Source organism: Mesocricetus auratus, unplaced genomic scaffold (assembly GCF_017639785.1).
Source record: "Mesocricetus auratus isolate SY011 unplaced genomic scaffold, BCM_Maur_2.0 Super-Scaffold_4256, whole genome shotgun sequence".
NCBI lineage: Eukaryota > Metazoa > Chordata > Mammalia > Rodentia > Cricetidae > Mesocricetus > Mesocricetus auratus.
In genome coordinates this window covers 43,074,955-43,147,043 of record NW_024429182.1, presented here as the reverse complement: position 1 = coordinate 43,147,043, position 72,089 = coordinate 43,074,955, and the positions used below count along the sequence as shown (strand labels likewise).

Here is a 72,089-nt window from a genome sequence, read left to right as displayed (position 1 = left end):
AAAAAAATCAAACAACTAATTAAAAAACTGAACCTGGGATCTGAATAGAAAATTCTCAAAAGAAGGGTTAAGATGTACCTAAAAAAGTTCACCATCTCTAGAAATTATGGAATGCAAACTGAAATAACTTTGAGATTTCATCTTACCCCAGTTAGCAAAGTTCAAGAAGTGATGGACAACCATGCAACACATGCTGGATGGGGTGTGAAAGAAAGGGAAGCCTTATCATTGTCAGAGGGATTGCAAGCTGGCCCAGTCACTCTGGAAATCAGTGTGGAAAATTATCAAAAAGCTGAAAATAATTCTGCCATATGACTCAACTATACCCCTCCTTAGTATATGCCTAAAGGGCTTGACATCCTATTATGTTAAGGTAGCATGGCCTTAACACAGACCATGGTTGGAGATCAAATTCTGTTACACTGTTGGAAATATTTTTTTTTTTTTTGGTTTTTACGAGACAGAGTTTCTCTGTATTGTTTTGGAGGCTATTGGTCCAGCCCGGCCTCGAACTCACAGAGATCCACCTGCCTCTGCCTCCCGAGTGCTGGGATTAAAGGCGTGTGCCACCACCGCCCGGCCTGTTGGAAATATTTTAAGAAAGTTATTTGACCTTCTGAACATTCCATTTCTGATGTCTTAAAGGATTATGATACTTGCCTGATAGCTGTACATCTCAAAGCAGTTGGAAAGCACAAACAAGTTACTACATAGAAAATTATATTTTAGATGAGAAAATAAATTATGTGTGATTGGGTATTCATGCTGCCAGAAAATATCCATCATATAAGTATATATACATACACACATGCACACATACGTATATATCTTGCACTGCATTTCTCTTTATTTGCATACAGAATTCACTGCTAATTTCCTTCCTTCCTTTCTTTTTTGAGACAAAGTATTGGCTGTCCTGGAACTTGCTATGTAGAATAGCCTGACTTCAAACTCACAGAGATTTGCCTGCCTCTGTGAGGTGATCATGACTGTGGCCCAACTAGGGAAGCCAAAGTAACCACAGCTGGTCCTGGTAGGGTATTCTCATCAAAGAACAACTCCAGGAAGTTGGGCATTTGAGAGTAGCCCTAGAGATAAAGACAGTAGAGGGGAGGGTTAGATACAGCCTAGGAGAGAGTAATTGGAGACACTTTGTGAGCAGCACCTAGTGTCCCAAAGAGAGAGTAGAGAAAGTTCTTTTCCCAGATGAGCCACCAGGGAACGGGTTTGTAGGATGGACTTGTTCATTTATTTGTACTAACAGTTGAATCCAGGAATCCATAAACCATCTATGTCTCTACACTTTTGGCCATCTCTCTTGCTAGGTGTGACATCCTTGACAATAGACCTATTCTCTAGCAACTTCAAGACTTCCTAAATGTTTGTGTTTCCAAATGAGTCCACGAGATACTGTAACAAATGTTAGGCTGGATTCAGGAGAGACTATTGCATTCCAGCAAATAAGTATTTGGTTCACTGAAGATTGGAAGAATCTCTGGACAGTCATTGAACTACCTGGACACTCAGTGCTCTCAGAGGCTACTTACTGGCAAATATATAAGTTCATACAAATTCAGATTTGTATGTGTGCAGTATATTCTCTGTAGAAAAGGAATTCTGCTCCTGCTAGCAGCTCTGCTTGCTTAGTATGGAGTCCAAGATTGACATTCTGGCAGTGTGTGGGTTAAAACAGAAATAGGAAATAAAAGTAACGTTCCACACAGTTCTTAAGAAGTGCACATTTCCACAAAAAGAAATCAACAGATGCATACAGCGTACAGGCAGGAAATAAGGTAGGTTTTTGTTTTTTTTGTTTTTTTTCCTAGACAGGGTTTCTCTGTATTGTTTTGGAGGCTGTCCTGGAACTTGCTCTGTAGACCAGGCTGGCCTTGAACTCACAGAGATCTGCCTGCCTCCGCCTCCCGAGTTCTGGGATTAAAGGCGGGTGCCACCAACCCCAGGCCTTAGGTCTTAACTGCTCAGGTTCTTCCAGTGTTCCTCTGTGATTATGCTCACAAGAAGCTCCATTGATTATTCACTGGAAGTTTGTTCTCTTCTTATTTCTCAATAATAGAACTCAAAATAGTTTCATCTTGAGCCTAACTATAAAATGGCATTTTTAGATGCCTTGCAGAAAACAAAACAAAACAAAAACCCAACAAAAACAAAAACAGTGGTGACTTCTCAGAGACCACTAGATGGAGCTTTCCAAGGGAGTTTTTCTAGGAAGGCTGAGTTAGCTGAAGCCTTTCTACTATTTCCTTTCTTTTTCTTTTTTTTTTTTCCTATCTAGAGTGATAATCTGTTTAATTTTTTTTAAGACAGAATTTCTCTGTGTCCTGTCCTGAAGCCTGCCCTGAAACTCAATGTGTAGACCAGGCTGGCCTCAAACTCACAGAGATCTACCTGCCTCTGCCTCCCAAGTGCTGGGATTAAAGGTGTGCACCACAACCCTGCTAAAATGATAATTTTATCACCGGAATTGCAGCAGCCATCTCAATACCACAGAGCCAATTTGAGGAGGAAGTCACAAAATAACAATGGAGGAGAATGAAAGAGAGTTTGTCTTTGATGACTATGGCACCATCATCCTGGAAACAGATTAATTATTTCTATTTAAAAAAACTATCATTATTTTTGGCTTCTCTTTCTTAACTGAAAAAACTTTTTCCATACAATATATTTTGATCATGTTTAACCCTCCCCCAATTTCTTCCAGATACTTCCCATATCTTTACCTACCCAGCTTTATGTTCTTTTCTCTTTTTCAAAAACAGAAGACAAGAAACAAAACCAACACACACACACAAAATCAAAACAAACAAAAGACCAATACTTTAAAAAAGTCAAAACAAAACAAAATGAAACAAAAAGTCAACAAAAATACCATTAAGTTAGTTTTGTGCTGGTCAACTACTCCTAGGAATAAGGCCCACCCTAAATTGTAATTGATATACCTAGTGAGAGCCCATTGGAGAAAACTGATTTAACCTTTGCTAGTGGGTGTCAACTGGAGATAACTTCTTGGTTAAAAGTAGGACTCCATGTTGACTTTCCCTTAGTTCTGGGATCCCATCTCATTTGGGTCTGTGTAGGTCTTATACAGGTGGCGATAGCTTCTGTATGGGAGGTTTAGTATCGTTATGTCTGATAGACTTTGTTTGTTGGAGTCGTTTATCACCTCTGGCTCTTATAATCTTTTGACCTCCTCTTATGAGACAGATCTCTGAGATCTGAAAAAAGGGTGGGTTTGATGAAAACGTCCCATTTAGGATTGAGTATTTCAAAGTCTTTTACTTTCTACACGTTGTCCAGTTTTTGGTTTCTGTGTTAATTCCCAGATAATGCAAGAAGAAGCTTTTCTGGTTGGGGTTGAGCAATGCATTGATCTATGGGTATAGCAGAATGTCATTAGAAGTCATTTTATTGCTATACCCATAGATTAATGCATTGCTCAACCCTAACCAGAGAATCTTCTAAGCCTGTGAACTATCTAGTCTCAGTTTCTTGGTCAATTTAAAAGTATCATTTATGGATTCCATATTATAGTGTGGGACTTGTTAAAATTTAAAAATTAGTTGTTTCCATAACATTGGTGCCACTATTGCAGGAGTATATCTTTCAAGTAGGTTACTATTATAGGTCATAGTAACTGGGTGATATTGATGATTGTCTTTCTCCTCTGGTATATTCCATTAGCATGAACACTAGTTAGTAGAAGTGAAACTTCTAGTTAGATGCCAGCTCAACTTCTTCTTGTCCTTTGTTGTCTGGGAGTTTCCATGGGGTCCCCTGGTCAACAGCTCAACACGATATAACCCATTCCTGACAGTGGAGTTTTTTCTTAGTGACATAAGACATCTAGTTGGGGCACGGTCTTTCCTATTATTAGGTTATGTCTTTTAGATTACTTTTAGTTACCATTCTCTCTCCTTTTTAAATTTTTCTAATTTCCCCTTTGTCTCTCAACCCCACTAGTTCCTTATTCGGTACTTAACATCTGTAGTAATTCCAATTGTAGAAAACACAGAAAATTTAAAAGCTAACATCCACACAGAAGAGAAAACACACAGTATTTGTCTTCTGGGTTTGTCACTTGGGATGATTTCTTTCAAGCTCCATTCATTTTACCTGCAAATTTCATAATTTAATTTTTCTTAACAGCTGAATAATATTCCATTGTGAATGTACCATATTTTTATTATCCATTTATAAGTTGATGGACGTTTAGACTACTTCAAGTATCTGGCTATTATGAATAAAGCAGCAATGAACACAGATGAACAAATATCTCTGTGGTAGGATATAGAGGCCTTGATCTATATATTTTGTTTATGATCTACAGAATGCACAGGTATCCACAACTATAGAGGCCAGGCAGTGGTAGTGAACACCTGTAGCCACACTAGTTAGCCATAGAAGCTGGGCAGCGGTGGTGTATGCCTTTAAACCCAGCACTTGTGAGGGTCTCATGCAGCAGTCTCCAGCCATTCTGAGGACAGGATTGCCTCAGCCTTGGTAGAGGTAAGAACTCTGTAGTGGTTGGCTGCTTTACTTTTCTGATCTTCAGATTGAACCTCAATATCTGTCTCTGGGTTTTTATAAATTGTACTACATATTGGAGCCCAACATATAGGTACAAATTCATGAAAAAGCCACTTGCCTGTGGTTTTTGTGGCGCCTGCGCCATGAGCAAGTCAAATGTATCAGGCAAAAGCCTGGAGATTTAAATGAAAGACAAGATGTCCAGCCGTTTGTGCTAAGAGAATGCCTGTGTGTGTGTGTGTGTGTTTATTCCAAGGCGGTAGCAGTTTTATATACAGACTTACAGCACAGTGGAAAAACCCCAGGTGTAAGAGTTCGTGTTTTCCTAATTAGAGGTTGATGCCAGTGGGGCAAGGCCAGGGCTATAGGCCAGAACTAGAAAACAGGATGCACCTGTGGTTATTGGTTGACAAGCAACTCACAGAGAACCCATGGAGTCTGGGGCCCAACATTTTTGAAGTCAGGGGCCTAGGCAGAAGCTGCTGCAGAGGGGCTCCTGCTGGGTGTCCCTGCCAAGACAGCTAGGTTTTCTTTTTTTTTTTTTTTCCTAGCCTCTGAGCAAGCTTCGGATTTTCCTGTTGTAGTCTCTCAAAATCAGTCTCCTGACAATAACAATCTACTTTGAAGAAGATAATGTGTATCGAAGGAACACTACATGAAGTTTACTTTTTTTGTGGAAAAAAAATGAGCCACTGGGAAAGAAAGTGCCCTTGCTTAGACTGATGACAATATGCTGTCCAAATTTGACAAGCAAGACACAAAAGAGAGTGACTTCAAAACCTTGGCAAGACAAGGGGACAATCCTTCAAAAATCCTGTTTCACAGAAAAGTCTGTTAGATATGTTAGGCCTATAGGCCAATGATGGATGCCCCAACATTGAAGAATAACCTTGGGTGACTATCCAGGAAGCCAGCTGTTTCTGTCATTTTTTGGAAGTCACTTGCTTGCACTTCCTTCTTACTCAGTGAATACTGTGTCCTTCTCAGGACTCTGAGGGAGTTGAAGACTAGGTAGTTACAGTTACAGTTATAGTTATAGCTTTCTTTTTTACCAGACTCAGAAAAGAAACTCACTAAAGAGGTGTAAAGTGTATATATAAGGTTGAGAGATATCAAAAGATAGTTTTGGGTGGTAATGCAAGTTATAACAGAAAGTGAATTAGGTACAATCTTTGGGACTCACCAAGATAGGGTAGATACAAAGTATTTTCTCTGCATTTGTCAAATGCAAATGGATTAGCCATTGTTGATGTACTTATTGCCTATAGGTTTTTTATATTAGTTAAAACCTTCTTTTTATTTTAGACAAAAAAGGGGAAATGTGGTGATATTTTGTTTATGAACTAATAAAGCTTGCCTGAAGTTCAGAGTGCAAATCTAGCCACAGTCATAGAGGCCAGGCAATGGTGATACATACCTTTAATCCCAGCACTCAGGAGACAGAGACAGATGGATCTCTGTGAGTTCAAGGCCACCCTGAGCTACATGAGAGTGAACTGGTAGAGGTGAGAACTCTCTAGTGACTGTCCTCTTTTCTTCTCTGGTCTTCAGCTTTAATTCCAATATCTGTCTCTGGGCTTTTATTACTTGTGCTACAGATCTTGGCCATTATGACTGGAATGAGATAAAACTTCAAAGTAGTTTTAATTTGCATTTCTTTAATGGGTAAGGACATTGAAAAATTCTTCAGACACTTGTGTTTCATCTTTTGATAACTGTCTACTTAGTTCTGAATCCCACTATTTAGTTGGGTTGTTTGTTTCCTTGATGTTTAGTGTTTTTAGTCCTTTATATATTTTAGATACTAACCCTCTATCAGATAAATAATTGGTAAAAAATATTTATCTATTCTTTAGGCTGTCACTTTGCCTGAATGATGGTAACCTTTACCATATAGTGTGGTGATATTTTGTTTATGATCTGATAACATTTGTTTGAATATCAGAGAACAGAGATAAGCCACTAGTTAGCCACTCACACACTAAGCCACTAGTTAACCACATACTTAAGTCACTAGTTAGCCACAGAGGATAGGTAGTGGTGGTCATGTCTTTAATCCCAGCACTTGGGAGATGAGGCAGATGGATCTCTGTGAGTTCAAGGCCACCCTGGGCTATATGAGAGTAAATCAGTCTAAAAGAGAAACAGAGATCACACCTTTGATACCAGCACTAAGGATGACATGCCTTTAATCCCATCACTAGAGAGGAATATAAGGCAGTAGGAAACAGATGCAATCAGATTCAATCTAAGGATTCGTGGAGACAGGATAGTCCATCTTGGTCTGAGGTAGAGGTTAGAGCTAATGGCTGGTCACTTGGTTTTTCTGATCCTCAGCTTTAATACTAATATCTGTCTCTGGGTTTTTATTAATCATGCTACAATACAGAATCTTTTCAGCTTAATTAGGCCCCATGTGTTAACTGTTGGTTTTAATGCTGTGCTACTGTTAAGAAAGCCTTTTCCTTTGCTATTGAGTTCAAGCTTATTAACATTTTCTTTTCCATCATATTCAGGGTGTCTGGTTTTATGTTGAGGTCCTTCATCAACTTGGAGTTGAGTTTCGTGCAGGATGATAGAGTCTACACACAATCCAGTTTAACCAACACCATTTGTTGAAATTACTGTCTTTTCTACAGTATTTATATTTGACTTCTTTGCCAAAAAAATCAGATGTCCATAAATTTGAGGACTTAAGTTTTGATCTTCAATTCAATTCCATTGATCAGTGTGGCTGTTCCTTGTCTTTATGCCATTACTACACTGCTTTTATTACTTTAGCTCGTAATTCAACTTGAAATCTGGAATGGTGATAACTTCAGTAGTTCTTTTATTACTCAGGATTGTTTTAGCGCGCGCGCGCGCGTGTGTGTGTGTGTGTGTGTGTGTGTGTGTAAATTGAAAATTGTTTCTTCAATTTCTGTGAAGAATTGTGTTGGAATTTTGATGGTGATTGCATTGAATATGTAGATTGCTTTTGGTAGGATGGCCATTTTCACAATGTTAATCCTACTAATCCATGAGCATGGGGAATATTTCCATCTACTGATATCTTCTTTAGTTTCTTTCTTCAATGTCTTAAAGGATTTTTTCTGTTAATATGAAAATCTTTCATTTGCTTTGTTAAAGTTATCCCAAGATAATTTTTGAGGCTATTTGAAGGTACTGTTTGCCTAATTTCTTTCTCAGTCCATTTGCTATTTATATCTGGCTACTGATTTTTGTGTGTTAATTACCAGCTGTAGAAGTTTCCTGGTGGAGGGTTTAGCATCTTTTTATGTGTAAAATCACATCATTTGTAAAAAAATACTTTGACTTCTTTCTTTACCATTTGTATCCCCTTGATCACCTTCAATTGTCTTATTGCTCTAGCTTAAAACTTCGAGTACTAATATGATCTCTTTCTTCCTCTCTCTCTCCCATGTACCCATGTGCCCTCTTAGTGCCATGAACTTGCCTCTTAGAACTGCTTTCATCGTGTTCCATAGAGTTGGGTATGCTGTGTTTTCATTTCATTCAATTCTAGAACGTTTTTTAATTTCCCTCTTGATTAATTTTTGAGGCATTTTTTCATTCAGTAGTGAGTTGTTCAGGTTCCCTGAGTTTGTATACTTTCTGTTGTTGATGATATCCTGCTTTAATCTGTGGTGGTCAGATAGAATGCATGGTATTATTTCAATTTTCTTGTGTCTGTTGAAACTTGCTCTGTGCCTAGTATGTGGTTGATTGTTAATGGGCATATCTCTTCCACCCACCTGTTCCCAAATATCCAAGAGCTGCTTCCCAAATAATTGGCTTGCAGGCTTAATATAAATTATAAGATCTCAGCCAATAGCTTGGGCTGTCACTAGCTAACCCTTACATTTAAATTTACCCATATTTCTATCCATGCTTTGCCATGTGGTGTGGTACTCTATCTCAGTATGATGCATGTGCTCATCTGCAGGTGGCTCTTGACTCCACCCTTCTTCCCAGCATCTCAGTTTGGCTCTCCTGTCTAACCTTATTCTGTTTAACTACTGGCCAGTCAGATTGTTTATTAAACCAATCACAACAACAAATCTTCACAGGGTACAAAGGGACTATTTCTCAGCAGTCAATTTTGGAGAAAGTTCCATGAGATACTAAAAAACAAAGTATCTTTTTTAGTGTTTTGGTGGAAATGTTTTGTAGATGTCAGTTAGGCCCATTTGATTTGTGATGTTATTTAATGCCAGCATTTCTCTGTTTAGTTTTCTGTCTGGATGACATGTCTATTGGAGAGAGTTGGGTACTAGAGTAACTCATTATCACTATATATGTTGGCTAGTTTTATGTCAACTTTTATGATACAAGCTAAATTCATCTTAGAGGATAGAACCTCAATTAAGAAAATGCTTCTGTAAGATGTGGCTGTAGGGAAGCATGTAGGGTATTTTTTAAAATTAATGAACTATGGGGGAGGTCCCGGCCAATTATGGATAGTGCTATCCCTGGGCTGATTGTGTTGGGATCTATAAAAAAGCTGACTGAGAAGGCAGTAAGCAGCACTCCTCCATGGTCTCTACATATAAGCTCCTGCCTCCAGGTTCCTACCCTGTTGGAATTCCTGTCCTAACTTCCTTCAATGATGAACAGAGATATGTAAATGCGAGCCAAATGAACTCTTTCCTCCCCAGGTTGCTTTTGGTCATGGTGTTTCATCACAGCAATGGCAGCCCCAACTAAGATACTGAATAAGGTGTCAATGTGTGATTTTAGCTGTAATAATATTTCTTTTATGCACTTGGATGCCCTTGTGTTGGGTGAATAAATATTTAGAATTGCAATGTCCTCTTGGTGGATTTTTTCCTTTGATGAGTATATAGTGTCCTCCCTGATCTCTTGTGATTAGTTTTGAAGTATATTTATCTAATATTAAAATAGCTATTTATGTTTGCTTCTTGGGTTCATTTGCTTGGAATACCTTTTCCCATTCATTAATCCTGAGATGATACGTATTCTTGAGGATATGATGTGTATCTTGGATAAAGCAAAAAGATGTATCTTGTTTTCTAATTTTAGTAGTCTGTCTATTCTTATTGAGGAATTGAGACCATTAATATTGAGAGTTATTACTATTGAGTGTTTATTCCTATTGTTTTATTGTTATGGTGTGGGGGTTTCCTTCTTCTTTTGGTTTACTGTTTAGAGATTATTTATCCCTAGGCAAGTGTGGTGCACATGCCTAGTAGAGAGTGCTTCTGATGATGCAAAGGAATGGAAATGGACTGGGAAAAAAGCCCGGGGGTGTAGCAGGAAAGCAGGATGGGGGGTCCCCAGCACCTGGAGTCTCCAGGGAGTGGATGTAGGACTCCTGCCGGCAGGCTGGTGGAGGGCTAATTGTAATTCTGTAGTGAGCAGAATGGAGATAAGAAAGGATAGTGAAAAATCACTTACCTGAGTCCTAGTCTGCTGGGAGTCCCTGGTAAAGAGTGCTTCTGAGACTTGATGGCCAACACAAAGGAATGCAGAGAGACTAGAAGTGAAGGCTGAGAGTGTTAGTTGGTCCACACCAAAAGCAGAGTCCCTGGGGAACAGAGACAGTGCTCTCACAGTGAAACTGCAGTAGAACAAGGAGTAGGTCTAGAGAGACAGGACTAGGAAAATTCTTTGGAGTTTCTATTTCTACTGTTCAAGAGCAATGTTTGCTTTAGAGTATTAAATTCAATGAAATTATCCCACCATTATAAAGGTAATCCATTTGTTTTATATACATCTTAAACCTTTTATTTTGTTTCAGAAATGATTAAAATTGGATTACAAGGTTCTTTTTTGTTTGTTTGTTTGTTTTGTTTTTTTTGAGACAGTGTTTCTCTGTATTGTTTTGGAGGCTGTCCTGGAACTAGCTCTGGAGACCAGGCTGGCCTCTAACTCACAGAGATGAGATCTGCCTGCCTCTGCCTGCCTCTGCCTCCTGAGGGCTGGGACTAAAAGATTGTGCCACCAAGGATTACAACAAGGCTCTTAAAACACTTGATAGCTTATGCTAAAAACAATGTGAAAAGATGAAAAGACAAAAAAGAGTAAAGATACTTTAGTAGGCAACCTCTGAACATAGCCTTTTGCCCCCTTTCACTTTTTAGTTCAAAGTCTCTTGTAGATTTCTAAAGCTGAAGAGCCTATCCTTATAGACACGCTCAATGGAAATTCCAGCCAATAACATCTCATCTAATTCAGATACCACTAGAGCAGTGGGTCTCAACTTTCCTAAAGTTGTGACCTTTTAATACAGTTGCATGCTGTCATGACCCCCAAGCATAACATTATTTTGTTGCTACTTCATAACTGTAATTTTCCTACTGTTATGAATCACAATGCAAATATGTTATATGCAGAATAGCTGATACGTAACCCTTGTGAAAGTTTATTTTTTTTTGGCCCCATGGTGGTCATGACCCACAGATTGAGAACCACTGCACTAGAGGACTTTGTATATAACACTTGCCTGGCATGGGTAAGGTCTTTTTTTCCATTCTTTAAATTTTATTTAAATTAGAAACAAGCTTGCTTGACATGTCAATCCCAGCTCTCTCCCTTCTCCCCCTTCTCCCCTCCTCTTCCACTCCCTCAACTCACCCAACCCCTCCATGGGGAATCTTCAATGTCTGTCATATTATCTCTGGCAGGGCCTAGGCCCTCCCCCATATGTCCAGGCTGAGACAGCACACCTCCATGTGGAATGGGCTCCCAAAGTCCATTTGCACACCAGGGCTAAATACTGTTTTACTACCCAAGGCACCATAGATTGCCAAGGCCTCCTCACTGACACCCACATTCAGGGGGTCTGGATCAGTCCCATGCTAGCCTCTCAGTCACCAGTCTGGGGTCCAAGGGCTCCTCTTTGTTCAGGTCAGCTGCCTCTGTGGGTTTCACCAGCCTGGTCTTGACTCCTTTGCTCATCACTCGTCCCTTTCTGTAACTGGTTTCCAGGAGTTCAGTTCAGTGTTTAACTGTGGGTGTCTGCCTCTGCTTCCATCAGCCACTGGATGAAGGCTCTAGGATGACATATAAGGTAGTTGACAATCTCATTATGGGGGAGGGCATTTAAGATAGGCTCTCCAATATTGGTTAGTTTGCTAGTTGGTGTCATCCTTGTAGATCTCTGAACACGTCCCTAGTGCCAGATCTCTTCTCAAAGCTATAGTGGTTCCTTGACTCAACCTTCCTGCTCCCCCATGTCCTCCTCTCCTCCCCTCTTCTCTCACTCTCTTCCTCCAAGCTTCCTCTCCCCTACTGTCACCACATATTCCCAATTCCCTCAGGAGATCCCATCCCATTCTCCTTCTCTGGGGTACCATGCATATCTCTCTTATGGTCCTCCCAGTTTCCCAGACTTTCTGGCAGTGGGGTTATAGGCTAGCAATTCCCTGCTCCATGTCTAAAATCCATGTTTAAGTGAGTACATACCATATTTGTCTTTTTTGTGACTGGGTTACCTCACTCAGGATGGTTTCTTCTAGTGCCATCCATTTGCCTGCGATTTTCAAGATTCCATTGTTTTATTCCACTGAGTAGTACTCCATTGTGTAAATGTACCACATTTTCTCTATCCTCTCTTCAGTTGAGGGGCATCTGGGTTGCTTCCAGGTTCTGGCTATTACAAATAATGCTGCTATGAACATAGTTGAACAGATGTCCTTATTGTATAATGGTACAATTTTTGGGTATATGCCTAAGAGTGGAATTGCTGGATCTTGTGGTAGACTGATTCCCATTTTCCTGAGGAATCTCCATACTGATCTCCAAAGTGGCTGTACAAGTTGGCACTCCCACCAGCAGTGGAGGAGTGTTCCCTTTCTCCACATTCTTTCCAGCATACACTGTCATTGGTGTTTTTGATTTTAGCCATTCTGACAGGAGTAAGATGGTATCTCACAGTTGTTTTGATTTGCATTTCCTGGATGGCTAGGGATGTTGAGCACTTTCTCAAGTGTCTCTCAGCCATTTTAGTCTCCTCTATTGAGAATTCCCTATTTAGTTCTGTACCCTGTTTTTTGATTGGATCCTTTGGTGTTTTGGAGACTTGCTTCTTGAGTTCTTTGTAAATTTTGGAGATCAGCCCTCTCTCAGATGTGGGGTTAGCGAATATCTTTTCCCAGCCTGTGGACTGCCATTTTGTCATGTTGACTGTGTCCTTTGCCTTACAGAAAGCTTCTCAGTCTCAGGAGGTTCCATTTATTAATTGTTGATCTTAGCGTCTGTGCTACTGGTGTTATATTCAGGAAGCTGTCTCTTGTACCAATTCATTCAAGGGTACTTCCCACTTTCTCTTATAAGAGGTTAAGTATGGCTGGATTTATGTTGACATCTTTGATCCATTTGGACTTAAGTTTTGTGCATGGTGATAGATATGGATCTATCTGCAGTCTTCTACATGCCAGCATCCAGTTATGCCAGCACCATTTGTTGAAGATGCTTTTTTGTTTCCATTGTATAGTTTTAGCTTCTTTGTCAAAGATCAGGTGTTCATAGGTGTGTGTGTGTGTTAATATCAGGGTCTTAAATTAAATTCCATTGGTCCACCTGTCTAATTTTGTGCCAATACCAAGCTGTTTCATTACTATATCTATATAGTAGATGACCAAATATTTTTAACACTTAAAATTATATATGAATACTATATTTACATTATTTCTCTTCTTCCATCTCCCCCAACTCCTCCCATGTCCCCCACTAGCTCTCAAATTTATGACCTCTTTTAAATTTATTTTGTTCACATGAACATGTACACACATGCAGTGCAACCTGCTGAGTCAATTTAACATGTATTCAACATATAGTAGCACATATCTTTCTTATCTGTGTATGTGTATAGGGATAGCTTTGGTACTGAATAGCCTATCAGGGAGCTCATCCATGGAGACTAATTTTTCCTCCCTTAGCAGTCATTAATTGCCTATAGCTCTTCCTCTAGGGTAGAGCCTTGTGAGGTTTCCCCATCTACACTGTCAACTGAGGCAGCCATTGTTCAGGTCTATGCTGTTGTGAATTCATCTGGGCAGCTTCCTGATATACATAAATTCCTGGTCTTTTGGCTCTTATCTTTCTGTTCCCTGAGCCTTAGTAGTAGGGGTTATGTTGTATATGTATCAGCTGGTGTTGGGCACCCCCTGGTCAGTTGTCTGATTTTAACCAGTTGTAGATTTCTGTGCCAGTCTCAATTGCCACAAAAGAAGCTTCTTTGATAATGGGCAAGAGCTGTACTTATCTCTGGATACAAGGGTAAGGTATTTAGAATAAGGTTGGGAATCATAGTGGTTTAGGAAAGTAGCAGTAGTAGGTTTTCCTCTATGATCAATAACCTCACCAACCATGGGTAGTTGGCTAGGTTTATAGTTCAGACATGAATTCCCTCCTATTGAGTGGGCTGTATGTCCAAATAGAAAGCTATTGGTTATGCCCAAGGTGTAACTACCACTATTGCACCATGGGATATCTTGCCATGCTGGTGATGTGCTTTGTAGGCTTTATGGCTGGATAGAACCTCTAATTGATTTTCTCTCCCTTGGCAGTTTGCAGAGCACTTTTGGTATTAGAACTAATCCTCGTGGAGGAGGCTTCCAGAACAGTTACAGCTTGATTCTTCTGAGTTGTGTCTGAAGCATGCGGTGTTTTCTACAATAGGGTCTTACTTTCGAGTTTTGAGAGGCAACCAAGGGCAAAACTGACAGCCTACATTGTTTTGGGAGCCTCTTGGGCTCTGATTAGATTGGTAACTTATATTTTAATTGGGTCATTTGTTTTCTTGACCCTTTTTAAAATTATTTGTATATTCTGGATATCAATCCTCTCTTAGTTACTGTTCTAGTGTGGGGAGACAAAATAACCAAAGTCACTTACAAAAGGGTCAGAGGACTTAATAGTCAAGGCTGGCATACAGGATCTGTGACGCAGGCCAGGCCTGGAGGCTGGATGTGGTGCATGCGTGCTGAGTCAGGTAGACTCATCAGACTGGACTCAATATCCCTCAACCTTAAAAACGAAATAAAATAAATTTCAATAGAGAGGATGTGACTTCATGTACTCTAACAGAAACTTTCCTCTTTAGGGTTAGAGAGATAGCTCAGTAATTAAGAGCACTTAATACTCTAGTAGAAGACCTGAGTTTGACCTCTGTGGGTTCATGCACTTACGTGGTACAAAGAAGCTTGCACAGAGTCACACACATACACTAAATAAATTTTAAAAAACTCTCCCAATTGGCCACTATTTGACTGAGTCACCAGGGTGACTAATGTTTTCAAATTCTCTGTGACTCATGGTGGCTCACACCTTCAGCAGCTGCCTGAGTCATAGACTAGCCAACACGTACTTGTGTTTGTCCCCAAACTTCTCTGTGCTGATTGCACTTGTTCTTGTAACTACATGGTTTGGTTAGACAGTATGTGGCTTGATAACTCTATGGAAGGGATAGGAAGGGATTATTTCTATGAGAACAATTTCAAATGCTTAGGGTTACAAAAATGAATTTCCAGAATTTATTTGAATAGGAAAGCTCATTTTGTCAGTACTGAGGATTGAACCCAGGGCCTTGTACATGCTAAGAAAGCACTTTGCCATTGGGTTATATAACCTTATCCCTCCCTTATAGGCAGACTTTTCTGCCCCGCCAGTCAGTTTCCAAATGACTACAGAGAGACTTACTGTTAATTATAAACACTTAGCCAATAGCTTGGGCTTGTTACTAGCTAACTCTTACATTTTAAATTAACCCATATTTCTTATCTATACTCTGCCATGTGACAGTATCTTTTTTTAAATACAGCAAGTTCATCTTGCTTCTCTCTGCATTTCCTAATGACCCTGAGACTCCTCCCCTTCTTTGTGCTCTCTTTTGACCTGCAAGTCCCACCTAACCTCTACCTTGGCCAGTTAGCTTCTTTATTAAACCAATCATAGTGACAGGTGACATATAGTCACACAGTGTAAAGGAATACTTCACATTCTACCCCTTTACTTTTTGTTTCAAGGATAAATTGACCTGGCTAGTCTTGAGCTTACTCTGTAGTCCAGGCTGACCTCAAACTTGCACTCTTCCTGTTTTAACCTGTAAAATAGCTGGAATTAGAGACCTGCACCACTAGACCTAACTGGAAAAATCATTTTTTTAAACCAGCAAACTGTATCTATAAAGATGTTACTATTCTATTTCTTTAGAAGACTGTGTTTTTAAAGGCAGTAGTATGAAAACAAACCCACATAAGGTGCTTCAAAAGACTGGAGCCAGAAGCAAATGATGTACCCTTAACCCTGACTCTAAGATAGTGAGTGTCTGAAGGGAGAATTGCTCTTGGCGTACAAAAACAGAAGCCAAAGATAAACTCTGAAATCAGTTTATACATACATATGAAACGCCTGAATTGGAAATAACAATGTTAGCTGAGTGTGGTGGCATATACCTGTTGTCTCAGCATCTGGGAGATAGTCAGGAGGATCAGTAGTTCAAGATCAGCATGGGATATGTTAGACTATCAAGAGAACAAACCAACACACTCTCTCTCTCCCTCTCTCACACACACACATACACACACACACGTAAATACAAAATACATAAAGTGTTCAAGTTGTATATACTTTTTCACAATTCTCCATGCATCAGATAGTTTAAGTTTGTCTGCCCTTAAGTAAGGGTGTTTCTTATCCAGCAGGAATCATGATTATGCATCTATAGGATTTATATTTCTCAGGCATGTTAGAAAAATGATTAGAATTCTGAGAGAACTAAACAGCAATACATTCCTACTACTGTGCTCCCCTGTGCCACTGGGGGGCAGGCAGGCCTCATCAGTCACGGTCCTCACCTGGCTCCTTTTCAACACAAAGGACCAAGAAGCTATCACCAGTACTCCACTTGGTCCACAGAATAAAACCTTCTTGCCCACATAGTTTAAGTAGACTAATGTGGCAGATGACAGAACTGGATTGACACACTACTTGAAGATGTGCAGATTGAAAGTAAACCAAGGAGATACGTGGGTCATCTGAGATGGGCATTTCTCATTGCATAGACGGGTAGGACCCATCTGGGCCACTTTCTACAGAGGTTTTGTAAGACTATGCTGTAGGTACAGGGGATGATCTTCTCAGTGAGAGATTCACCAGGTTGCACCTCAGGATTACTGTGGCTGGGTCACCCCTAACAGCCTGGTTATAGAGGACCCCGGCAGCAGAATGTCTAGGTTGATTTGCTGTCACTATTTCTTGCTATGACTAGGGCAGCTTACTTAACTTTCTCAAGTTTACCAATACTTTGTTTAAAAGATTAAATGTAAGAATTTATGAGAACTCTAAAGGCTGATTCCCAGCACCTTACAAACTTCCACAGAAAGGTTTTAAACACAAATCTGTGAAATCTTCAAAATCCCGTGCACATTTTTGTGCTCAAAGTCCACAACTTTCACCAAATATCAAAGTAGTGTGGGATTTAAACCAAAGTAAAACAAGATAAATTCATGACTGCTTCTCTACCATTGAAGGACCACCTGAAGATCTTGCTAAGATACTGGTTTGAAAGCAGCAGGATTGAGAGGGGCTCCACAGTCTCACTGAACTCCCAGGTGATGCTGGTCTGTCTGTCTGACCCACGGACCCACTCTGAATGAGGGTTTGACATACAGGTCTTAATCAATTTGGGTTGATGCGTTTATTTAATGATAATAAACATACTATTCATTTCTCTGGGTTCTGGAGGCTAAAAGCCTAAGCCAAGGAACTGGTGAAGGCTTGCTTTTCACTAAGAAACAGTGCCATCCTACTCTGTCCTCATATAGTGGAAGACAAGCCTTACATGGCTGAGGTCACTAAAAGACACTAATCTCGCTCAGGAAAATTTAATCCCCATAATCTAATCTCCTCCACACCTTCTTACACCTCTGGGGGAAGGATCCCCCTCGCGGCAGCTGAAATGCCAATTAGCACTCACCTCGGGATGCTGATTTCAGGTGGTTTCCAAGGCGTGGGCTGTAATTCCAAACCACTTCTGTGACACCAGATATAACGATACTCGAAGCTATATAGGGAAAACAATATATTTATTTACGAGAGAGAGAGAGAGAGAGAGAGAGAGAGAGAGAGAGAGAGAGAGAGTCGCACAGACCAGGAGTTAGAAGCAGTGGCTGGCTTCCAGGAGAAAAGGGAAGCCCCTTTTCCTTTCACTTCCTTTTATCTCTACCTTGACCCCGCCTTGGTGGGGTTGGGGCACGAGTATTCGAGGCACATGCATTAATTCCCCCAGACAGTGTGCAAAGGCACCGCAGTGCTCTGGAAGCTTGCGTGCTGGAGTAGATAGCCAGTTGTGCTTTCTGGCTTTGTCTCTTCATTAATCTTGGTCAGACTGCTGCATCGCTCTCTGCCTCAGTTTTCTCATCCATAAAATGAAGGTAAAGTCTTATTGCACCTCACTAATAATTAAATGAATTGAAGAGGTCATCACAGCCTAGAGAACAGTAAGTGCTCTGTAGAGCTGGGTGTTCTTAGTTTACATATCAGCTTGTGAGTACATTCTTAGATGCCATATTCTTAATTCTCATCTAACTCAGGTAACCCAATGTTCTACATTTCCCATGTCCCAAGAAATGACTCCCAAATTTATCAGAGGTCAAATAATTTTAGATATACATAAGGCATATCTCTTGGGGATATTGGGACCATGGTACCATCAGTATCTGAAGGGATTGGCTTTAAGACACATGCATATACCATAATCCATGGATGCACCAGTTCCCTATATGAAACAATATATAGCCTACACAATCCTTCTGTGCACTTTAAAATATTGCTAGCTTAATATAAATAGTAGTTTTCTGCCCATGTAGGCTGTCGTTTCCACACACGGCACCCTGCAGCACAGATAATGGTCGGGCGTTTCTACAAGGTGGCAGTTGCAGCTGGCTCACACTGCAGCACAGGAGACTATACCAAAGGTGTGCCCTCCAGATCAAAGCAGAAAACAGGCTCTTGGTTTCAGTCCTGACCTGCAGCAGAGCTCCCTACCTAGGGTGCCCACCTTGCTAGGGCAAGGCACAGAGGATACATCCAGTTACTTCTGCCTGGGCCTTTGCCATAGGCAATCAGACCCTCAGCTCACTGTGGACAAACTTACAGATGTGTGACTTGGAGAGGAAGAGCTTCCCATCCTGATCTCTGCTCACAATGCACTTTTATTTCACCCACTGGTGTAGTATCTGTAGAATGTTCTGTTTTGTGAGAATGTAGGAAAGCAATGATTCCCCTCCCAGTCCTACCTTTTGGGTCTAACCTGTTCTTTTTTGGGGGGGGGGAAATTGAAATTTGTGGCTAAATACTGAACTGAGAAGACAGCTATCTACTAGTATTTCTTTTTCAAGGGATGTGTCCAGGGCTTGGAGAGATGGCCCAGTGGTTAATAGCACTTGCTGCTCTTGCAGAGGACCTGAGTGGGGTTCCCAACAGCCAAATGACTGCTCATAACCTTCTGTAACTCCAGTTGCAGGGGTTTTATGCCCTCTTCTGGCCTCTGCAGATACTAGGCATGCATTTGATCCATGTACATTCATATATAGGCATGCATTTGATTCACATGCATGCATGCATGCAGGCAAAGCACCCAGATACATAAAACATGTACAGGTGTGTTCAGATTGAAAAAACAGGTTAGGATTTAGTGTCTGGCTAACAGAATTTTTCTATTAACAGCGGTTTTATTGAGGCACAATTTATGTAAAATGGTGTGGTGAGTTTTGATGAATGTGTTTGCCAGTGCAACTAGCATTATGGTCAAGAGTCATAGCATTTCTATCGCTCTCAAGGCACCTTCCTGCCCCAGGCCACCACTGATTTGCTTCTGTCAGTTCAGCTGGTCTGGTTCGGGACCTTAATGGAAAGGGAGCTGGGTAGTGGCACTATTTGATGTCCAGCCTCTTCTGCTCTGTATGTTTTGGAGTGATTTTGTTTTTGTTTTGCTTTTTTATGTGTTGCTATGATCAGTGTTGGCAGCAGACTTATTTATGAAAACCTTTCATCAAGGCAGTGGTGGTGCACATTGGAGGCAGAGGTAAGTGGATCTCTGTGAGTTCAAGACCAGCCTGGTCTACAAAGTGAGTTCCAGGACAGCCAAGGCTACACAGAGAAATTCTTGTCTCAAAAAAACCAAACCAAAACAAAGGAAAACCCTTTCTGATGACTGAGTGAGAATTTCTACAATTATGTGCAAGTTATAATAGGCTATGCACTTTGCAACAAGCCAGCTCACAATGAGGAGTGTCACCAAATGAGGTATTTGTGAAGACTGGGTGACTTATTGGGATGACTAATCCCATAGCTGGTCTGCTACTGATTATGTGACAAGAAAGTTTTATCACCACGGAGGCTTGGGGCCCAGTTTGTCTTTGCTGCCTCCTGAGTCTCAAGTAGTGTTAGGGGTTGGCCACTGAGCTGTGGAGCCAGCAGAGGGAGCAGGAGCCAATAGATGAGTTGGCCCAGCCAGCAACTTGAAAGAGTCTGAGACACTGGCCTTCCAGTGGCCACAGGACCCAGTGTCGGGCCAGGTGTGACGCCCGTGACAGGTGAAATGACTTTGAAAATGTATTTCTCTAATTAGGTGAGATTGTAGACTCCCCTCTCTCTTCCTTGCCTCTCTCCTTCCTTCCTCCCTTCTCTCTCTTTCTCAATTTTTTTGGGAGCACAGACAAATAAGACTTGTGTTTTATATTATAAAGAAATAAATGAACTCACACTCAAACATAACTTTGAAAATGAATACTCAGTGTTTATGACCTAAAGCTCTTTAGGGGTTTCTATTTTTTAAAAAATGAAACAACAGCATTAAGTGTAGACATCAGTTTGTATAAAGATAAAATATTTTTGAACATGCCATTATCAGAAAATAGCATGAGTTTTGTTGCAGGAATTCTAATTGGTATCAGTAATAAAAACCCAGAGTCAGACATAGGGGTGAAAACTGAAGATCAGAGAAGCAGAGTGGTCAGACACTAAAGAGTTCTTACCTCTACCAATGCTCAAATTAAAGGGGTAATCCTGTCCTTAGACTGTTTCCTCAGACTGCTTCCTCAGACTGATTGCTTCCTCAGACTGCTTCAGACTGATGGCACTGTGTTCCTGTCTCTTTCCAGCTTATATTCCTCTCTCCGCCCAACCATCTCCACCTCCCTAGTACTGGGATTAAAGGTCTCTGATCCCAAGTGATGGAATTACCTTTGTGTTAGCTGTTTCTCTCTTAGACTGGAGCAATTTTGTGTAGACCAGGGTGGCCTTCAGAGATCTGTCTGTCTCTGTCTCCTGAGTGCTGAGATTAAGGGTATGTGCCACCACTACCTGGCCTTTATGGCTTGCTAATGTGGTTAGCTCTGCGTTCTGATCTTCAGGCAAGATTTAGCTGTTAGATTATAAACAAAATATCACAACAGCTTTTTTATGTTCTAAACTATTTATTTATTTATTTATTTGTGTAAGTAAGCTTATAGCAGCTTTATACATAATAGCCCCACACTGCAAACAACCCAGGTGCCCATCAATAGAGCAGAAAAATAAACTGTGATGTTCTCAGACAGTGGAATGCAATTAAATAATAAAGAGAATCAAACCACTCGTACATGCAGAAACATGAATGAATCCCCAAGGTCTACACTCAGAGAAGAGCTATACTATTTTTGAGGCAAACTCATTCTATAGCTCAAACTGGCCTAAAGTCATGCAGTTGTCTTACTGCAGCCTCCCAGGAGTTGGAAATTACAGGTATGAACCATAAGGTCTGGCTGAGTCAATTCTCATATACAGACTTCTAATCCTTACACCAGGTACAAGTTAACAGGTTAAGAGAACTTCATTACTGAGAACAGTGAGAAGAATTGACAGACAGTTTTATATGAGATATGGTGATGAGATTATATACTTGAAATTTTTGAAGTGTCAAATAAATGCAAATACTTTCTAAAGTCAGTCATAAATAGTACAAACCAAAAGGAATTTATTTGCAAGATGTCTTACTTCAACAACAGTTATAGTAAAAAAAAAAAAACAAAAACCAGGGTCAACAACAGTTATAGCCAAGAAACAGGTATCAAGCAACAATAAACTTAGAGCTATTATGCCCAGAACAGCTTCTCTTAGTAGCTAGAAAGATGTCTTTCTGAGTTCTCCATTTGCCCAAGGGCAAACCAAAGGGGTCTGTGCAAGTAGCATTGGATACTTGAGGGTTCAGATAAGTCACAGGTTTCTTGGCTTTTTTCTTCTCCTTCCTGGTTAGTTTTCTACTTTTCACCTCTGCGGACTCCTTTTTCTCCTCTACCATGAGCTCTTTCTCAGCTTCGTCTTCTTTATTGTTAGCTCTTTTCTCTCCTTTGTCCTGAACACTGATGGAAATTCTTTGTTATAGTCTTCCCAGTTCTGAGCAATTCAATTGCAAAAAAATTGAATCCAGGATACAAAAATGGAGTTCTCCTCATTGTAGTCCTGGGAACAATCCAGTTGCAACAAAGTACCATAGCTGTAGTCTTCTATGGTCCCTTCAAATTTTAAGCAGAATGTCCCCCACTTCTCTCTAGCTGATTCTGATTTGAGTTCTTCTGGACCCAATACACCAACCTTGAACTTCTCGAAATTTTCATGGATCTCACAGTAGATTTGGTCATCTACTTTTTGAGCTTGATGAAGTCAGTTTGCAACAGACTTTAGCATGCTGCATTGCTCGAATGGCCCAAGCCATCTCAATATCAGAGTCATTGCCATACAACTCAGCTGGGAGATAAAGAGCATGGACCATGGGTGCCACCTCCCCAGAAACTGGATGTTTGGTTTCACTGACAAGATCCAAATTACGGCAATAGTATAAGATTTTTTTAAAGTGCTGTCAATAATTGCATTCTGGGGCCAGTTCTCTGCAAGTAGTTACCTGGCACTTCACATCATAGGAGTCTCCTCATCTGTTTTCCATGTGTGTAAGCTCTCAGAAATATTCTTACTCTCCATACAATGTATACTCATAATCTCATGTTTTCTCTTTAAATTCTTCTTGTCACAATGTTGAACAACTCAAAACCAATATCTATAGACTGTCAGATATTCCTATTTCTTCTACTGTGAAACATTGATTAAAAAATTATTTGTATTTGTGTATGTGTGTGGTGGGGGAGTTTCTGCATGTGAGTGTAAAACCAGAGGAGGACAGAATGGTCATTGAATACCCTGGAGCTGGAGTTACAGGCAGTTGTGAACTTCTCAATTGAGGAAACCAGGGATTGAATTTGGGTCCTCTGCAAGAACAGTGTTTACTCTTCACTGCTGAACTATTTTTCCAGTACTCCAAATGCTATTTTAAATATGCAAATGGATGAAAACTTTTGTTATTTTCAAACCAACTCAGTAGCAGGACACATGCAGTTAGGAAAGCTACATATTCTGTATGTGATGCTTTCAAGGAAAAGTTAGAAGAAGCACTAAAAGGGAAGGTTATTAAAAAAGAAGGGACTGCTGAATCTGTAGATGTGATGGAAAGAAAGGATGCTTGGTTTGACAATAGCACGGTGCCTGAACTGAATATGTTAAAAAGACACACACACACACACACACACATACCATATATATTATATAAAATATGTTATATGGCTCATTGTTCTGGTCCATCTTATTGCTGTTGACAGAATCCAATCCAAGGGGAGCATAGGACATCATAGGGGGAGACAGAAACAGAGATTGAGGGACCCAGCCAGCTGTCCTTGATAGCAGACCTACTCTGAAGACAACTCATTATTAAACAATTAAGCTATTCATTGAATGAATGGGCTAGCCCATTCACAAGGAGAGTTCCCTAGTCACCTCTTTTGTTTTCTTTCCTTTTTTTTTAAAATTTAAGTTAGAAGGAAGCTTGCTTCACATGTCAACTCCAGCTCCCTCTCACTCCTCTTCTCCCCTGCTCCCTCACCAGGCCCCCCAGTCCCCCACCCAATCTCCACTCTGATCCCCAGAGATGGTGAGGCGCTCCATGGAGATCTCCAGAGTCTGTCATTTAAGGTTCCACTTGATCAAGCTTTAAACATTTTTTTAGATAGGATCTTTCTATGCAGTCTACCTAGGCTGGCTTTGGTATCAAGAGCCTCCTGTCTCAGCTTCCTGAATGTTGGGATTACAAACATGTGCCACCATCATGCCCAGATTGCTCCTACCACTTAGTATCTTGTAACAGTAATTCAATTTCAGCATGAGTTTTGGAGGGAATAAATCATACCCAGAGATGGGGATGGTGAGAAAACATAGAGTGAAGTGAAAGCCAGTGTGGTAGTCAGTCTGCAGCTTCAGTCTGTGTCAGAAATCTCCATGTCACTTGTCAAAAAGTCTAGCATGCCTCTGTAGCAAAGCCAGGTCTGCTGCTCATACAACCAGCATGCGCTACCGAGAGAGAAGAAATGTATCTGTTATTTTATTGTGAAAGCTGTACCAAAATAGCACAAGAAGGAAACCCATAAGTTAACCTCACTTAAAATTGCTGACACAAAAATTGCCAAGGATTTTGAAGTCATAGAAATCATATTGTTTTCTATTTACCTAGAGTTATGCACACATGTATATACATATAACACTCACATGTACACATACACCATACATATGTATGTGTGTGTACATGTGGTGTGTGTGTGTGTGTGTGTGTGTGTGTGTGTGTGTGTGGTTTAAATCAAGTTGTGCCACTTGGGTGGTAATGCTCTCCCCCAGAGCCATAGATTAGCTTGCAAAACCTCCAGTTCCAGGCATGAAACACCTCCCTTTTAGTTTTTGGTCAGGGGAGTCCAAGAGACTCCCAAAACAACATAGGCTATTGCTGTTACTTTTTGTTGCCTCCCAGTAGCTGAAGGTACATCATTATTGTTGAAGACATTACAGACTTCAGACATGGAACTCATAGGATTTGAGCTGGGTATGATCCAAAAGCCTCATCTCTCAGGACTAGCCTTCATAGCACCATAAGGGGCTAAGCAAGCTGCAAAGGAGGAAACCAATCAATAGTCCAACCCATTCGTGATGCCTATGAACCACAATGACCAGCATAGCAAGATACCTTTAACTGTGCAATGGTGGCACGTACACCTTGTGGGTAACCAATGGCTGTCTAATAAGATGTAAGTCCTGCTCAACAGGAAGGAAACCATACCGTAAACCTAGCCAACTGCCTGTGGCTGTTGAGGTTTTGGATGCTAGAGGGAGGCCTGCTATTGCCACTTTCCTAAACCAGTGTAATTCCTAACAGCGTTCTGAGTATTATCCTTATACCTGAAGATACACTTAGCTCTCACTGCTCATCAAGCTTCTCTTCTCTTTTTCTGGGCAGTAGATATAAACAATTACAGAGACCCACAACTGGTTGAAATTTAGAGACAATTGACTGAAGGATTCCCAGCCCCATCTGATACACCTGCAACAACCCTATGCTTGAGGCCCAGGGAACATCACAGAGAGGGAGTGGAAAGATTGTAAAAGCCAGAGGGTCAGGAAGCCTGCTGTGAGAGTGTGTGTTACAGTTATGACAGGGATGCTGCACCCATGAAATCTCAGAAACATGGCTGCCTAAACACCACCAGTTGATATGCCAATGTAGTTAAGGAAATCTTATAAAACTCCACCCCTTGATGAAGAGTTACAGGTAATTAATAACTGCTCAGAGAGGAAAATTAGTTTTTGTAAGTGATGAGTCCTCTGGTTATATAAGTGGACAGCTCTAACAGCATACACACACACAAATAATATTGAATGGACTCAACAAATTGTAGTCATATATCTTTTCATGTGTGTGTGTGTGTGTGTTGCAATAATAATCAAGAAAATGAGTCAATTAACTTGGTAAAAAGAGATTAAGGTTGGACAAAGGAAAGGGAGATTTTGTAATTTTGTTTAATTAACAAGATGAATTTTAAACAATCAGTACGTAGATCCTAACAGTTTGTCAGAGAAAAAGTAATCATGACCAAAAGGGTCTATTTGAATAAGGATAATATACATAATTTTAATAATAATATAATTTGAATCACAAGGACTCAGTATTAGAAAATCTACATAGCTAATTACATTAAAATACAGACAAGGGTCTGATATAAAACAGGACTGAGTAGGGTTTTGTAAGTTCTGGTGCTCTGAGGTTTAAATACTAGATCATATTTAGAAGCAAAATGAGAAAAATAACAAGGAACTTGATTTTGTTAATAGATGTTGAAACGGCATTCAATATGTATCCTGATTAGGAAAAGGTATAAAATTATCAATATAGTAAACAATGTACAAAAACAAGTTGAAGCATTTGTATCATAGTAGGTTTAAGAGAAGAAGGTTAGTTGTCACTGTTGTTATTTCAGGGTATTTCATCAGTATTCATTTTTATAAACTAAGCCAAGGAAATTAGATATGAGACCAAAACACATGATATACATTTAGAAACAAAGGAAAAAGTTATAATACTTATTGTGTGGTAAGACCCATCCTGAATGTAGGTGAAACCGTCTCAGGGAATGGAGTCTGGACAGAGTGAAAAGGAAAGAGTCAGCTGAGCGCTGGTAAGAATTTTCTTTCTGTTCTTACAGTAGATGTGACTATCTGCTTTAATTTCTTGCTGACTTGGTTTCCCCATTTTGGTAGACTCTTACCTCAAATTGTGAGCAAAAATAAACTCTTCTTTTCTAAGTTGCTTTTGCCAAGACACTTTATCATAGTAACACAAATGACACTAGGGCAGAAATTGGTGCCAGGAGTGAAGTTGCTGATGAGCAACCTGGCAACATGGTAACTATTGTTCGCAATAATTTGCGTCCATTAAACATGAAAACTCTACAGTAAGAGTACCTGTGTCCTGATTCAGGTTGGCTCAGTTATTATGTGTGTAACCTTGAATGGCCTTGAGTTGGCCATGTTGCTTCTGCTTTTCTGGGTTTTCTTAATTTTAAGATGTAGGTAATAGTACTTTCTTTAAGGGTTGCTGTGAAGGTCAGTTGTGCTGACTGCCACTGAGCTATAAAGTGAGAGGGAGTGGTATGAAGAAATAGGATGGGATTGGAGGACCTCTCAAGGCCATAAGAGTTTTGAGATAAAATGAACTGAATGTGAGCCGGGCGGAGGTGGGTCACGCCTTTAATCCCAGCACTCGGGAGGCAGAGGCAGGCGGATCTCTGTGAGTTCGAGGCTGGGCTGGACCGATAGCCTCCAAAACAATATAGAGAAACCCTGTCTCATAAAAACCAAAAAAAAAAAAAAAAAAAAAAGAACTGAATGTGAAAGTGTGTGTGTGTGTGTGTATGTGTGTGTGTGTGTTTGTTTAAGATTGGTTTGTCTTTGGTGGTATCTAAATGAGCTGTACAGATAAGGTAAATAGAGAAAGGGGCAAATAAAGGCAAGTGTTGATATTCTCAGACAGGCTTTTCAGGAACTTGTTCTATTTCTATAGTAGGTAGAGGACCTGGGCATGCATAGATCTGGATTTTCCAGCGGTCAAGAGAGCTGAGAGTTTGAGTTCCTATGTTAGCATGGAGCTAAAAGTAGGCAGGATTCACATTAAGGAAGTGTGATAATTTAAAGGAAAAGTAGGTCTTGAGAAATTAGAATTAAATGGTGGGACTTGGAATCTGTTTGGTGATTTTAAACCTCAGTTAAACTAACTGAATAAATAGAGGTCATTTATCTGTGTTGTGTGACCAAAGTCATTGCTGTTACTAAGACAGTGGGCTTTCTTGCCAAAGGCAACAATAGAGAAGGGACTGGCCTGCAAATGCCTGTTACTTCAGTGACTCAAGGTTCATGCTCTTTAAATAGTAGGCATCATAAGCATGAGGAATGCATTAATTCCATCCCAATGTCCCAAGCCCAAGTTGAACCCTCCAGTAGCAGAATCTCATGTAAATGTTGTATAATATATTTTATAAATGTGGTATGCCTGAAACACTCTGCTATTCATCCGGAAGCTGACTTTCTGCCTAGCTACTAACCTTTTGAATTACAGAAAGTTTTCAGTTTGCAAAGTACAACAGGTGGAGGATAGACTTTACAAGGAAGAACCTGGAGGGAATAAATAGGCACAGGTTTTAAGCAAGTCCCAACTCCCCCTGGAAAATTCCACTGGATTATAAAGCTTCAATCTCCATCATCCCAGGGTACAGGAGTGATCTTGTCTTCCCGGACCACCAGGGCAGTGACCTCCACCTTTGACCCCATGACCCTGGACTCAGGGTGGCAATGGCAGCACCACCAACCTTCTTCTGTAGGGTATTACATAATCACAGCTAGCTATCCCTATTGGCCTGGAACCTGGAAGTGCCACAGTCTTTATTGCTTCCCATTTCTGTCCCCTTTTTATGATAGCTGGCAATGCTTCTGCTGGTGTGATGCCTCTCGTATTTGTGGCTTCTGCTGAGGTGAATGAATGGACCCATAAATCCCAGCTCATGTGGCAGTGCATTGGTTCTCAACCTGTGGGTCACAGCCTCTTTGACAGACCTCTATCTTCAAAAATATTACATTGCGATTCACAACAGTAGCAAAATTACAGTTATAAAACAGCAACAAAAATAATTTTGTGGCTGGAGGTGACTACAACATGAATAACTGTGTTAAAGAGTTGGGTCACAGCATTAGGCAGGTTGAGACCACTGCTCTAGCATATTTTCACCAAAAACCTAAACCCACCACTACAAGTTACTATGTTGGAACACTCTAGAAGATTCTCTTCCACTCAGAAATTGTTGACTAAATTGTTGACAAAAGTGCTCTTAACCACTCTCCAACCCCCAAGTTAGACTTACGTTTACTAATTTATTCAGTTTGTTTTTTTTTTACAATATGTTTGGAGAGGAAGAGAGAGCACTCACATGCACATGCCATGGCATGTGTCTAGAGCTCAGAGGAAAACCTGCAGGAGTTGGTCCTTTCCCTCCAGCATGTGGGCCCTGGGAATTAAGCTCAGGTTAATCTGTTAGACCTCAGGACAAGAGCCTTTATCTTACAGGCCCAACATTTTTTTAAACTCAAGAAGAATTACAAAAATATATTGATAATTTCTTCCAGAAAAATACTTTAAGATTGTATACTATCTTGACACATATATGCACGTGTGTGCATGCACATGCATGTGTAACCCTCACTCACACTCTTCTTGCTCCAACACAGTAGCTGGAACCATCTTGTCTTCCCTTTAAAGACCATCTCATCCCATGGACTTCTACTGTCATGCACGTTGGTTGATAGGGTGCCACTCAGTTCAATAATAAAATTATGTCTATCAATAATGAGCAGTTTAGAATGGCTATTTTATTTCTGATAGGAAATACAACTGTGTATCTTTTAAAGTGTAAGTATTTTCTTCATATATATTTTTGTTTCTGAACTATCTGGTAGTTACAGACATCACGGCACATTAGTCCTCATTTAGCATGTAACATTTCTTCCATCTGTTTGATCATAGCTAAGAAAATTGACAACAATTTATAAATATCACTTACCATCTAGCTAATAACTCTAATTTTCTTGCTATATATTCCTCCTATCACTAATACCTTTTATATCTGGTTGTCTTTAGTTGGATTCAATCAAGTTCAATTTAGTCTGCTCATTTTCTTCTCACCTGTGTGTTGCAGGGTAGCCACAAGAAGAGACTGCTTGGGCATGAGTTTAAGCCAATAGAAAATCTTTATTAGCATTCCAGAGGCTCCCTTGGGTGTTTGGGATGCCGGTGTAGCACTGAGCCTTAAGCACAAACAACATATCCTAGGTTGACATATTTCAGTAAACAAGAACAGTTAGCTAGAAATGGAATTACAGAAGCCATAGTGCTAAGTTAGAGCATTTAGAGACTTTCCCAGAACTATGGACTTTGATGGATTAGGTCTTTGTCTTCATTTTGGCTGGTAGTATTGTCTGCTGAGTTTCACAGCCTGAATGGCACCTCTATCATGGAGTCAGTTGTGCTAAGGTCTGGGGCCCTGTTACATGTGAGTGTATCTCTGGAGAAGAGAAGTTGATGTTGACCGTCTTCCCTATCTCTCCACTGGTAAGATAAGATAATGTATCAGTTTTTTTTCTACTGCTGTGATAAACACCATGACCAAAAGTAACTTGGGGATAAAAGGGATTATTAGACTTATTAGACTCCATCATCATAGAAGACAGAACAGGATCTCAAGCAGGAACCTGGAGACGGAACTGAAGAAGAGACCATGGAGGAACACTGCTTACTGTCTTGCCCTCCATGGAACACTTAGCTTGCACAACCCAAGGTCACCTTCCCAGAGGCAGCACTGCCATCAGAGAGCCAGGCCCTCCTACACCCATTGTTCATCAGGGAATTGCCTCACAGACCTATGTGATGGCTATTCTTGGTTGTCAACTTGACTACATCTGGGATTAACCAAAAAATGGAGGAACACACCTGTGATGGATTTTTGATTAATTTGGAGTGGGATGATCTACTTCTAATCCGGATCTTTGAGGCAGGAAGACACATCTCTAGTCTGGATCTTTTGAACTGGGAAAACCCACCTCTAACCCAAGCCATGCCTTTTGCTGGAAGCCATTATAAGGAAATGGAAGAAGAAAGCTTTTGCTCTTTGCCTCCTTGCTCTTGCCATGCTAGCAAGTCTGCTGCTTCACTGGTATTGGAACCTGTTTCTTCAGGATCCAGCATACTGAAAACCAACTGAAATATTCTGCCTTGAAGCCCGAGAAACTACTGGATTATTGGAACTTCCATTCAGAGGAAGTCATTGTTGGATTAGTTGGACAACAGCCTGTAAGTCGTTCTAATAAATCCTCTCTCTGTGTGTCTGTCAGTCTGTCTCTCTCTGTCTGCCTGCCCCCTCTCTCTTTCTCTCATATCTAACTTACATTAAGTAGACAAAAACCTAGCCAGTACTTTCCGTAATATACTGTGTTAGTTTGAATAGGAATGGCCCCCATTGGTTCATAGATTTTAATGCTTGGTCACCAGGTAGTGGCACTATTAGGAGGTGTGGCCTAGTTGGAGTAGGTATGCCCTTGTTGGAGGAAGTGTGTCACTGGGGGTAGGTTTTGAGGTTTTAAATGCTCAAGCCAGGCCCAGTGTCTCTCTCTCCTGCTGCCTGTGAATCTGAGCTACCTCTCCAGCAACATGTCTGTCTGTGTGCCTCCATGCAACTCAGCATACTGATAATGAATTAAACCTCTGAACCTGTAAGCAATCCCTGATTAAATGCTTTCCTTTATAAGAGTTGCCTTGGTCTTGACTAAGACATATATTACACACCAATTTTTCCTCTTAAGTGAATTACCTACTCATAGGTCCTATTTATTTTACTAGATTATAGTAGTTACCTGATATATAGTATATATATTATGTAAACATATAGTAGCATACATACCTACATATAATACTTAAAAATATCAATTTATTGTATTTTTGCAATATCTATGTTGTTGTTGACTTTAAGTTTTTGTTTACTTTTTAAGGTGTAAATATTTAATTTTTTTGCATACAGATGTATACAATTAAAAATTTCAATGAATACTGAATAATCTCCTTTAAATTGAAATATATGTTATTTTGTAGACAGTTAATAAGTAATTGTTTTAGAAAATAACGATTGAGTTCAGAGTTTTGAGGAGAGGAATTGAGGGAGGGGACAAAGCTCAACATCTGGGGATGTTCCAAATATAGCAGAAAGGAAGGTGGCTTTGAAGAACTAGGTTTAGAGTTCTTGGAGAGTTGTATGTGTGAATGCAAGCTGTGAGGCTTGCTTAGGAGGTAGTGACAGATGATGTTTCAAACAGACATTTGGACTTTGCTTCTTCTGATCCTCATACCATCCCAGCTGTTTGCCAGCACCTCAGTCCCATCAACACCACCACTTAGTGACAGCTGAGTCACTTGTTGTCAAAGGCACCTGGAAGAAGCCTTCCATTTTGGGAAGGGGGTTCTTAGAATACAGAATTTTGTGTTTATTAAAAGTCAGAATTTCTTAAAAGGCACATCAAAATGAGGAAGGGGACACACATGCAAAGGACTGTGTACCACATCTTCATGGAAGGTCGTATTTGCTCCATTGTTCACCAAATACACCTCACAAATATTTCCATAAAACTAACCTCGTGTAAAATATTAGGAAACACTTAAGCTTGTCAGTCTTTCTGCTAAGTTTGAATAGTCTCTCTCCTGATTTCTCATTGGTTTCCACTACTTGCATCCAAATCAATGATGTATGGATACACCCTTAATGGTGCAGAGTTTCATGTCTCAAGGTCTACCAGAAAATTTTCCATGATGACTCCTTGGGTTTTCTAAAGATTAGTTTTCACTGACAATTTGAACACAAGTTGCCCTAAAGTCAATTTCCAGTTAGTGACCCAAGCCTCAATCTTGGCTGTGGGTTTTCCATTCTAATGAGAATCACTGTGATGAAGGAGCAGTGATTTGGATAAACAAACATTTACTGAGTACCAACTGTGTGCAAGACCTAGTGATGCTGCTGTTGTTCGATTTGTTTGAATAAAATGCTATGTGTGCACCGATGCAGGAAACAGAGTCAGGCAGGGCAGGGGAAAGCTTGGAAAGTTTTCAAGATTAATTAGCATGAAGGTGGGGCATTTGGGATATCTGGCACCAGATAGTAATCAACAGTACTAATTATACGCTCATATTAAATCAGTTATGGTGGATGGATTGGAGTGGATGAGCCAGAGTGGTGAAGGCTGCTACAGCTGCTCCTTAAGACTTATTTACAGAAGATACATATTTTCATCTGTTAGTGAATTTTATTTTGTTGGATTTTTCTTAGAGGAAAAAATAACCCCTATTTTCTTGTTTATAACAGAAAACTGATAATTATGAATGAACTTTACAGACATAAAAATCATCCACTCCATTCAGACAGTGTTTTCCTGCTAAGTAGATGGGACAGTCGATGCATTGCAGGGGACCTTGAGACACTTGCTTTACATGGTGTGGCTTCACTGCTGGAGGAGACAAGCCCCTAACATGTACTAGTTAGTCATCATCATCTGGATTGGGAGCTGAGATGCTGTTTGGAGCTGAGTAGGCTGGTTGGGGAATCAAGAATAGGTTTCCAGGTCTCTGGGCAAGGCACAGCTCTGCAGTGTCTCCTGGCGGGTTCAGGTGAGTGCTATGGTGATGCTAGTGTGGCTTCTCCAGTCCCACTTGAGCTGGTGTCTCTTTAGTAATCACACTTTGAATTGTACTTTAGCCAGAGGGCACTAGGGAGATACCCATGCGGTTGCAGGGACACTTGTTCAGTTCCACTATGTTCAAGACACATGATCAGCATTCAGTGTATTTAGTGTTTATCATTATAGAGTAAGACACAAAAATAAGAAGCACCACTGGGAAACCAGCATAGGACTGTTCCAGACCCCCTGAATGAGGATGTCAGTTTGGAGGTCCAGTTAATCTATGGGGTCTCTGGTAGTGGATCAGTATTTATCTGTAGTGTACGAATGAACTTTGGGAGCCCAATCCACATAGAGAGATACTCTCTCAGCCTAGACACATGGGGGAGGGCCTAGGCCCTGCTCCAAATGATATGACAAACTTTGAAGATCCCCCATGGATGGCCTCACCCTCCCTGGGGAGCAGAAAGGGGGTAGGGTAGGGGGCAAGTGGGGGGGCAGGGGAGGAGGGGACAGAGAAGGAACTGGGATTGACATGTAAAAGAAGTTTGTTTCTAATTTAAATTTAAAAAGGAAAAAAACTCAGACAAACAAACATAAAAAAGAAGCGTCTCTGTTTTTTTTTTAAACTAGCTAATTTTTTTTTCAGCAAAAGGTAGCATATTATTCTGTTCTCCACATTCTCTGTAAATTGTTATGGAGATCTACGGTTTATCAATAATGTAGGATTAACCAGATTTGGGTTAAACTGTATTTGTCAAGTATAATTTCATAGGTGTTGGTGAGTCTATATATAAAGGGATAGGTTTCTTGGTTCTCTTTGTTTTGCTAGTTGCCAATGATCTTATTTGTCTAAATCTTTTTACATCATTAGAACTTATGAAGTTTTATGTTGATTCCTTTTTTAAAAAACAAAATTGATTGCTGTTTATTATGAAGGGAAACTTTCTCTTATTAACCATCTTGTTACCATGAGATAGTTTATACAGGAAAACCAATATAAATGTTTAATTTGGGTATGAAATCAGGAAGGATAGCTCCCCTCTCACTGAGCAACACTCAGACCTAGAGTTAATGTGTAGATTAACAAGTTATTGTCATTTGTGTTAACTGATTAATATGTTTTAACTAATTAATGTTCTTTAAATAAATTTGACTAGTAAAATGAAAGCGTGTTGATAGTATTTTGTCAAGTTGATATGGGAAGAGGGACACTCAATTGAAAAAAAAATGCCTCCTTCAGATTGGCCTGCAGGGGGCATTTCTTGATTAATGATTGATGTCAAGGGCCTGCCTCACTATGGGTGGTACTACCCTAAGGTAAGTCATCCTGGGAAGTAGAAAAAAATGTAGCTAACTTGAGCTGTGAAATCTAAAGGATTATGAGAAGATGATCACCCTGTCCCTTGGAGCACAGCCATGCCAAGGACCCCAATATCTCAAACCCATGGAAATGGCAAAGGCTTCCTCTGGTCCAAATGGGAATGCTGGCAGTGTATGCTAAAGCTATCAACCGCAACTCCTTCCTCTGGGTTGATGGTAGTCAAAGACTGCTCCCTACGGGTGCCTCCTACCAGATCAGCTACAACTGCCTCCTGCCCCCAGTTGTGCACCATAAACGCATCTCTTTATTCAGCTGTATACAATAACCCTGTCTCCTCAATTCACATGTATAAAATAAATGTGCTGAGGATCTGGGATGCAGCTGGTGCCCTCCCTCAGGGTGAACACGACCCATCCTACCTTGTTCTGTACACGTGCCAGTGTGCCTGTCTTTCCTCCGTTCCCTCCTCGCCCCAGGCAGGTTTCCAGGACCAAGCCATGCAGGATGCAGCACAATGCTGCAAAGAGATGCAGGCTGAGCTCTGCTGCTGACTTATGACCTGTGCTGCCTAGTTCTGCTAGTTCTGTGTCAACATGACACAAGCTAGAGTCAGCAAAGAGATGACTCTATTTTCTCTATTTCTCAACTGAGAAAATGCTGCCATAAGATTGGGCTTCAGGCAAGCCTATAGGGCATTTTCTTAATTGGTGATTGAAATATGGGGCCACCCTTGGGCTAGTGATCCTGGGTTCTATAAAAAAGCAGGCTGAGCAAGCCATGAGGACAAGCCAGTAAGTAGTAGCCCTCCATGGCCTCTGTATCGGCTCCTGCCTCCAGGTTCCTGCCCTTAATGATTTTGATGATGGACTATTATATGGAACTGTGAGTGAGATAAACCATTTCCTCCCAAGGTTGCTTTTTTTCATGACAATTCATCACAGCAATACTAACCCTAACTAAGACATGCCTAAAGTATTGCTGTGAGGAAATGTCATGAAGAAAAGAGTGTGGGTATTGAAGGTACTATGAGGCTGGCAGGACTAAACAGTACTTTAGGAAACATTTTGGCTTCATATTAGGAAGAAATGTATGTGTGGAGGAATTGTGGGAGATTTTATAGGAAGACAGGAGTTTAAACTTAAGGTATTGAATTGTCTTGGTAGAGAGAGGGGGCAGGTAGTTTGGTGAGATCACAGTCATTAACTGAAGCAATGTATGTATATGTAGGAAATCGAGCTGAGCCTCTGGAAGAAACCCAATGTGATTGTCATAGCCAGGTTCTGACCAAAGTGTGGCAAGAAGGATACCTGTAGGTAGTGATCTCACTTACCCACAGCACTGACCATGCCCATTTACCATGGTCACAGGTACGTGGGGGAAGGCAGAGATACAGGTCAAGGAAGGAGGGGTCACTCTCTCTTGGGGTTCCAGTTGAGGTCGGAGACCAGCAGAGCACTGACCTCAGTTCTCGGCTTCTCATGTAAGTGATTTCTTCCTAATAAAATAGCATACGACATCCATATCCTGTGTATGGTAATCCTCCGCATCAGATGGCAAGTAAGAAATTGGGGGGACTTGGAAGGAGTTTGGTGTGGGAGGAAACCAGATTCCAGGTAGGTGACTGGGAGAGGAGAGCTAATCCTAGGCAGTTCTGCAATTTGACATGGGGGCTTCTCCCAGGTCTTCTAGGAAAATTGAATAAGTATTTGAAATCCCACATTTCCAGGGATGTTTGCATTTTAATAGGAATCAAACTGGTAAGCTACAGTTGGATGTGTCCAGTTGATGGACAAGTATCTCAAGTGAGATGGGAGCCTGGTGACTTTTTAAAGCTATACATCTAGTTCAAATCATACATCTTTAACAACTAGGCAATCCAAGTAACAGTGAGTTTCTCATTTTTCTTTCTTTCTTTTAAAATTTTTTTAATTTAAATTAGAAACAAGCTTGCTTCACATGTCAATCCCAGCTACCTCTCCCTCCTCTCCTCCCCCTCCAATCCCCACTGTGTTCCCCAGGGAGGGTGAGGCCCTCCATGGGGGATCTCCAGAGTCTGTCATTTGTTCAGGGCAGGGCCTAATCACCACCAATAGTTCAGGCTGAGAGAGCATCCTTCATTGTGGGATGGGCACCCAAAGTTCATTTGTATGTCAGGGATATATACTGATCTACTACCCAAGGTCCCACAGATTGCCTAGGCCTCCTCACTAACACCCACATTCAGGGGGTTTGGATCAGTCCCATGCTGGCTTCTCAGCCATCTGTCTGGGGTCCAAGAGATTCCCCTTGTTCAGGTCAACTGTTTCTGTGGGTTTCACCAGCCCAGTCTTGGCCCCTTTGCTCCCCACTCCTCCCTCTCTGCAACTAGGTTCCAGGAGTTCAGTTCAGTGTTTAGTTGTGGGTCTGCCTCTACTTCCATCAGTCACTGGAGGAAGGTTCTAGGATGGCATATAAGGTAGTTGTCAATCTCATTATCAGGGAGAAGCATTTAAGGTAGTCTTTTCACTATTACTTAGTTTGCCAGTTGGTGTCATCCTTGTAGATCTTTGGAAATCTCACTAGTGCCAGATCTCTCCTCAAACCTATAATGACTCCCTCTATTATGGTATCTCTCATGCTGCTCTCCTCTATTCATCCCCTGACTCAACCTTCCTGCTCTCCCATGCCCTCCTCTCCCCTCCTCTTCTCCCCCTCCTCCATGCTCCCAATCTGCTCAGGAGTTCTTGCCTCATGCTCCTTCTCTGGGGTACCATGCATATCTCTCTTAGAGCATTGGTGTGGTAGGGGTACTGGAGGGCATCTTGGGAATCCTGAGCTCGGTCTCTGGGGTGGACAAAGAATTGAAAGTCCGGGAAAGATGGAAGACCAAGTCCCAGAGAAAGCTAAAGGGAAAACTATCCCTTTGGGATGTAAGGGACCCTCAGCTGACTCTGGCTTGAGTGGGTGGGGCCTCTAGACCCTTTCCTTTCCCCTATTGGTCCTGTTTAGATTCCCACCCCATGCCTTCTCCTCTTTTTCCCCTAAATGTCCTCTGAGAATAAGTATCATCTTAGGGACTTCAGTTTTTCCTTTTCCTATCTACCCATTTCCCTAATTCTCCCTCACTGGGGATTGAACCCAGGGCTGCGTTCATGCCAGTCAAGTGCACTGCTGCTAAGTCATAGCCCTGGTGACCCAAACTTACTGTTAGCTTTCATTATCAGGTCATTCCCAAATAGCTGTTTTTAAAGCCTCTCCTGTTTCTTTCTTCTCAGAAAGGACACTAAGCGATATAGACATAAGGTTTCTAGAAAGGCATGTCAAATGATAAGAGCAAGTATATACAATTTTACATATGAGCTAGATTCTATTCTATCAGAAGCCTTTGTGGGGAACCCGAAATGATATGGTTAGAAAGTACTCTCTGCTTTAAAAATTTTCTCCTTGATGAGCCTATTGACCATTTCAAGTACCTGGCTCTCCCTCCCTCCTCCTGCAGGCTCTGGTTCCTTCACCTGCCAAACACATTTTTGATCCCGACTCTGCCACCATTCACCTGCAGTGAAGTTTCCCTTGATGGTCTACTCCTTCATTGTTATAGGAATCACCTTGGCCAGCAGGTGGTTCCTATAAACCATGTGTCCCGGTTATCATGCATGTCATAGTCACTCTGTCTTATCTCGGTCCCCACATAGTCTTACTTCACAACCCTCACCACTAGCTGTTTATATCCAAGTCCCCACTAGACTGTAGTGGAGGGTAGGGCTGTCTGAATTCACAGTGCCTACCTTTCAGTATACTGGAAAAAATGTTGCTGAATTCATCTGCTTGGCTTTTAATTAGACTATCAGGGACAGGACTGTGACCTCAGCTTAACCAGTCAGAGCCCCTCTAGTTACCCCGGTGTCTGTTACTTCTGTGGCATGGGTGATAGTCACTGAAACAGACTTCTTTGTCCTGAGTCAGTGTGGGTCTTTGCTACCTACCTAGTGGTTGGAGCCTCAAATGCTGCTCAAATGGAAGTAGCACTGAGGGTCCGGTGCTCTGTGCCCTTGTATTCGACACCCAGCAGGTGCCAGCAGACTGCAGCCAGACCTGTGTGTAACTCATGCGGTTAGTCACGTTACATCTTAGTTCATACTTGGTGTTCTATGCTTGCGGTGCCCACTTGACTCTAGCGAAGCTAGTTAATAGCAGGTTGTTTTCATCCTTCTCTCACCACCTCCTTCCTCTCTTTTGATTTGGTCAGTTTTGTTTATGCTGTGAACATTTTATTCCACCATCACAAACAACTCTGTTTAATGTGCATGAATTTTTAAAAGAATTGGATTTTTATGGTATTGTGTACAGTTAATGGCAACCCACAGGTTGTGCCGAGATAAAGGTTGGGGAATGGCTAGTGTAGAAGCAGAGATCTGGGATTCATCCAATAGCCATGGCTACTGGAAGGGAGTGCAAGCAGCCTTCCTGACTTAAATATTGTCTCCAGGCTGAGGAAGAACCATTAAACAGACTAGACAAAAGCCAAAGAATCTGAATTGACTTTTTAGGAACATATATCTTAAATATTAAAGTGGTTTTGGTGCTTCCCCAGTGCTAACGCTTCCCCCAACTTTTTAAACCTATGAAAATGCTCAATACCAGTAAACACTAAGCATTTTGTTTAAATATTAAACTTTAAAGTGCTACATCAATTTTTAATGTGCAAGCTATCCTTGAAAGGCTCCACTAAGCTGCTCTTCCCTTCAGAGAAACATTTGAGAGGCACCAGACAAGCTCTCCAATTACAGGGAAAAGGCCACGTGCTTCAGGCACTCTGAGGAGCATCTCTGGGAAGATGATATGTGGACACACACTTTGCATCCCTCACAGTTTCCGTTTCCAAGACTGGAAGCTGCAGCCCCAGGAACTTCTTTAGTCAACAGTTTAGTCAACAACTGCTGAGTTGAAGACAATCTTCTAGAGCGTGCCAGCAAAGCAGCTTTCACTGGTGGCTTTAATTTTCTGGTGAAAACGTGCTAGAGCAGAGGTTCTTAACCTTCCTTTAATACAGTTCCTCATGTTGTGGTGACCCCCAACCATAAAACTGTTCTCATATCTACTTCATAACTGTAATTTTGCTACTGTTATGAATAGCAGTATAAATATCTGTGTTTTCCAATGGCCATTGTGACCACCAAAGAGGTGGTGACCCACCGTTTGAGAATCACTGTGCTGGAGGGAGAAATGCACGTGTCATCTGATGAGGGCAACACGGATAAACAAAAGGCCCAGAGACTGACATTGGGGTTCAAGCTTCAAGCTGAAGATCAGAAAAGCAAAGCAGCCGGCCACTAGCTTCTTACGTCTACCTCAGGCTGAATGGGATGATCCTGTCTCCACAAGCTTTCACCAAGCATCAGACTGAATCCTCTCCTCAGCGTGGCTGGAGAATGAATGTCTCTCTGAGACCTTGCTTATATACTTCCCTAATGATGATATTAAAGGCGTGAGCTATAATTCTTTTTTAGAGTGATTCACTCTTGTGTAGACCTGGGTGGCCTTGGACTCACAGAGATCCGTCTATATCTTAATTCTGAGTCCTAGGATTAAAGGTGTGTACCACCACCTCCTAGCTTCTGACTGCTGGGAGTAAAGGTGTGTGCCTGGCTTCTATGGCTTGTGGCTGACTTTGCTTTCTGAATCCTCAGGCAAGTTTTAATAAATCATAAATAATATATCACTACATATGAGTTACTGCACTATTTGAAGTGGGGTTTTTAGCCCTGGTCAGTGCCACGGGTACCTAGTAAGATTTCTCCCTACAATGTTACAATATATTGTATATATTATTATATTATATTATATTCTTTGTGGTTACATGACTGGTAAGGACCTAAAGTGATTGAACAGGGATTTGTAGAAAGGTGAGTATGAATACTGAAGCTGATCTCAGGTAGGATGGTCCTACCTGATGATAGAGAGTGCTGTTGCTATAAGGGCTGTGAGATGCCTCTGATAATTAGCTTAAACAAGACAGGACTAATGTTCTGCATGGTGGCACATGTCTAGCATGATGACACAGGTTGATTGTGAATTCAAGGTCTGACTGTGGTATATACTGATTTCCAGGCCAGATTAGGCAAATTCACACAGACTGTCTTCATCCTCAGACAGAGAGAGATGGAGACAGAGACAGACAAACTGACAGACACACAGAGATACACAGAGAAAGAGACATAGACACACACAAGAGAGAGAGAGAGAGAGAGAGAGAGAGAGAGAGAGAGAGAGAGAGAGAGAGAGAGAGAGAGAGAGAGAGAGAGAGAGAAAAGAGGTTTGGTTCACGGCTTTGGAGGTTCTAGGGCAGGTAGCTAGACCCCATGGCTCTGAAATTTTGACCAAGAAGCACACCGTGGTAGGATGTGTACTGAAGGAAAGCTAACACTTCATGAGCCAGGGAGCAATGAGAAACAGAAAACACATGAACAAACAAGAAAACAAAACAAAACCCAGGATCCCACAATCCCCTTCAAGGGCCTGCTTCGTATGACAAAACTTGTTACCTCTAGTTCTTACCCTGCAAAGGGTCCAGTACCTCCCCATAGTGCTGATGTGCTAGATCTAAGCCTTCAGAGGCTAGTTAACACCTACATTGTGGCAAAAACTAAGTACAGACTTCATCTGTTTACTTCTGTTCTAGTTTCATTTCTGTTGCTGTGATAAAATCCTCTATCAAAGAGCAACTTAAGGAAGAAAGGGTTTACTTGGCATATACATCTAGGTTATAGTCCACGGTTGTAGGGAAGTCAAGGCAGGAACTTAGTGCATCATATCCTCAGTCAAGAGCAGAGAGAGAATAAATACATGGATCCTTGTTTTGCTCGCTTGCTAGGTACTCAGCTAGCTATGTCTATTCTTATACAGTCCAGAGTCTTGCCCAGGAAATGGTACCATCCACATTCAGGGTGGGTCTTCCCACTTCAGTGAACTCATCCAAGAAACTCCTCCAAAGACATGTCTACTGGCCAGCCCTAATCCATAGACTCATCATCTCTTCCCATGTGATTCTAGGTTGCATCAATTTCAAGTTAACAATCACAACTTCCTTCCTTTACTCATTTTGGCTTAGTTATTGAAGTTCTTTGTTAAGAGTCTCAAAGTCAGGAAGGTCTGTGTGCTTCAGAAATGTCATGCTGAATGCTAGCATGTTTGAACCCAAGAACTATGAGGAAGATGGTACAGGACGCGGATGGGTTTGAAGCCTGCCCTGTCATTAGCCATGCCGCAAGAATAGGCAGGCACACATACCTTCTGACGTCCATCTGGTCTTAGAAAGCTCTGAGAAACATGTGAACTGGAATGTTCAACCCCTAAGGCTAATCTTTATTATTACTGTTCTGCCAGATTGTTTGTGATAAAAGCCTGACCAAAAAAGGTTTGAAAATTAGAAAAACAGTAAAAGAATGAGAATGCTTGCTATTTGCAGTTTCAGGGCCAAGGATTTTATAATGAATTACTGAATTATGAGTAGTGTGGGGAAGAAAATTATGTGCTTAGACTCTAGGCCTAGGCCTTTACTAGTGACCCCAAAAAGGACCATATTTGTGTTTGAAGATGTTTAGTCTTTCCATATCTTACCACAGAGACACTTTCATATCCATATTTATTGTTTCCCTATTCACAATAGTAAGGAGATGGGACCAGCCCAGATGTCTATCAACGGATAAGTAGATAATGAAAATGCTACATGTACACAATGAATAAAGAAAAATGAGATTATGAAATTTGAAGGAAAATGGATAGAATTGCAAAGTATCATATTTAACGAGGAAACAGACTCAGAAAGACAAATGTTCTCTCTCATATATGGATCCTAACTTTTAATGTGTACATAAATGGGTGAGAGTGCAGATAAAGGCTAAGAAAGACAAATATTCTCTCTCATATGTGGATCCTAACTTTTAATGCATATATAAATGGGTGAGAGTGCAGATAAAGGCTAAGAAAGACAAATATTCTCTCTCATATGTGGATCCTAACTTTTAATGCATATATAAATGGGTGAGAGTGCAGATAAAGGCTAAGGAACAAGAAAAGAAACTAAAAGTGGGTGGGAGAGGCGGTGAAAGGCAGAGGGCAAAAGGACGCCTGTGACTGGAAAGTGGAAAGGAGCCTGGAGGGCTGACACAAGGGTGTTCAAGGAGACAGGAGAGACGCAGGGGGGAGGAAAATCAACTAAGATTTTGTTTGGAAATATAATGCAATCTAATATTTTGCCTTTGTTTTGGTTTTTGAGACAGGGTTTCTCTATGTAACAGTTCTGACTTTCCTGGAACTCGCTCTGTAGACCAGGCTGGCTTCAAACTCACAGAAATCCACCTGCCTCTGCTTCCCAAGTGCTGGGAATAAAGGAGTGCCCCACCACTGCCTGGCTGAAATCCAATACTTTGCATGCTAATTAAAAAATAAACTAATAGTTGCTGGAGCAATGGCTCAGCTCTTAAGAGTGCTTGCTGCTCTTGCATACCTGTGTTTGGTTCCCAGCATCCTCATGGTTCATGTATCTGTAACTCCAGTTCCAGGGAATCCAACACCTTCTTCTGGGCACCCGGCGTGCATGTGGAACACATACCTACGTATAGGGAAAACACTCATACACATAAAATAATTTTTTTAAATCTTAAAGAATAACTTAATAAAAAGAAAGCTGAAAGCCTACGTTGTACACCTATTATCTTTACTTTTTGATAGATAATCCGCTAACAACATATGGCTACCTAAGTTAAAATCACATGTGACAAAAGTCACTTCCTTTGTGATGTTTACTATACTTCCACTGTAGCACAGGTGGATGAGGGCTCTGAAAGCAGACAGCATAGATATGGAACATTCTTATCATGGTGCAGAACCCTATGGAGCAGCATTGTAGGCAGTATGAAGAGGGTAAAAAATGGGGGCATTTTGCTGTTTCCACTAGATGCCCTCTCCTGCTTCCTTCTGTGGTTGCTCCAAACTTTGGCTGGCTGAAGCTTTGTAGCATGCCACTTCTTCACCACTTTGAACAGGGGCTGTGACTTCTGTGCTGTAAAGGAACGAGCACTAGATGTGGACCTGTCTTCCTGTCCCCTACAGCCGCGTCCACATTGTACCTTGTTTCTCTGTGTTCTCACCAGCACTTGCTGTTTTCATTGCCTTTTCTCAGCCTAATGGATGTCTGGTGACGCCATACCTGTTTCATTTTCCCATGGTCCATGTTGTTGAACCAATCTCCACATGACTACTTGCCATGCTTCCTCCTGAGTGACATGTCAGCTTGTGGTTTTTGATGAAAAATCTGCCCAATTTCTAATTAGGTTTTTGCTTGCTAACTCTTGACACCTCTTGATGCAGAGTACATACAGAATATTTACTAGATATGGGCTTGGGGATTTTTTCTTCTGAGTGCAGCCTATCTTTTCATCTTCTTTACAGAATTTTTGAGAAAGCAAAAGTTTTTAATTTTCATAGTCTCACTGATATGTTCAGTGTTAATGTTTAACTAAACCTGCCAACAGCTTGGGAGTACAAAACTGCACTATGTCCCCTGCTGCAAACCCCTTCCTGTTCTACTGTGATGGCAGCTGGTGCCAGCCTCACTCACCTGGTGCACAGAACATGGAAGTCATCCTGGATGCTTCTGCTTCTATAGCTTCTGCCACCATGCACCTACTAAAATCCCATTGATTTTCAGTTACTTTTCCTATCCATTGATTTTGTTTTACCCTCATTGCCAATCATTTGGATCATTGCATGGAGCTAATTGCATTTCTGGCATCCAAGCTTGCCTGATACAAAGCCAGTTTCCACATTGCTAGAGAATAGGCACATTTGGGTGCAGTACAGTTATTTTATACCCCTGCTGAGAAAGAAACATAAGTAGCTTGCTATGCTCTCCAAAGTGAGGGTTAAATCTGAAACCCAATGAACACTCATTCTAATGTAGCCTCCTCTGCTTGTTACTCCTTCCCATGCTAGACACCACCTCCAGTTATTTTCAGTTTCTTGTGGTTTCTCAGATGAATGGGCATTCATGATTCTGATGCTCCATTTGTAATGTATTTCCAGGTCTTTCCTTGAGACTTCTGCTCTGCATGCAAGAATCAGCACAAGGGCGTTTCTTCCAAGGAGATCTTCTCAATTATGCAGTGAGTGTTCTGAATACTACCAGTCAAGGTAGGAGGTAAGTCTGTAGATGTGTGTTTATTTCTACAGCCAAGCAAAACATGTGGTACATAACTTACAAACTAAGTAAGTAAATCTCAATATTGACCAGGTCTCTGTCCATCTTCACCAACTTGCAATTTCTCGAGGTGGAGAATCATCTGTAGTCTCTATCACAGTGCATGCTAAGAAACCCTTGTTTGATAAATGGATGAAACACAGGGACATCCCTGAAGTGCAATGCACTTCAAGTTCATCATGTTTTCCCTTTGATCATCTCCAGAGGTGAAATTGGAACCTAGTAGTAAAAAAGTATGGACGAGATCAGCAATTATTGATGTTTTAATGTTTATATCCCCATGGCTAAGTGAGCACTTCTAATTCAGGTGTGGCTGAATCTGTCCTGAGAAGCCCCAGGAAGGCAGAAGGCTACTTATGTTGTCCATAATTTAGCAGGGACAGACTGACCTTTCTCTTATTGAATAGCCACTGAGTGACAAAAGGAATCTGTCCTCATCAGACTGGAGGTTAGATCTGGCTTTCAGCTACTGTTGGGTAACCCTTTCTGAAATCCATGAGATTCTTCGTGGTAGTTTTATAATTGATATGACAAATTCAAATGTGTCTGACTGGCCCTTAATTATGAACTTTTCTCTGATGTGTGAGGAGTGCACTATGTGAAAATTATCCAGGGTTATTCTTTTTCTTTTTTTTTTTTTTTTTTGGTTTTACGAGACAGGGTTTCTCTGTATTGTTTTGGAGGCTGTCGGTCCAGCCTGGCCTCGAACTCACAGAGATCCGCCTGCCTCTGCCTCCCGAGTGCTGGGATTAAAGGCGTGCACCACCACCACTCGGCATCCAGGGTTATTCTTAAGGCACCAACACAGGGTAATGCCAGCTCTCCTCATTTCTCCTTTATGCGCTTGAGCTGCAGGAGGACCCCTGCCGTCTGCATGCTCCTTAGGACTCATATCCCACCTAACCTGCGTGTCCTACAGTAAATAATATGGGCCACATGAGTGTCACCATGCTTGCCCTGCAAAACACTCATCCACTTTTAGTAAAGGGACTGTTAGGCAAGAGACAGAGGGGCAGTTCATCAGGACAATTCAGGCTTTCCTGGGACAACCCACCTTGATGACAGGAACTTTACTGTAAGTCAGCAGCAGCATGTCCTGTGCTCTCACTGTGGGCATTTTCATCTTGAGAAAATACACCACCCAAAATCTCAATTTCAGAAAGCCAGTTATTGACCATGACCTTCTGTCCTCTCTGAACTGTTGGAATAATTCACAAGGCATCATGTGATTCCTAACTTGTTCTTTTCATTTTATTTTATTTTTTTTCCAGGGAGATTCCTTTGTTCAATACAGACAGTCCTTAGCAAATACAGCCACCTTCCCTCCCTCTCCGCTGTCCATCAAGCTTGGAAGACTTAGGACACCACTGTGTCTTCTTCACGCCTCCACTTGAGCACTTCATGCCACTAGATGGAATCACTCAAGCAAATGGGTAGAGATCACTATGAATTTATGAGCAAAAGCCTCAAACTGGCAGCAATCCCCCGTTGTTGCTTGCTTTCTGGTACCATCTCATTTCCCTTTATAGGTCTTCCTCTGCCATTTTAACTGTAACATCACCCTCAAGCTTATTTGTCTTCCCTTCTTGCCATTCAAAGCCTATAGACCAACCTACACACACATTTGCCTTAAGTTCATGTCCTTGTGGCCAAGGCCAATCTCTCCCTTGCATCTGGATCTCATGTCCATTACTTTCAGGTTCTCCCATTGTTTTCAGAGTCTCAGGAAGAATTAGTTACATGGGAAAAAACAATGAACATTCCATATTAATGTAATAACAGTGGTAAATTAGGTCTAATAGGATTGTTTTTGAATGATAGTTTTACTCTAGAAAACTCATGCAGAATACTTCTACAAAATCAATCTCTTTAACCTACAATGACCCATGATGTTTTATGGCAAATCTTCTGTTTGCTGACTAAAGTTCACAATCTAATACCATTCCTAGCCATGTAATATAATACCCCAGTTGCTCTGGTTAGGTAGGTTTTGTTGTTGTCCCTTATAGAATGTCTTGCCTTTACTTCACTACTCTCTCTTTTCTGCTTATCTAGCTAGTGGAAGAACAATCACTGTTGTGTATCTAAGGCAAACTACCAAACCAAACCATTTAATAAAATTATTGGAATTCTGTAATATTTGCTTTATTTTATATTAATAAGTGTCTTATTTGGGGTTTATATTGCTGTGAAGAGACACCATGACCATGGAAACTCTTACAAAGGAAAAACATTTAATTGGGATGGCTTGCATTTTCAGAGGTTGAGTCCACTATCATATCATGGTGCCACATGGCGGCATGTAGGCAGACATGGTGCTGGAGAAGTAGCTGAGAGTCCTGCATCTTGACACAGCAGGCAATAGGAAGTGGTCTGTCTCATTGGTACGGCTTGAGCATACATGAGACAGCAAAGCCTGCCTCCACAGTGACATCCATCCTCCAAAAAGACCACACCTGCTTCAACAAGGCCACACTTCCTAATAGTGCCAATCTTTGGGGGCTATTTACTGTCAAACCACCACATTAAGAGATATATTGAAAATATACAATGGCTTATTCTAAAGAATTCTTTAAACTCTATATTACGTATTTCACATTAAAAAGGTAAAAAAAGAAAAGCTGAGTGTGGTGGCACATATGTATCATCCTAGCACTTGGGATGCTGAAGTAGGAGATCAAGATTGTAAGGCCAATCTGAGCTATGTAGCAGAATTCCACCTTAAAAGACAGAAACAATATGAAAAAGAAAAGAAAACTAAAAACCAATATAATGAACATCTATGTACCTATTTCCTAGCTTGAAAATGTTAAGATTTTCCAGATTTAATTGAATTTAACTTCCCCAATTATTTTCAGAAATTTCAGGCCCTATCACACACAGCAAGTTTATTTTTATTTTTATATATGCAGCTGTAACCAATTAAAACTTTTAAATACTTGACTAGAATGCTGTTTTCACATTTTACAAAATCAACAACTCCTTCAGAGCATCTCATACATAGTTGATCAACATTGGAACTATTAAAAATTTTGGTCAGATAATCTCCATGTATAGATGCTCTGGGCACCGTGGAGTGTTGGAGCACCCCTGGCCTCGGCCACTAGATGTTTGTTTCCCAGATGTGACAACAAAAAACGTTCCATGCTGGAGGTAAAATTCACACCACTGATCTAATACACGTTACTATTTATGCTACAGTTGTGATGGTCTTTGTGTGGGTACGTATATACACTTGGGTAGGATTTAAGGAAGAGGATTCTAGCACTGTACACTAGCAAACAGAGGTAAGGTAGATTGGCACTGTACCAGGAAAAGTCACAAAAGGTGACAGTAACATGGGGGATGCTGGGGTCTTGAAGGCAAAAGAGAAAACATCCCTGGTGTAACCATGGTGACTGGTTGGAGAGCCATGCTCTGGTGAAAGCAGGTTAGCATCTTCCGGCACACGTGTGCAGGTGTTTGGCAGCAGAGGAATGGCTCCACAGATGCACCTGTAACTGGAGTTTAGGGACGAGAACCGGGCTGTTTGTGGGTGGTTGGGAGCACCTGGCAGAAATGTTTACCCTGATCGCGGACAACAGGCTGTTCTTTGAGCCTAATGCACTGTGTGTGATGCTTCTCTCCTGTGGTGCCTAAAGCAGACTTGGGAAATCAGAAAACACATGTGCACTTGAAAGGAATTTCACATCCAGACTGGGATTACTAACTGTTCGGAAAGGAAGGATGTCATAAAAAGGATGTGACGGCACAGTGAATGGAGTTCATGCTGGAAGAAAACCATGCACGGATGCATAATTAAAGTGCCAAAGTGAGTCGGGAGCCCACCAAGTAGTCCAATAGTCATACAAACTGACTAATACAGAAATTGCGTGCCATCAGTGAAAGCTACATTTAGCAATTAACATAAAGGTTGAAAACAAAGGGGGAATATACTAGGTGAGTTCCAACATAAAGGGAACTTTTATACTAGTAATTGCAATTAGAATAAAATCCAAGGGCAAATGAAAGGTCACATAGAAATAGTTAATACTAATGTGTGCAAAAAAATGAGACATACCATATTTCTGAATTGGAAAAGGCACTGTTTTGGAAACTGTAATAATCAAATACATTTACACACACACACACACACACACACACACACACACTGTATCTCATTCAAATCCTATGAATTGACTATAACAATCATATGCTCTTTAGAAGGTAGATTAGAGACGATATTTTCTTATTTCCATTCTTGGAAATTATCCTAATGTCAGCACGGGTGCCTCAGCTCCTCTAATTTATATGAAGAAGGATGGGTGACACTGAATGAGGCCCACCCATACCAGGTATTAGACTTTCTGGTGGATCTGGCAGCTATACCTTTTACTGTCTAGCCAAGAAACATGGGAAAAGTGAATATATGTGATTTGAGAGTAACAGTGGAAGACTACTGTCCAAACCCTAAAATAGTAAAAGGATTGGAGCAAGCTCATACCAACAAGTTTAAAGATTTAGGTGGAAAAAATCATTAGAAAAGCAGAATTTGTATTGACAGTTACAAAAAAACGTAATCCACATGGTCTGTTTGGGTTCTGCCTGCCATCAAAAGAAAGACAACTCAAACTCAATACAATGTCTCCTAGAGAACAGAGAAAAAAAGTAAAACATCATAATTGATGCAGTATTGACTTCAAAACCTGCACACATTACAAAAAAGGAGAGGACACATGAGTCTGGCATTCTCGGTAAGATAAGACCATGTAGAAATACATATATTGGTAGTTATGGGTTAATACTTAAGATAGAGCTAGCCTATAAGAAATCCTAGTCACTGGCCAACAGTTATAATTAATATAGTGTCTCCTGTGTTATTTGGGGACTTTGAGGCAGCTGTTGAACTGGGTGGGAACACTATAACAGGTAGAGGAATGTAATCCACATGGTCTGTGTGGGTTCTACCATCAAAAGAAAGACAACTCAAATTCAATACAACATCTCCTAGAGAACACAGAAAAAAGTAAAACACCACAATTGATGCAGTATTGACCTCAAAATCTGCATACATTGCAAAAAAGGACAAGAAAGTTCATTTCTCTCATGAGCATTGATGCCAGAAATCCTAAACAAATTATGAGCAAATTGAATCTAGTGATACTTAGAGAGATAATAGTTCATGACCCAATGAAGTTTACTTAAAGAATGTGAAAGCAGATTAGCTTTCAGAAGAAACTGAAATGATAAGTCAGAGTCTGGGGAAGAAGGGAGTGAGGAGATACAGTATTATGATGTCACTTCTCCCCAGATTGTATAAATCTGTCAGGATTTTACTGGACAGGAATGTGACAATCTGATTCTCAAGGATGAATGGAAAAGTAAAAGCAAGAAAAACCAAAAATTGATGGAGAAATGTTTGTCTTATTGGTTGATGAATAAAGCACTGTTGGTCAGTAGGGAAGCAAGATAGGTGGGACTAGCAGTTGAGGAGGATTCTGGGAAATGTGGTAAAGAGTAGAGGGCAAGTTGCCTGTGTTCCCGGGAAGAGAAGATGCATGAGGCTGGTGTCTTTGGTAAGATAAGTCCTTGTAAAAATATATAGATTAGTAGTTATGGGTTAATAATTAAGTCAGAGCTAGTCACTAAGTAACCATAGCCAAAGGCCAACAGCTATATAATTAATATAGTCTCTCGTGTGTTATTTGGGGTTGACAGAACATTGGGACCAGGCTGGCGGGAAGAGTTATCATAACAAAGAATAGCTGGCAGGCAGTTTCTCAAAGGGAAATAATTGTTTTTCTATTAACAAAACATACATGTATCATAAGGGCAAGGTATGGTTCTGGAATAAACAGTAAGTTGAGCTATGATAAAGGTGATATTTCACACATTTATACAGGAATGGGTTTAATAATTACTAACATTCAGTACTAAGATCATGTAAAGAACAACATGTGGGTAGGTACATGGCCAAAGCCTTTTTGGAAGGCATTTGATAAGCATTTTACTTAGAAATTTGTATATGCTTTAACCCAATAACTGCATTCTTAGGCATTCATTCCAGAAAGATATGTGTATCAGTGTAGGACAGGGCTTTGAGGACCTGTGAATGTCAGTGGAAAACAGATTACAATGGAACATCTTTGTTGGTAAGGTATTGTATACCTTCTTTGTGGAGTATGATGCAGCAGCTGAAATAAATGAAGTTTAAATGAGAAGTTCATGTAAGTCCCAGGCCGCATCTTATGGACATTTTAAAGTTGGAAGAGAACTGAGGAATAATACATGCTATGTAATTCCACTAATGTCAAGAGTGTCAATTGTGTCTGTGTGAGTTGGGTGACATGGCAGTCTTGAGTTTATTGTTGTACTGATATGGAGACTGGAATGAATTTGATCTTCAGAACCCAGGCTTTACAAAAGCTGTGCGTTGTGGGTATACTTGTAATCTTAGCACTGGGGAGATGGAGACAGGCAGATTCCTAGGGCTTGATATTTAGTCAGCCTGCCCTGATTGGTGGGTTCCAGACCAAACAGAGTCTGAGGAAGGCCAGTCTGAGGTATCTTACGAGCTCTGCATGCACACGCACACATGGACACACACTTGCACACAGATATGGCGTGTACACATATATACACACTTGCACACACTCAAATATGTACACATATGCGTGCATACATACAGAACTTATTTTTGTATGTCAGGATTATGAGGTAAAGACTAGGAGTGGGCAAACCAGTTAGGAGCTACTACAGAGGCCCTTAGAAGAGACCACATGACTGGAGTTTGGAGCAGCAACAGAAATGGGAGTGGTCAGTTCTGTATATATTTTGAAGACAGGATCAATTAAAATGTACTAGAGATGAGAATGGGAGGGTGTCGTGGCAACATTGTGGTCAAAGAGGTCTCACTAGAGGGACAGTGAGGGGACAGATGAAGACAAAATAGCCAGTTTTCCCGGGCTGTGCAAGGAAGCAGATCTATGAGGTGGGAGAAATAAAAGGGTTTTTTGTTTGTTTTGCTGTTGATGAGTTAGTTTATTGTTATTTTGTTATATTTTCTGGGGCTCTGTTAAACAATGGCATATCAGTATGCTGAATCTGATCCAGGAGCCATGGGGAAACGAATAACATAGGTGAGGAAAAGGGATATTGTTACTAATAGCCTTGAGAATGTGTGTATGTAGGAGGTGGCTTTAGAGAGGAACGTGAACTATCCATCTAAATAAAAAGAAAGGGAAAGTATATCTTGAGTAGATGCCAGGGATCATATTCATTTGTGTCATAGGAACATGTGGACATTCTCTAATGATGGAGAGTGGGAAGGAACATTCTTGGCTGTGAATGAAGATAAAGATGAGGGATTAGAAGGCTGAGACTAAAGGACACTGAGTGAATTAGTGTGAGAAGTGAATGGATGAGCAAAATACACTATGACTTACTTGTAGTTAGAGAATGCCTGTTATTGAGGGAGGCCTTCTCTTAAACAGCTATTTCCTGGGAGAGCAATGAAAGAATTATCTCAATAGAGAGAACCACTATGAGCTTATGGAGAAGCCTGGTGCTAGGGTAACTCCTGATAATCTACAAGGAGAACCCCAGCTAAGACTCATAGCCATAGTAGAAAGGATGCCTGAACTGGCCTACACCCCTCTATAAGATGGATGAATACCCCAACTATCATCATAGAACATTCATCAAGAGGAATTGCTTTGATTTGCTGTCCACTCTCTCCATACCTCTTCAATATTGTACTTGAAGTTCTAGCTAGAGCCATACGACAACAAATAGAGATCAAGGGGATACAAATTGGAAAGGAAGAAGTCAAACTTTCTCTATTTGTGGATGATATGATACTTTACATAAGTGACCAGAAAAAACTCTACCAGGGAACTCCTACAGCTGATAAACACCTTCAGCAAAGTGACAGGATACAAGATTAACTAAAAAAAATCAGTAGCCCTACTAAATCCAGACAATAAATGGGCTGAGAAAGAAATCAGAGAAACATCACCCTTTACAATTGCCACAAAGAACATAAAATACCTTGAGGTAATGCTAACCAAACAAGTAAAAGGCCTGTATAGCAAGAACTTTGAGTCTTTAAAGAAAGAAATTAAAGAAGATACCAGGAAATGGAAAGATCTCTCATGCTCTTGGATAGGTAGGATCAACATAGTAAAAATGGCAATCTTGCCAAAAGCAATCTACAGATTCAATGCAATCCCCATCAAAATCCCAGCACAATTCTTCACAGACCTTGAAAGAATAATAATCAATTTTGTATGGAAAAACAAAAGACCCAGGATAGCCAAAACAACCCTGTTCAACAAGGCAACGTCCGGAGGCATCACCATCCCTGACTTCAAGCTCTATTATAGAGCTATAGTCCTGAAAACAGCTTGGTACTGGCACAAAAACAGACAGGTAGAACAATGGAATTGAATTGAAAACCCTGATATGAATCTATACACCTACGAACTCCTGATTTTTGACAAAGAAGCTAAAATTATACAATGGAAAAAATAAAGCATCTTCAACAAATGGTGTCAGCATAACTGGATGCTAGCATGTAGAAGACTGCAGATAGATCCATGTCTATCGCCATGTACAAATCTTAAGTCCAAATGGATCAAAGACCTTAACATAAATCCAGCCACACTGAACTCTTAGAAGAGAAAGTAGATGATACCCTCAAATGAATTGGTACAGTAGCCCATTACTTGAACATAACACTGAGCACAATTAATAAATGGGACCTCCTGAAACTGAGAAGCTTCTATAAGGCAAATGACACAGTCAACAAGACAAAAAGGCAGCCCACAGAATGAGAAAAGATATTCACCAACCCAACATCTGACAGAGGGCTGATTTCCAAAATATACAAAGAACTCAAGAAGCTAGTCCCCAGAACACCAAGTAATCCAATTAAAATTGGGGTTTAGAACTAAATAGAGAGTTCTTAATAGAGGAATCTAAAATGGCTGAAAGACACATAAGAAAGTGCTCAACATCCTTAGCCATCAGGGAAATGCAAATCAAAACAACTGTGAGATACCATCTTACCCCTGTCAGAATGGCTAAAATCAAAAACAATAATGACAGTTTATGCTGGAGAAGATGTGGAGAAATGGGAACACTCCTCCACTGCTGATGGGAGTGCCAACTTGTATAGACACTTTGGAAATTAGTATGGAGATTCCTCAGGAAAATAGGAATCAGTGTACCATAAGATCCATGAATTCTACTCCTAGGCATATACCCAAAAGATGCACATTCATACAATAAGGACATCTGTTCAACCATGTTCATAGCAGCATTATTTGTAATAGCCAGAACCTGGAAGCATGCCCCTCAACTGAAGAATGGATGGAGATAATGTGGTACATTTACACAATGGAGTACTACTCAGCGGGTGGGGGGGCAATGGAATCTTGAAACTCAGCAGGCAAATGGATGTAACTAGAAGAAACCATCCTGAGTGAGGTAACTCAGTCACAAAAAGACAAACATGGTATGTACTCACTCATATATGGATTTTAGACATAGAACAAAGGATTACCAGGCTACAGTACACACCACCAGAGAAGCTAGGAAACAAGGAGGACCCTAAGAGAGACATGCATGGTTCCCCAGAGAAGGGTAAAAGGACAAGATCTCCTGAGCACATTGGGAGCATTCAGGGCATGGGGAGGGAGTTAAGAGAAAGAGAAGGGGAGAAGAGGAGGGGAGAGAAGGACATGAGGGAGCAGGAAGATCAAGTCAGGGGAAGAATGGAGGAGAGCAAGAAAGGAGATATCATAATAGAGGGAGCCATTATAAATTTAAAGAGAAGTCTGGCACTAAGGAAATGTTCAGAGATCTACAAGGTTGACCCCAACTAACAATCTAAGCAATAGTCTAGAGGCTACCTTTAATGACCTACTCTGATAATGAGATTGATGACTACTTTATATACCATCCTGGGACCTTCATCCAGTAGCTGATGGAAGCAGAAGCAGAGACCCACAGCTGAACACTTAGCTGAACTCTGGAATCCAGTTGCCGAGAGGGAGGAGTGATAAGCAAAGGGATCAAGACCAGGCTGGAGAAACCCATAGAAACAGCTGACCTGAACAAGGCGGACCCCAGACTGATAGCTGGGAAACCAGAATAGGATTGCTCCAGACCCCCAGAACATGGATGTTAGTTTGGAGGTATGGTTAATCTATGGAGCTTCTGGTAGTGGATCAATATTTATCCCTAGTACATGAATGGACTTTGGGAGCCCACTCCACATAGAGGGACACCATCTCAGCCTAGACACATGGGGGAGGGTCTAGGCCCTGCTCCAAATGACATGACAGATTTTGAAGATCCCCGATGGAAGGCCTCACCCTTCCTGGGAGCAGAAAAGAGATGGGATGGGGGCAGGAGAAGAGAGGAGGAAGAGGGAACTAGGATTGACATGTAAAAGAAGCGTGTTTCTAATTTAAAGGAAAAAAAAAAACAAAAACATTCATCTAGGAATTGATGGAACCAGACACAGAAATCCACAACCAAGCACCAGGCTGAGCTCCGGGAGGTCAAGATCATGATGGAGAAATCTACAGAGACAGCTGAACCAAGCTTGTGGAAACTCATGAACTCTAGATCTATAGCTGTGGAGACTCCAGGGGACTGAACTAGACCCTCCATATGTGGAAGACGGTTACAAAGCTTGGACTATCAGAGGGACCCCTGACAGTAGGACCATATAATTCCAGTACATGTGTTAGCTTGTTGGAGTCCATTCCCTATGGAGGGATGGCATGCTAAGCCTTAATGCATGGGAGAGGAGCCTGGGCCTGTCCCAACCTATTATACCAAACTATGTTGACTCCTCATGTTTGCCCTTGCCCATGAGGAGGTGTGGACTGGGGGTCAACTAGGGGAGAGATAAGGGGTGTGGGCAGAGGGGTGGGAGGGAGAACTGTGGTTGGAATGTGAAATGACATAAAAAAACACAGCTATTCCCTATTTTGTTTCTCTACAGATGTTTTGATTATCTGAGTCCCTTTCTACTTTTATAAAACTATCTGGTTATAAAGCATGAACACCACATTAAGAAGACAATCCAAGGCACTTTGTACATTCTGTTGAAGTGTTGGGAAGCACAGGGAAACAGCGTGGCTTTTCAGAGGAAACATCCAGAGTAAAGCTGGGTGTCTTGGGGGAGAGCCTGTGTTCCTATTGGTTGGGAAGTTGAGAGCTGAGACTTGTGAGCTCCAGGCCTGTGTGGTCTAGTGAGTTTCAGGTCCCCGGAGCTACACACAGACTCTGTCTGAAAAACCAGAGGAGAGGGAAGAAAGAGAGTTTATGATATGTTTAGACAATCTTAAGCCACATTTCTGTGATGACAAAGTCAATTCTCACATGGTAATAACAGAACATATTTGTATGGTATGGTATGTCATTACTATAATGAAATACCTGGAGCTGGATTATAAAGAAAATAGGATGATGCTCAAGAGAATGATGCTGATGCTGATGTTGGCTATGGTGAGGAACTCATGGAGGATGGCTTCACAGTGGTGGGGGTTTGTGTTAGATAGAGTGATACAATGAGAAAGGATGCCAGAGAGAGATTGGGGTCCAAGGAGCATTGTGCCAATCCCTCTCATGAGTATGCCTACAGTAACTTAACACCTCTGACCAGAGACTAAGACTCACTCGCTGTCTCCCAGAACAGGAAAAACTTCTAATACATGGATTCCTAAGAAACAAGCCACACCCAGACCATAGCAGATCTTGTTGTTCAGATTGGAACTGCAGGATTTATTGGCAAGACATGATGATATTAAGCCATGGGCAGACACTGTGTTCCCTCTCGGGGGAGTGTGATAGGCTCACTTGCTTTAAGTAATTAAATCAGGTGAGATGCTTCCAGAGCTAGCCAGGCACAGTCAGTCCCTCAAGGTTCAGCCTCCTGTTCTTTGTGACCTGATTTCTTCCCTCGACAATCTTATTAGTGTGCCCTTTAGAGCAGACAATGACTGAGACCATTAATTCATTTGCCTTGAGATTTGTGTCGATTTTGGTGAGAGGCCTGGTAGCAATTCTCAATAAACTGAATTCAGGTCAGTCAGTGGCTCGAAAGAGAACTCAGTCCCTTGGACATCACAGTGAAAAACAGTTTAAGAGAGCAGCTTGGGCTTGTAAGTAGAGAGTAATTATATGTTCTTAATAGGTGGGTGAGCTTTTTCTTGCTGAATCACTTGTTAACTTGATCTCTTCTTTTCACTGGTGGATGTGTTCATTTGGGTCTCCCGAAAAGCAGATGTGAGGTGGTTTTATATATTCAGGAAATACTGAGTACACACCTGTGAGAAAACTCAGGATGGTCAGGATTGGTTGGGGAAAGTCAGACTGCAGTGACAGACAGTTGTGGTACTGAAAATGCATTGCAGAGGCTACTCAAGGAGGTACAGTCAGAGCACATCAGTGGAGTGCTGTCCCTCCCAGGAATGGCCTGCCTCTTGTCCTGGTCATGTTCATGACAGGTGGGGAGCACTGTAGGAAGGGTGGCCTCATCTCCAAGGTGCATTGGAGTCTGAGTGCAACAGTGGGGCCTTTTCCTTAGTTGTTACGATGGTGGTGTGGTCTGCTCCCCAGCCCATACCTGTTGATGGAGCCAATCTTATGCAGGGCTGGTACAGAACCACAGGTGTAGCGAGTTAAGGAGTGATGCAGCCAGATCTATCTAGAAGACATATTTTTGCTTTGTATTCCTCCACCTTCTGACTCTTACATTCTTTCGGTTCCTTCTTGTCATGCTCCCTGAGCCTTGGAGGTGGTTATCCAGATGTCTTATGGAGGGATATGCATCTCACTTTTACTATTCTCAGCACTTAGGTAAGTTATTGGTTTCCCCATTAACCACCACCAGGGCAATCAGAAGCTTCACTGGTGATGACCAAGTACAGCACTAATCTATGAATATACACATAACCAATTTAGCAGGCGATATGACAGCATGACCATTAGCAAAACAATAGCAGTGGCTCCTGATCAGGGCCTGTGATGTCCCACAGTATCTGGACCAGGTTCATGATACCAGGCATAAATCTCTTCTGGGAGCAGGCTTCAAATCTAATCAGAAAGTGATAGGCTATGCCCATAATGATCCTGAAACCGTTGCTCTAAGGGACTCACCTTGCCTGGCAGGTCATTACTGTAACTTGAAGGGCAAGGCTGTTGATGGCTTTCTCCCCCAGCAGCACACATAGTCCCTTCTGGCACTAAAGGAAGCAAGTTAGTGAGGAAGAAACTTCCAGACCTGTTCCAACTTGATTTCTCCATAACCTGTGACCAAAGTGGATGGTGTTTTACTAATTGGGTCTCACCACTAAGCCCTGGAGGGCAACCAAGAGCAGAATCAATGGCCTACACTGTTTTGTGGGGCTTCCAGCCACACATTTTATTTGTACAGCTCTTTATTTTTTATGCTTTAAAATTGTTATTACATCTGGGGTGTGTGTGTGTGTTGTCTCCCTGGAATCAAATCCTGGTCTTGAGCCTTGGTTTTCCACTGAACCCTCTCACCTCCTATAATTTTTATGTTTTTATGGTGTTGGGTATTGAACCCAGAACCTCACAGGTATTAAACATACTCTCAAGTATTCAGCTACACCCTAGTGCCTTTTAAAGAGAATTTACGGAAATATAATTTATATACAGCAGGATTTAACACATTTTAAGGATATAACTCAAAGTTTTTCACGAGTATTCATACATGTTTATCCCTGACCCAAGTCACAGAGACCATGGCCATTGCTGAGCTAAGTTCTTGCGTGGCCCACAGTGCTTCATATAGACTGGCTGCCTAGGCTCAGGTGAGGGTCCCTGACTGTAGGTTGTCAGCTGCATGTTAGCACTATTAAGAAGATCATAGACTAGAAATAGTGACAGGGCATTCCAATGATGATGGAGGAGGACTTGGGGTACCATTTTTTTTTTAAGGAGCATTATCCAGGAAGGCCTCTCTTATAAGAAAGTCTTGGAAGCTTACAGTTATAAAGAACAGTGCTGATTAAAGCTGGCTTCTCTCACAATGACCTTGATAAACTGCATCGCTTGGATATTTTGACATTGATGGGCACGCAAACTTGTATTAAGCAATCTTGTTCCTTCACACTGGAATGAGACAGAACCTCCTAAAGAACAGATGACAGTTCTACGGGAAGCTTTTGCTGCCTTTTGTATTAATATTTAATGGGTGGAAAAATGCATCCAAGGCTCTATTGAAATTCTCAGAAATGGATTTGTATATCCTTTCAATTTTTTAATCAGAGTTATATTTTCAATAAGCATTTGGTCAACACCTATGTGATGGATTGAATGAGAACAGACCTCCATAGGTCCATATATTCAAATTCTCCAGTTGATGGAACTGTTTGAGAAGGAGATGTGGCCTTGTTGGAGGAAGTATGTCATTGGGGGAGGGTTTTGAGGCTTCAAAAGACTCTTATAATTCCCAGTGCACACTCTTTCCCTCCCCCCTCTCTTTCTGCCTAACGGTTGTGGATGAAGACGTGATCTCTCAGCTGTTCCTTCATTATACCATCACAGACTCTAACCCTACTACTCTAATACAACAACAGAAGTGTAGTGGCATCTTGTTCTGCTATCCCACCTTTAGAAAGGAAACCAAGACGATCTAGCATTGCTTGTGTTTGAACAAGGCGCTGAGAGGCAAAAATGGCTAAGAAACTCCAAATTTCACAAGTCAGAGTAGATAAGGCAAAACTGCACACACTGTTTCTGTGTAACTGGAGAAAAAAAAAGACACTGAGTTAGAGGAGATGGGGATAAGGGACAGCTGATGAAGGGGCAAAAGATGTTAACCAGAAAAGAACCAAAGTAGTTATTGTTTAATAACAAACATGTACTGAAATGCTAAGTACTTAGCTCAGTATTAGGCCTAGGGAGGTAAGTACAGCATTTAGATAGAAAAATGCCGGTTCTTTTTTTTTGATGGTATCAACAGGCAAAGTACCGGGAAAAGAGTAACAGTCAGCTCTGGTCCAGAACAGATTAAAAACATTATTTTTCATATAATATATTTTGGTCATATTCTTTTCCCTCCCCACAACTCCTCCCAGATCCTCCCCACCTCAGTACCAACTCAATATCTTATGTTCTCTCTCTCTCTCTCTCTCTCTCTCTCTCTCTCTCTCTCTCTCTCTCTCTCTCTCTCTCACTCACTCACTCTTTCTCTATCTCTCTCTTTCTGAAAAATAACCACACTGCTCCTGGGCATGGGGCCTGCCCTAGAGTGTGGTTGGTACCCAGTGACACTTCTTTGAAAAAAACTGATAGTGCCTTTCCCAGCGGTTATCAATTACAGTTAGCTTCTTGGCTAGGGGTGGGACATTGTGCCCACCTCCCCTCCTCAGTTCTGGGCCTTTGTCTGGTTTTAACTTGTGCAGATGATGAGTGTGCTGTCATAGTCTCTATGAGTTCACAGGTACATGAGTCCTGCTGTGTCTGGGGACACTGCATCTTGGAATCACCCTTCCACCTCCAAGAACAATCTTTCTTTCCCCCTTCCACATAGACTTCCCAGCCTTGAGGGGAAGGGTTTGATGAAGACATCCCATTTAAGGTTGAGAGCTCCAAAGTCTCTCACTCTCTGCACATTGTCCAGCCGTGAATCTCTCTGTTAGTTAGCTTCTACTGCAAGAAGATGCTTTCCATTATTTTTTTAAAGACAAAGTCTTGCTCTGGACTGGCTTTGGACTCGTGGCGATCCTTCTGCCTCTGCCTTTGGAGTGTTCGGCTTACAGGTGTGGACTACAATCCTAAGCCTTAGAGCAGATATTTAAGAAACTTGATGGAGTCTGAGTGGACTGTGATGATGGGGTCTTCTGCATGGAGTCTGTGTTATAATCTCAGTAGATCAGCAAGATCTCAGCTTCTGATTGGAGGCTGAGTTGGTGTGAGATCTGTGAGTGCTGGAGTCGTGGTGGAGTAGAAGGAAAACTGTTGGAAGTTCAATCCACCCTAAAAATAAGAGAAACAAACTCTAACTAAAAACTTCGGATATCAGAAACTAGCTATAATCATAGCAGGACATTGCAGTGGGGATCGGAGCCAGGAGCCCCAAAGTAATGGATCCTTCAGACTGATGCCCAGATGGGATGCAGGAGGAAAGGGGAGACCAGAAAGTGGGTTAACAGCAACCAGCTGTTTACAGGACAAGACTTGGGGTGGGTCTATAGTGAGGTCTACAGTGATGGCTGTTTCTCAGGGCATGGGTGTTTATTCACAGCCCATCTGGCCAGATGGTACTTGGTGCCTACTGGAGTCGGGTGTGGCAGTGGGTAGGCTCCATGTAAGCAGAAAGGTTTGACATAACCTAATAACTGTGAAATGTGGAAAGCTATAGCAGAGTCATGGGAATAGGATTATTGGCTTGGTGGAAGAAGAACCAGCTCTCTGAAGGACTAGGGCAAAGTATTATGACAAAGGAGTTTTCTTTAAAACTTTGAAAATATTTAAAAGTAAAAATATTGTTTAGACAGACTTGGAAATATCAAGTAGCTCCAAAGATAATGTAACCCTTAGTGAACCTGTATGTGTATCACAACTGCCACCCCAGTTGTACCCCTCAGAGTCAAAGGTTTTAACTATAGTGGCTATCATTTATATTGATCTGTGCATTTCAGGTTATGCTATAATGATACTTCTTGACTTGTTATCATCTTACATTATTTATTCATTTCCATTTGCAATAGTTGAAAATTTTACCCTCTTAAATGTCATTTCCTTTCCATTCTTTGTCCCCCAGAGAGTTTCTTGATTAAACCAACATTCAGTACTTTTATTATTATAGGATCTTGTAAATGTTTAGGACCAAGCCAAGTTTTATTTTTTCAATGTAATAAAATTTAGCTATAAATTTTCAAGGTTTCCCTTTTTAAAATATGAGCAGCAATTATCTTTTTAAAGTTCTTCTTTTTTAAAGATTATAATATAATTACAGCATTACCCCTGCATTTCCCTGCCTTCAAGCCCTTCCCACATACTCCATTTTAAATAATCATTTCCCATTTAGGAGTAATATTTTATTGTCTGAAATTCTTACTTCCTTGTGGTGGTAGAGATTGGGTTGTTACTTTTCAAAAGTTGCAAACATGTGAGAATACCCTATATTCCCCCTTTGAGTATTTTTTGCATCCCCAGGAGACTTCTTTCCTCAGGGCTCAAAACCATCAAGCTTTCTGAGGTCCTTTCCTTCCTCTTCTCAAAGGCAGAGAAATGGGTTGTTTGTTCTTTAGTTGATGCTAGTGTCTGAGACATCACACCTTATTCTCTTATCCTGTACCAAAGTGTCAGCCCTGAGATCATATACATATAGGTCCTATACTTCTTGGATCCTTGGTGTTGGATCTATCTATCTATCTTCTATTATCTATCTACTATCTATGTATCATCTATCAATCAATCATCTATCTATCTACCATCCATTCATCCATCCATCTATCATCATCATCTATTTATTTTTGTTAGAGCATATGTTGCACAAAGTCTTTAGCCAGAGTTATGGGATAAACCATCTTCCCCCCAAAACTATAATTATGTTCTGCTCAGATGCATGTGATTGTGACCATAATAGAAGATGGACTGTTGTGCATGTCAGCAAGCTAAGGTTAGTCATCAGGTTTAAGCTTTAAGTGAACATGCTGAGTGTCCCTAAGAGAACAGGTGCCGACAGGCAGGCAGGGAAAGTGCACTAGATGGAGCAGAGGTTGAACTCATGCTTCCCAGAGCCAGGATGTGTGGATTGCCAAAGACAATCATGACTAGCATGCTGAACAGATTCTCTTGGCGGGGAGGGGCGACTCTGCTTACCCCTTTTAGGTCCCAGGTTCCTAGAACAGCAAGAGAATAGGTCTCTAGTTTTGTTTTTCTTTGTAGTTCTCAGATGTTAAGCCAGGACCAATGCTAATCATGCTACCACTGAGATGCAGACCAGCTCCAAATCTCTTGAAGTTTGTGTTTATTTGCTGTGGGAGCTCAAGGAAAGACATACAGGACATTAGTGTAATCTTGGTAGGCGTGAAATGTGTTCATTTACTTCTGGTGACATAACATCAAAAAACCCCATTTATTTGTGTGCTGGGGGGAGGTATGTGTGTGCCATGACACTTGTATGCTCAGAGGAGAACTTGCCGGAGCTGGCTCTCTGCCTTCTTAATGTGGACCTGGGACATGAACTCTGGTTGTCAGTTTTGGCTGCAAGTGCCTTTACCCCTGAGCCATCTTGTTGAACTCTTATATTTTTTATATTAATGTTACTGAAAGTTTCAATGGACTACAACCAGGTTTTTATGCCATCAGATTGATAGCTATAATAAAATACAATCATATTTTCAAGACTATGATATGTAGGAAAGCTCAGGTAGAATATTTTCTTCTTATTATAGAAATTTAGCTTAAAACTATTCCCATATCAGTTTCAGGAACATTCTTTTTTGTTTTGTTTTAAATTATTTTTATTTTTAGAGACTACAATATAATTACTTTATTTTCCCCTTCCCTTTCCTCTCTGAACCCCTCCCGTGTATCCCTTTCTGTCTTTTAGATTCATGACCTATTTTTCTTTAATTGTTGGTGTGTGTGTGTATGTGTGTGTGTGTGTGTGTGTGTGTGTGTGTGTGTATGCATACAAACACATATACCTAACTACAACCTGCTTAGTCAATACAATGTCACCTATATGTATATGATCTCAGGGCTGACACTTTGGTACAGGATAACCAGTTGGGGGCATCTTCCCTGGGAAGACCAGTTCTCCCTCTGTCAGTATTTCTTGGATGCTTATGACTTTTTTTCCAGGGTTGAAGCTCCATGAGCTTTCCCCCTTCTGTGTCAGCATATCCATTGGTGTTGTCATTAGTGCTGTTTAGGCAGCCATGCTAAACAAGACTAAACATGACTAAGCTGAGACTTCATGAATGTAACCACTCTGACATTTCTAGGACCCCCAATCTCACAGAAAACTTTCTGTTCCTCTGAATCTTGTAATGGTTCTGTCCACTCCTCTACAATGATCCCTGAGCCTTTGGTGCAGGATCTGAGCTGTAGATGTATCAGCTGAGACTGGGCACCATTCAGTCTCTTGTCCTCTGCATTTTAATTGCATGCGACTTTCTATGATGGTTTCTGCCTGTTGTAAAGAGAAGATTCCTTGGTAAGGGGAGAGGACTACACTTATATGTGGCATAATGCTAGATATTTAGAATGTAGTAATTGATTATGCTGGTTAGTAAACTGTTAGTTATAGTTTATTGGGGAATATTATTTTAAGGTGTGTGACTTTTGTTTATGCTGCATTTGCTTAACTCTGTGAAGCTGTGTTACTGTGTTTGTCTAAAACACCTGGTGGTCCTAGTAAAGAGCTGATTGGCCAATAGCAAGGCAGGAGCAAGGATAGGTGGGGCCAGCAGGCTGAGAGTTTAAATAGAAGGAGAACTGAGGAAAAGGAGGAGCAAGAGAGAACAAGGGCAAGAGGACGTCAAGGGCCAGCTGCCCAGCCCCCAGCCATCCGGCCACACAGCAATCCATGAGGTAAGATTTACAGAAGTAAGAGAACAGGAAAAGCCCAGAGGCCCTCTAATGGTCCTGCTTTACTTCCCTGGTTTCTGAAGTTACTCTAGGAAATGTAGGCTCTCCCATCTGACTGCTTGGACTAGAAGCCTCCAGTGAGAGAGAACATGCAATGTTCATCTTCCTGGATCCAGGTTACCTCACTCAATATGAACTTTTCTAGTTCCATCCATTTACCTTGGAATTCTGTTTTTCTTTACAGCTGGATAGTGTTTCATAGTGTAGATGTACTACCACATTTTTCATTATCTATTCATTAGTTGAAAGACATTTAAGTTGTTTCCATTTCCTAGCTATTGTGAATAGAGCAGCAACGACCATGGCTGTGAAGTAGGATGTTGAGTCATTTGGCCACATGCCAGGGAGTGGTAAAAGTTGGTCGGTCATATGGTAGATTTATTTTTAGCCTTTTGAAAGCTCTCCACACTGGTTTATATGGGTAGTGGTGGACCACTTTGAAATCCCACCAACAGTGAATGAGGGTTCCCCAACATCCCCTACAGTATAGTATTATTGTTGGTTGTTCCATTGATCACTGCCGTTCTGACTAGGGTAATATGAACTCTCAGGGTTGTTTTTTTTTTTTGCATTTTTTTTTTTGGTTTTACGAGACAGGGTTTCTCTGTATTGTTTTGGAGGCTGTCGGACCAGCCTGGCCTCAAACTCAGAGATCTGCCTGCCTCTGCCTCCCCAGTGCTGGGTTTAAAGGAGTGTGCCACTACCGCCCGGCCTTTTTTTTTTTTTTTTTTTTTTTTTTGCATTTTTCTAACTCCAAGGAATGATGAATATAGTTTGAGATGTTTGCTAGCTATTTTTCTCCAAAAGCATTCTTTAGTTTTAGTGTTGCTGCAGTGCAGAAGGGTCATGTGCATAAGACTTATTTGACTTATTTTCCACAGATAGAAGTTTGGGGAGAGGGCTCTGCCTTTTCTGCTTAAAGACACACATCTTTAGCTCTGGGTGACTTTCTTTTATTGGTATTGTTGCTGTTTGTTTACTTTTTAGTAGTTGTTTTCTTGTCTTGTCCTTGTCCTCATCTAGTGGGACCCTCATTTAGGTGCAGTGTGATTCATTGCTGTGTTGGGGGCAAGGATTGGTCCGTGAACCAACTGCTATGACAACCTTAGCAAAGCAATTTTATGCTCAGAGCTCAGCTTGAGTTTACTTTATATTGTACTCCTGATTTTCCTTATACTTAAAACATATTTGCTAAGAACCAGTATAGCATGTCACACCAGCAGTAGCCTCATATATGTCCTGTTTAATAGGTCTCTTCATTTTGTCTAGAGGCCCTGAGTATGGACTCATCTCCCTATCTAGGTACACTCTGGGATTCACATAATGATGAAATTCTCTAGTGACAATTCTTCAGACATACCCCCAATGATGCACTGCTGTGTTGCAAAATCAGTTCACATTAGCAGCTATGAAGGAACCCAAATGGGAGGACTGGGAAGCCACTAGTCTATCCTTACTCTTTGTGCCCAGCCATAGAAGGTGCTCGGTTAAGTTGCCTTCTATATTCTTAAGGTCCATACTACGGGGAGACCCCAAACCTCAACCCAAAGCACAGCACAGAGGATACCTCTTTCCTACTAGAAAAAAAGCCATGTCACTGTAGATGGACTTTTCTTTGGGCTGCCAACTCACAAAAAATGACAAGGAGATGTATTATTATGAAAAATTGGCCAATAGCTTAGGCTTGTTTCTAACTAATTCCTGTAACTTAAATTAACCCATTTCTATTGATTTACATACTGCTACGTGACTCATGGCTTTACCTCTCCTGCCTGCCTGCCTGTTGCCTCTCCTCTGCTGGCAACTCCTGACATTTCTGCCCTTCTTTCCAGCATTCTATCTACCTCAAAAATCCTGCCTAGCTATTGGCCATTTGGCTTTTTTATTAAGCCAATCACAGTGGCATATTGTCACACAGTGTCAAAGAATACTCCCCAACATGCACTGAGAGGGAACACTTTCATTTATTTAAAAAGGCCAATGTTGCCCTTTTCAGAGTCCATTCCTGTGAGAATAGAATTCCAGAACTGAACAGAAAGAAAATGTCCTTGAACAAAGTTTTCTTCTCTGGAATTGGAGAACTTCCTGATTGACAAAAATACATATTCTCAAGGTCGGAGATTTTGATGTGTCTTAGATGGGGATACAAGCTCCTTGGTGATTTCATAGAAAGAGCACCTCAAGCACTTGTATGAATCCGGGGTTGTACACGTTTACTGGGATATATACTTCTGTCTTTTTGATCTTCTTTCTGTACAGAAAATTCACTGTGTGATATTTAAAACAAAGTAGATGCAAAATAATACAAATAAATGTAAAAATAACCAAAGGCAGTGGGAAACCCTAAGCACTTATCACAGATTTCATTATAAAATCTTCAAGTAATCTTGATACATATTCCAGTTTTAAAAACAAATTTTAGGGATTAGAGAGATGGTCAATGATTAAGAGCAAGTACTCTTCCAGGGGACCTGGGTTCAGTTCCCAGCACCCATACTGGTAGCTCACAATCACTTGTAACAAGCTCTGGAGGCATCTAGTGCCTCTGGCCTCTGCAGGCACCTGTACTCACATACATATATCCCTGCCCCAAATATAACATAAATAATAAAAACAAATCTTTAAAACAGATTTTGAGGTTTCCATTTCTATGGGCTTAACAAGACCAGGCACTGTGAAATTCCATGACCACACTCAAGGAGAATGAAGAAAGCAATAAACTCAAGAAAAAGATACCCTTAATATATTTAAAACAAGGCCATAGAGCTATTGGCTGCAGAGTTGACTGAGGGACAGGAGAGGGACCAGCAGACCATGACATCCCAGTATCTCTGAAAGGAAGAAGATGCTTCCCTGTTGTCAGTCATCTGCTTCATGTGGATGAAAAGGTGGGGTTTCAATTGCCAGGCTTATTACCTCCATCACAAAGTACTCTATAAGTGAACGTGGTATTTATTTTCACAGACATTGTGCTGTCTAGTTTTATGTCAACTTGACACAATCTCAATTGAGAAAATACCTCCACCAGACTGGTCTGTGGGCAAACTTGTAGCATGACTGATGGTTGATTTGCATAAGAACAACTCACTGTGGGCAGTGCCAACCCTGGGCTGGTGGTTCTGGGTGTTGTAAGAAAGCAGGTCGAGGAAGACAGGGTAGACCAAATAGGTAATCAACATTTTTCCATAGCCTCTGCATCAGCTGTCTCCAAATTCCTGTCCTTTTTGGGTTCCTGCCCTATGTTATAGATTATAAGCTGTAAAGTGGAATAAACCCCTTTCCCTCTCAAGCAGCGTTTGGTCACGATGTTTTATCACCGCAATAGAAACCCCAATTAACACAGGCGCCACTCCCCAGAACTGGGCCTCGTTGCCTCATAGGCCTTTTGAAGAGGTTCTAGCAGCTGCTTGGCATTATTTTCTGTTGTGGATAAATATGGCCATCTGAGTAAATATTGTAATTAGGACCATAACGGCAGTGTTGTCTCCTTTTGATAAATAACACCCACCAGAATTGTTTCTTAGATGTGACATTAATGATCACTGATGGCCAAACTGTTAGATTTACATCAAGACTTCTTGGCTGAAAAATCTTTGTGAGTGTGAACAAAGCCATCAAAACATAAAAATGAATGAGAGACTTCTGATAACTGTTTCATTATCTGTAATAATCACATAGGGTTCATAACAGATGAAAGTCAGGCTCTGGAAGCTGGCAGAACCTAGCCGGTTATTTTTGTGCTGAGAATGGATGTGATAAAGAGCATAGGATTGAAACGTGGTTAGCAAGTCCATACTCCTATCAGTCTCCATCCTCACGAAGAGTGATACTTGTGTTTGTTTGGAAATGCTACTAAGATTTGTGTAAAACTTCAAAGCTAACATCTGTATGTTAGAAGCTGAAACCATTTCAAATGTTAGGATTATAAAATTTTTCAATTAGCAAAGTGGTCTGATAAAGATGGATCATGGTGACATCATGAGACTGTGACTCACTCCTTTGTGATTAAGTTATGTTGCCTTATTAATCTTTATAACATTTAAAAAGACAACAGCCATTTATCTTCAAAAGGCTCTTTTAGCCTCCTTCCTCAAGCTTAATCTTTCCATTTTTCACTTTTCTTGAGATTCATTGATTACAAGAAAACTCTCTGTACTCTTCAAATCGATTTTAGCTTTCTTTATAGCACTGAGGGGGAAAGACACACACACAAAAAAATCCCTGGGGTTTTGATTCACATACTAAATACTGGCTCTACTAGGATTGCCACAAAGCTGCAGTGGTGAGAGTGTAAGCCTTTGCTGAAGAAAGGCCGAGCCACTGGTAGTGACACATGCCTCATGGGCACCAGGGAGCATGTGCCTGCTGAGGCAGATGGCTCTGTCCCTGTGAGTGGGGAGGTTTGGACAACACATGGCCATAGGCTCCTTGTCTTATGACCTTCTCCTCACCCTCCACTGATGTTGTTGTCACTTTGAAGTTGGTGTACCTTACACTATATGCCAGGGCGCTCTTTTCCCAGCAGCCAGAAAGCCCTCCATGGATCTGTGCATTCAGCTGCTCGCTCTGTAGCTCTATGTAGCAGGTGAAGTGTCAACAGTGACGTCACATCACTTTTCCGGAGAAATGGAACAGTGACACTGTTCTGAAGAAGGAGGGAAAGTCTGAGAGGAGGAGCCCGGAGAAGGGGGCAGAGTCCGTGCTCCCTGTGGTTCCTAACTGCCCTGCTTATTTAGGAGGAAATGTACTGATGTTATCAGAGAATGTTTCTGTGATGTTTGGAGACCAGTCTTGGGGTATGAAGAGGAAGGTCTGTGTGTGCACTGGAAGAAAAGACAAAGAAAAATCACTGCTCCTCTCCTGGGAAACCCTGGAATTCACAAGGCAAGAATCACACTGAGAATTTGGGCCAGATGGAGGGCCAGAGCAGTTGCATGTCCATTTCCAAATGGTTGCTAAAATGTCAACAGAACAGTAGTATATAGTGTGTATGGGCAAACATTATAAAATCCAAGTTTCAGTGCTCACAATACAGCTTTATTTGTGTCTTAACTACTTCTGTAACAATGAGGACAGAATTGAACAGCTGCAACAGAGACTGATGATCCTAAGAGCCCAAAACACTAAACATGTGGCTCTGTTTAGGAAAATTTGTCAGTTTCTGTCTATGCTCTTTAAAAAAATGAGGAACTAAAGAACAAGTCAAAATGTCCAGAGCAGGATGGAGCTGTAGAAAGGTAGCTTAAGTTTGATTGATCCTTACTAATCTATATCTTTAAATTTATTAATTCCAGTGACCTTGGTTCCCCCACTACTTATTATTCTGTGTGCTTTGAAAAAGCATTTTTTACGAGTATGAGATATGCAGATTAAATTTTGAAAATTCCAAATGATTTCTGGGAAATTTGAAAGTTTATGAAGACAGTCATAATATTTTTGCAGCCATTCACATGAATGAGGAGTCATATGCCAAAGACTGTCTTTCAGAATTGTGGGTCCAAATCAGTGTAAGCAGAGTTCTCAGGCTTTGCCAAACTTCAAAGGGAGAGGAATAATGAATGTACTTTGTTCTTGGAGTCTGCCAATCACATATTTTTCCTTCATCATGGTCTTCAAAATTATTTTTTACAAGATTAAGGGACCTTACTTTAATATGTGTGTGTGATTTGTGCGTGTGCACCTGTTTTGTGGTGTGTGGTGTATGCATGTGTATGCCAGTATACCCATGTGTGGAGACCAGAGGTGATGGTGGCTGTCTTCTATGATGGTTCTGCACTTTAAAGACAAGGTCTCTAATTAAACCTAGAGTTCACTCATTTGTCTAAGCCAGTTAACCATGAGCTTTAGATATACAATTTTATCTACCTCTCCAGGGCAAGGATTATAAGTATGTACTACCATTCCTGAGTTTCAGTGTGTGCACTGGGACCTGAACTCAAGTCCTCATGATTAGGCAGCAAGCATTTTACTGATTGAGCCGTCTCCCTAGAGCCCTTTAAAGTTTTTGACTGCAATCCCTATTGCCTGGACCTATGAAAATTACTATCATGTTGGACCATAAGAGGAAAGCTCAGTCTTGAGAAGATCTGGTTAAAGAAAAGCAAATAAAATATGTACTACAGCAGTGGCGGGGATAGTTGTGTGGTCCTGAGGCTACACTGGAGGGGTTAGAGTTGCTGGTTTGTAGTTTGCATCTCTGAGAACATCAAGATCATCAATAGAGACCTTCCACCTCCCCGGAGATGGAGTAAGACTTCAGGGTGCATCATTCCAGGTTTTGATGTAGTTATTTTAACAAGAAAGAAGTTGAGGACACAGAGTAAACTGCATAGGGAATTGATGGTGCTGGCAGGGCATGTCTAGGCTGAGCCCATGGGAGACCCCCAGGACACAGTGGAGCTTACCACCTGGAAGAATAGCTACCTCTTTCAGTAAGGTGAGAGAGAAGTCAGAAGGCTGCTGGGGATTTGGGAATCCATACTGCCTCCTCATCAACTGTTTCCTGATTCCCACAAAGTACCTATCTATCACTAGAATATGTCCCCACAAGCATGTTTTTCTAGTGAAATACGGTCGATTCACCTCTGCCTCACCTCTGCTCTCTAAAACACATACAGATACATCTAAATGGGATTATGTTGAAGGCCAGATCCCTGCTGTCATAGATTCTGGGAAATGTCATTTTTAGATATCTAGGTTTAAGGGACACTTGCAGGAAGGAAGTAAAAGGCACCCGGAGCTCAGTCATCTGTGTTCGCTTATTGCTGCTATTGTAGCTGAAAACATAATGAATTGTCTTTCTATTCTTGAGGTCAGAGCTGAAGTCACTGAATCTTCCAAGGCTAAAATCAGCATGTTGGAGGGGGCATTCCTTCTGTGGGCCCTGGGGAAGAATGCTCCCTCAAATACCTTTCCCTGCTTCTAGAGGCTTCCCACATTCCTTTGGCCACATCATTCTGATTTCAGATTCTCTTTTCACTTAATTCTCTCTGACCTTGACCTTCATGTCTCCTTCCTATAAGGACTCCAGGTTTACAGGGGGCTCAGCAGATATCCAAGGATAATCAGCTATCTCCAGATACGTAACTTCATGTTTGTAAAATCTCTTCTGCTCAATGTAGCACTCTTACAAGGGTTATGACATTGATGCCTTTGGTGGGAACGAAGACATCATTCAGCCACCACATCCCACTTAGAGAAAAAGAAAATATTCCTAAACTATCTGATATGTGCTTGGACAAACTTATTCCTCATTGAACATACATCCCTGTATGGAATACTGTCTCACCTCTTGGTGGTGAAAAGGAATGAAATATAAAGCCCTAAAAAGGGAAGACATGGTGGCCCGTAGCTGGAATCCACATCCAGGAGCCTGAGACTGGGTGTTTGCAAATTTAAGGCCAGTTTGGACTAGACCGTGAATCTTGGACCCAGGCCAACATGGGACTGATCCAGACCCCCTGAATGTGGGTGTCAGTGAGGAGGCCTAGGCAATCTATGGGGCTTGGGGTAGTAGATCAGTATTTATCTCTGGCACACAAATGAACTTTGCATGCCCATCTCCACTACATGGAGATTCCCCATGGAAGGCCTCACCCTCCCTGAGGAACGGAGTGGGGATTGGGTGGGGGGTGGGGGGACTGGGAGGGGCAGGCAAGGAGGGAGGGAGAGGGAGCTGGGACTGACATGAGAAACAAGCTTGTTTCTAATTTAAATATAAAAGAAAAGAAGAAAGAGACTGTTAACAAACTAAACCCAAAATGAAGTGACAAGGGGGAACCTGGGAGTCACATGGGTAAATGGATGAAGTCTGAACAGAACACACCCTATGTGCTTCCAGATATGCAACATTCTGTGGACGTGAAAACTTAGAGAAAGTTCAGTTTCTCAAAGTATTGGGGGGTGGAGCCAAGTTGTGAACAAAATGCAGTCCCTGTCACTGTGTTTATGAAGAACGGCTTGAAATTGTTTTGAGGTTATATATCACCCATGACAAACATTTTTATACATGTATCCTTTCACACTTTGTAGACTATTTCTAATTCCGTATTTCTAGGATAAGCCTTTGAGTCCTATGGCATCACCTTCTAAAGCCCTTTCATGTGTGTTCAGCAGGGTGGGTGGCATGTTGACACCGACTTGGAGCAGCTGGTGAGGAGTCATTTGTATTTCCTCTCCAGTCTGTGTTCATTGGCATGATGCTCTTTCTTA

General features: G+C 41.2%; 1 long non-coding RNA gene and 1 pseudogene across 3 annotated transcripts; one reads left to right on the top strand and one right to left on the bottom strand.

Moving 5' to 3' along the window:
- Window positions 1–21,622: 21,622 nt before the first annotated feature.
- Window positions 21,623–27,744, bottom strand: LOC101835660 (annotated as a pseudogene).
- Window positions 27,745–32,580: 4,836 nt separating this feature from the next.
- On the top strand, window positions 32,581–46,348 carry LOC110341670. 3 transcript variants are annotated; one of them, XR_005871409.1, is made up of 3 exons: window positions 32,581–32,671; window positions 44,072–44,186; window positions 45,518–46,348. It is a non-coding gene; the product is annotated as an uncharacterized LOC110341670 (long non-coding RNA). The 3 variants fall into 3 exon arrangements; XR_005871411.1 differs by lacking the exon at window positions 32,581–32,671 and adding an exon at window positions 34,841–34,888; XR_002383641.1 differs by lacking the exon at window positions 32,581–32,671 and adding an exon at window positions 37,977–38,098.
- Window positions 46,349–72,089: the final 25,741 nt, after the last annotated feature.